Source organism: Hydractinia symbiolongicarpus, chromosome 3 (genome assembly GCF_029227915.1).
Source record: "Hydractinia symbiolongicarpus strain clone_291-10 chromosome 3, HSymV2.1, whole genome shotgun sequence".
NCBI lineage: Eukaryota > Metazoa > Cnidaria > Hydrozoa > Anthoathecata > Hydractiniidae > Hydractinia > Hydractinia symbiolongicarpus.
This window is the reverse complement of record NC_079877.1, coordinates 30,740,617-30,812,705: the sequence shown is the minus strand read 5'-3', so window position 1 is coordinate 30,812,705 and position 72,089 is coordinate 30,740,617. Positions and strand designations below refer to the sequence as shown.

At 33.7% G+C, this 72,089-nt stretch overlaps 4 protein-coding genes across 5 annotated transcripts; 1 reads left to right on the top strand and 3 right to left on the bottom strand.

The window, feature by feature from the left end:
• Positions 1 to 15,848: 15,848 nt before the first annotated feature.
• Positions 15,849 to 39,409, bottom strand: LOC130636762 (E3 ubiquitin-protein ligase NRDP1-like). 2 transcript variants are annotated; one of them, XR_008982286.1, is made up of 7 exons: positions 39,077 to 39,409; positions 38,673 to 38,894; positions 35,909 to 35,960; positions 34,906 to 35,010; positions 26,325 to 26,441; positions 18,008 to 20,871; positions 15,849 to 17,917 (listed from the first exon to the last, which is right to left on the bottom strand). XR_008982286.1 is itself a non-coding variant. In XM_057446604.1 (5 exons), the coding sequence occupies exons 1-5, from the start codon at positions 38,846 to 38,848 to the stop codon at positions 20,191 to 20,193; spliced, it is 1,131 nt and encodes a 376-aa protein (XP_057302587.1). In that variant the 5' UTR covers positions 38,849 to 39,005; the 3' UTR covers positions 19,945 to 20,190. The 2 variants fall into 2 exon arrangements, 1 of the variants encoding a protein (XP_057302587.1); XM_057446604.1 differs by lacking the exons at positions 15,849 to 17,917; positions 39,077 to 39,409 and having other exon boundaries at positions 19,945 to 20,871; positions 38,673 to 39,005.
• Positions 39,410 to 41,149: 1,740 nt separating this feature from the next.
• Positions 41,150 to 44,475, bottom strand: LOC130636761 (PIH1 domain-containing protein 2-like). Its single transcript, XM_057446603.1, has 3 exons — positions 44,246 to 44,475; positions 42,510 to 43,223; positions 41,150 to 41,727 (listed from the first exon to the last, which is right to left on the bottom strand). The coding sequence occupies exons 1-3, from the start codon at positions 44,426 to 44,428 to the stop codon at positions 41,590 to 41,592; spliced, it is 1,035 nt and encodes a 344-aa protein (XP_057302586.1). The 5' UTR covers positions 44,429 to 44,475; the 3' UTR covers positions 41,150 to 41,589.
• A 411-nt stretch (positions 44,476 to 44,886) lies between these two features.
• LOC130636760 (cilia- and flagella-associated protein 45-like) lies at positions 44,887 to 57,484 on the bottom strand. Its single transcript, XM_057446602.1, has 14 exons — positions 57,329 to 57,484; positions 53,460 to 53,567; positions 53,282 to 53,369; positions 49,865 to 49,934; positions 49,713 to 49,779; positions 49,018 to 49,179; positions 48,391 to 48,569; positions 47,425 to 47,596; positions 47,061 to 47,168; positions 46,755 to 46,838; positions 46,092 to 46,205; positions 45,837 to 45,916; positions 45,607 to 45,720; positions 44,887 to 45,461 (listed from the first exon to the last, which is right to left on the bottom strand). The coding sequence occupies exons 1-14, from the start codon at positions 57,329 to 57,331 to the stop codon at positions 45,152 to 45,154; spliced, it is 1,659 nt and encodes a 552-aa protein (XP_057302585.1). The 5' UTR covers positions 57,332 to 57,484; the 3' UTR covers positions 44,887 to 45,151.
• Positions 57,485 to 57,653: 169 nt separating this feature from the next.
• Positions 57,654 to 67,145, top strand: LOC130636759 (serine/threonine-protein phosphatase 2A 65 kDa regulatory subunit A alpha isoform-like). Its single transcript, XM_057446601.1, has 15 exons — positions 57,654 to 57,843; positions 61,046 to 61,379; positions 61,573 to 61,663; positions 61,950 to 62,016; positions 62,231 to 62,582; positions 64,108 to 64,178; positions 64,571 to 64,656; positions 64,731 to 64,779; positions 64,879 to 64,930; positions 65,240 to 65,361; positions 65,462 to 65,522; positions 65,863 to 65,936; positions 66,024 to 66,247; positions 66,530 to 66,621; positions 67,003 to 67,145. Exons 1-15 carry the CDS (start codon positions 57,763 to 57,765, stop codon positions 67,008 to 67,010), a joined length of 1,764 nt encoding a protein of 587 aa, XP_057302584.1. The 5' UTR covers positions 57,654 to 57,762; the 3' UTR covers positions 67,011 to 67,145.
• Positions 67,146 to 72,089: the final 4,944 nt, after the last annotated feature.

Here is a 72,089-nt window from a genome sequence, read left to right as displayed (position 1 = left end):
CCGTTATATGTTGCCGGGAGTTGTGTAGTAGAGCGCGGGTCCTAATTGGCTCTGCGTAGCTTGATGATAAAATGGATGTATATAGTGTTTGTGATGTTTTGTCAGGGACGTTTTTTCTACCACGGTTTTTTGATTAAGTATGCATGTATTCTTGCTGTTTACTGGAAGCCATGTGATATGATTTTAATATTCGCTTTTTTTGTGATCAAGAAGAGTTGAAATGACTGTTTTTCTTGTGAAGTGATTCGAGATTTTGGTTTTCCTGCAACTTGATTTTTGTGTCCGTATATATGTAGCTATGTTTTAGCGATTCTTCAGGCATGTTATTTGTTTACATTTAAAGCTAACTTTGTCGTTGCCATAAGGCTAAAAATTATACTCTGCTGTATAGAGCCCGTTGTTAAGGTTTTTAGCCAATCAGCAGATTTCGGTTGAAAATAGCTATCAGTTAATTAAAAACAATTTTGATGTCAAAGGAAAGTATATTAAGATCAGGAGAAGCCAATGCGTTGCACTTTTAAGGAAATTAAGGAAATGAAATGAAATTTAGCTTTTTATTCCGTGTAGGTATTCTTTCTGCCATTTTGCTAGATTTAGACATGTAACGTGCAAAAGAAAAAACAGATTGATTTGACTGAAATCATATGAAACAATAAAGCTAGGATACAACTTGAAAACAATATTTATATCTGTAAAAACTTTCGCGAGTTCAAAAACTTTCGTGAATCTATGAAGTGAAACATTTTCGCAAGATAGACTTTCGCGAAATCTGAAATTGGAAAGTTTTGGCGAGATAAACTTTCGCGATTCGTGATTTTGAACATATTTTTTATATTCTTATAAAAAAGTGACCCATAATTTTTATGATAGAAAAAGGAAGAAGTGTTCTTTAACGATGTAATTTTCTTTCTAATAGTATGTAAAAACTTCTATTTACAAACTGGGTTCGTCGTCAAAATCACAAAACAGATCAAACACCTTTCTAGGCTTGTCTTCTTCCGGCTCTCACGCATAGTCGTCATTGTCTTCTTCACCAGTAACATTCCGCTTCTCTTCATCAATACTGCAAACGGCGTCCGGATTCAAAGCTAATAAGGTAGGGTTTTGATCGGCCAAGGGATCAACATCATGGAAAGAATCTATCGTCGGTAGCTTACTTAATCCAAGTACGATGGCGTCGTATATTCCAGCAGCTTTCCATCCATTAAGGATGATATCTTTACCATCGGGTGATGTTATGTAGTTGTAAAAGACAATCACCGAACCAGCATGTAAACGCTTCAATGTTGAAAGGCGCAATTTATTATCAATTTCTTCTAACGACTTGCCTGAATCCAACTCGGTAGTAATTTGGTCGGCATACCAATCATTGAATTTATTTCCGATAAACCGTTTGGCACTTCCATTTACGGTTAAATCCAGGGATTGGCAAAATCGCGTCATATTGGCTGGTACATTGGTAACCAAAACCTTGTTCTCTCAAAGAACCTTCTTAACTTCTGCGGTCATCTGCCCGGTGAAGACATTCATTATGACCAGAGCCATCTGGTCAGCGCCGAGGTTTTGTGATTCGCGTACGTTTTCGACATGTGGTATAATGATTTGTTCCCAGTGCCGGTTGTCTTCTTTTTATATCGGGAGAGCGACCCAAGTGAGGGCGAGTCAAGAAATAACATTCAGTTTTTTAAATTTTAGTAGATAAACTTTCACGAATCGCCATTTTAGAACGTTTGTACTGAGTAAACTTCCAGAATGTCCATTTTTGAAAGTTTCGCGAGACAAAGTTTTGCAAAAAAGGCCAAGAAACGCGAAATTCGCAAAAGCATCTCCGAATAAAGTTTGTGCACAAATAACGTTAATTGATTACAAAATAATCCTATTAAGCGTCCTTTTATGTTTGCAGCTGCTGTAATTTGACGACAGCATTTCTTTAAATGTTCAATTATTGCGGTGAACAATTAACAATTCCATACATTTGTAAAAAAGTACCAGCAACACCTGGATACTTATATAACAATGTTTCAGAAGTTGCTGAGTTCTCATTGAGAAATATGATAAACTAGCCGCATTCCCGTAAAAGAATCCACTGAATCTCTCATTGAATCCATGTAAGCGATACCAAACAAAAGCATACAATGCAGTAATTTGAACTCACAATCCAACCTCGGCTCCTTTTCTTTTTTTATAACAGGACAGCAAAAAGGCCTAGGATTGAAGTTGCTGACAATCAGCATTATTCTATATTTATACCCTCTGAAACAAAACTTTAAAAAATATAAGCACGTGCAACAACAACAACAAAAATAATAAAAATGCAAAATTCCCAACAAAATCGAAGGTGTCTAACAACCGTTACGTAAAAGGCTAAATCTGCTAAAATTATATACTTGCTTTGCAATGCCAGAAGCACACCAGAATTTCCTTGGTGTACTTCTGTGAATGCTGTGAATACCAGACATTAAAAACAAATCCAACATACTTCGTTAAGTCACACAAAAAGGATATAACAAAATTTCCACAATGTACAGTTTGTAACACGTCATACCCAATCAGCTATATAATCCATTGCATACAGCAACCCTCCCAATGTTTTACACAAAATATAAAAAAACCCGATAGTTACAACATTAAATATTAAAAAAAAACAGTTTGCCTTACAGACCTAAACTGATAATTAACAAAATGAAATATTTTGATTTTATGTATTAAGAAAACAGCCCAGACGTACATGATAACAATGCAGCGTTTTTGAACTCAAGAATCGAATATATTTCAAACGATCGTACCGTAACACATGTAAACAGTGAGTTAAGTTTGTTTACATTTAGGTTTATTATAACGACATCAACTCTGCATCAACCACTCCATAGCGTTAAAAACAGTAACAACGGAAAAATTAGTTTTTACAGTTTATATAAATTGTTTTCTAGGATATACCACGCTGTATTTTATAAGAATAGGTTTTTCTTTTCAGCCTCTTAACTTTTTTGATAAATACTATCTTAATTATTCTGAATATATTCTTAGCATGGCTATGACCTGAAAATATAATGCTTTAATAAAATAAAGCTTGCTATAAGTCGCTATAGTTCTGTTTGTGACGTTACATCATTGTACGTTTTTCTTCTTTTTAAAACTATTACTGTAAATAACATTAACTTTTTATACTAGCTCGACAACAACAGTTTTGTTTTTTACATTTTAGATTCGAATTATTCATATTTGAATGTGATAGTCTTTTTTTATAGAATCTCGGTCCCAAAATGCAAAAATAGAAGAACAAATAAACCTTAAGCTAACCTCATGATGAGTAAACATTGGCATGCCTTGTTTGAAATAACTTTTTTCAGGATTAATCTGAAAAAGAGACAACCTTTCGCTTCGGTTTCTTTTTTTCAGTTGATAAAAAACTTTTTTCCGTGAGATACGCGCGCACGTGGTAAACCGGACGTAAAATAAAATTATTCTATCCATAACGACCCCGTACAGCTCTTAAAATAAACAAAAAATAAACCTTCATGTGGCTGTTTTTTAACTTACTGAATTTAAGCGTAACGCCACGCTTTGGGGGAATACAATGAATGAGCCATATAAGAAAGTGACCAGTGATTTTAGTACCGTGAACTCACTGACTCAACAACAAGTGCAATAATGGCCCAATTACCTGTAATGGTCACCTGCAACAATGTAATATTTGGTCGAACGTGCTTAGCATAAAATTGACAATACAGTAGCCATGTGTGTACAATTCTATCCCTTATTTATTATTTTGGAAACAATTCCAAGATAGTCGCGTACTAGTCATGTTTAGTAAAGATCACGGAGGTTGTTCATAATGCAGGTGATAAAATGTCAATATTATAATAACATTTAAATATCTAGCTGTTGGCGAGATTGAGCAAGTAGATATTAAACAACTTATACCACTCTATGGTGTCATCTCATGATTAAGGAGAAATTTTTAGAAGCAATAAGATTAAGAATCTTTCAAATGTTAGCAAGATGAGCAGTTTCTTACTTAACAATATTCGAAGCAACTGTAAAGTGTTTTTATTTGGAAATCACCATAATTAACTAAATATGGTGTTCGCAAACCACTTTGTCTGACAATACTTAAAATGTGTTGAGAGAGTACCTTGATTTTATTCTCCATGCAAAATTCCATGCGGTAAACAATCCAACCTATTGTTATAACCACCACTGAGGCCCTATTACTAATGTGCGAATTATTAAATTATTCTTTTGTTCCAACTGGACAACAATAAATTCTCCTACCAACTTTAAGTATCTTTCCAGTCACCTAAAATAATTGAAATAGTATACACAACGGGCTATTTTAACTTTTCATAGACGACTTAAAAAACGTTAAAAGTACACTATTGGCTGTGTGAAAAAATTCATGAGGAATATTTTTATGCAAAGTCATGCTTGATATTACGACAAAGGAAACTATGCTGGCATTAGTATTCAATGGTATCGTTTGCAGACTTTTCATTTTCCCAAATAACCGGAGACACTAAGTCCGCCGTAAACACCGACAAAGGGACATTTGCGCTTAATTATCTGAGAATAGACATTTAAAAACTAAGAGTTTTATTTGTTATAATTCTAAACTTTAAAAATGACAGTACTATTAATAAATAGATTTAGTGGAAAGGAATAACTTAAGTTTCGTTTAAAAACGCGTCAGTCAAATTGTTTTTCAAATTAAGAAAGCGGAAAAATGAAACTGCGTTACTAATTAGGTTCTGATGTCTGATTTGTACAAATAAATTGATGTAGCAAAAATATATCTAAGTCACTTGATAGGAATGAGGCACGACGTTCTAAGATCGAAGGAATTAAGGAAAAGAAATTACTACAAACGGAAACTGTTGTTTGACATAACGTACGAATATAAACAGCGTCTATTAAATACTTTTTCCAGTTTGAAGATAATCACAACCAGTCTCCAGTATATCTGCATTAACTTGGATAATAAGGTAAGATATTGTGGAGGTAGCGCGATTGCCTTAGGATTTATAATGGCGTTCGTTATTTGGTATCTATTTTGTATCAATTGTTCATTTACACACCAAATGTAGAGTTAAATATATAATGGCGTTCGTTATTTGGTATCTATTTTGTATCAATTGTTCATTTACACACCAAATGTAGAGTTAAAGTTGCAACACTGTCATTTTCCTGATTGTACAATTAGTTTAGTATGTAAAAAATAACAATTAGAGTGAAATAAGAATACAATAAAATTTAAAAACTACATTATATTTCTCGCTATAAACAGTCCAATTGCTAAGTTCTTATTTTTTCAGTTAATTTCACGTTATGCTCTGGTAACATGATCGCCTGCCTTGTTGCTTCAAACTGTTCCTACGGTAAAAAGACTTATAAACATGACTTTTATTTAGACAATATGAATTATACCAATATTAACAGCGACGGTATTCAAAATGCAACTTCAAACTTTTGGTGTGAAGGGTATAGCTCAGTTTTCTTATCAGATGATGCTGGCAGAGCAAATTTAATTGCTTTTTGTTCCGTCTCTTTAATATTTTGTACCGTCAGTACTCTGCTAAATGGATATTACATGTTTATCGTGATTTCTAGTAAAACGTTAAGAAGAAAAACAAACAAATTATATATACTTTTATCGTTTTCCGACCTAGCTTCTGCTTTCACTCTTATACCAATATATTACATACTTTTGCGTGGATTTGTTAAGAGAGAACCTGCTTGTTTCATTATTCCCTTGTGGACTTTGTTCGGGTACACATTCACGGTAATGTCCTTAACAACGATTGGATTTATAACAGTGGAGATCTATCTAGCAGTCTTCAAGCCTTTCCATTATAAATATGTAACTGAGAAAAAGATATTAATCATATGTGATTTGATTATTTGGATTCCGTCACTATTATGCCCACTTTTATCGATGTATATTTACCCGAATTTGAGAACAATAATTTTGCGTTTGGCTCCTGCATATGGCCTATGCGTTTTTGTTGCCATGGTGATATGTCATAGAAAGATTTACACGTATATTTCTAAAAATAAAACAACATGTAGCGAACAAAAGAAAAAAACAGCTAGAGTTGCTTTACAGATACTGATAGTTTATGCTGTATGTAGTATACCATCCATAGTGACGATATTTACAAATCTCTTCTACAGATCACTTATAACAGACACTTACATCAACCGCTGGTGTCATTTTGTTGTGTTATCAAGCTCATTATGGGATACGTTTATATATGGCTTTCGCTCTCCAGATGTGAAGAAAAGGGTTTCTTGTATGTTCTCCAAGAATCGCAAGAATTGTAATTAATGTGAGCGGCTTGTTTTTGGTGCAAGGAAATATGTCTGCTAATTCATAGAGATGTAAATAAAAAGAGACACAACGACTATTCAGACTATTCTTCTGAGGCGCGTCCTTAGAAAATGTGTAAAATTTGGTTTGTTTAGATTAAGTGTCTGTCGAAATATTGATTTGCAACGATTTGTAAACAAATACATTTTTTTTCTAAAATTTTAGCTTATTCTAAATTTAAACTTTATGGAATATCATTGAAGCAAGACTCAATGATGTTATTCATACAAACTTCGGCCTATATTATAAACTTTAAGAGAATAATCTAATGAAAATATGCTGCCTAGTATATTAATTATTTCTTTGAAGAACGATTTTCTATAATTTATCTGATTAAGCTTAGATATTTCTAACATAAAATAAAATTGTTGTGCAACGCCTTCACCTTTTTCTTCGGAAATAGATCATAAATAAACACAGTAGAGATCTGAAATCGAGCACAGCGCTGTGATTTTGTCTTTATCGACAAAACCGGAAACCGGGATGGAACAATTACTTTTGGAACTCAGTCGAGCTGTTTGAGTCTGGCCCAGTCAACATGTTGTTCTTTGCTTTTTCGTGCATTTCAAAAATTACTTACTGCATTGTTAATTGAACAACAGGGTAAAACAAGGAAATGTAAAAAGGCAAACACAATCATTATATATGGCAATGTCTTTTAAAACACTAATTACGGTTAGGTAACCAATTTATTCGACGTCTTATTACACGCAGTAACAATTTACTTTAACAAGCTTTACTTAATTGCATCTATTTAGCTACTTTTGCATTTCAATTCCATTTTAGGGAGGATAAACGCATTTTAATTGATTTATTAATGTTGTATGCTTTTTGTCATGCTAACTATAAGATATGTTTTCAAACTTTTTTATTACTAGAACCATGTGTGACACTGAAACTTTTCGTCACCTAGATGATAACTTGTTCCACCTTACTCGTGGAGAAGAATGTTAATGCACTTGTATTTGTAGTAGGGTAAAGTGTCAACTGAGTTATAATTTTATTATTCGTACAAGGAAAAAACACCAAGTCTGTCGTTCACTTTGTTTTGTTGTGATATGAAGACATGTAGTCTTCTTGTTGTTAAACAATTAAACTTTTCTGTCTGATGATTACTCAGAAGACAGGAAAGTTTTTCTATTAATTGTTTTGTAAAATTATTCAAAATTGTTCAAATTATAAATAAAATGAATCAAAAAATGTTGTTTTGTATCTTTCTCCAAAATGTTTAAAAATATATTTTCAGATAACTTTTTAAATAATATAAAAATGAGATGGTGAACTGTCGTGAACTTGTAATATCTCAACTTATCTGTATCTTTATTTATGTAGCATGTGTTGTTACTTATTTATTTCTAACCAATTAACAGAGGATGTGGAACAACTCTGAAAAATCATCATAACCCACATACGTTAATAACCTTAAGATTATTTTGGTTCACATATACCACGGTATATGTGAACCAAAATGATTTTTTTTTTCAGCTGGCAGTCTCAACCTATCGTAAATGGAAGAGCTGCAGGGAACTTATTACTTTCTGCAGCCATATTGTATTCCGGGAACACATATGCCCGCATTGCCGAAATGATGAGTATGCTGAGGCTTCAGTTTATCTCTAAGTCCACCTTCTATGATATTCAAAGGTCCGTTCTTTTTCCAAAATTAAACACTTATCGAAATATCGAAATAATATTTATTCTGAGTGCGCCGAGAAAAAAGGCAATTTGATTGGTGGAGGGCGAAGTGACTCTCCTGGTTACAGTGCAAAGTATGGTACATACACTCTAATAAGCGTAGACATTAATAAAATCATCAACTTTCAAGTTGTTCATGTTAGAACTACAGAGAATTCTAGTCGAATGGAGAAGTGGGGATTAGCAACGCTACTACATAAGTTGCGTGATCACAAAGTGACAGTTTCAACATTAACAACAGATCGCCATGCTCAAATCTGCGCATTCATAAAGAAAGTACATCCTGAGATAAACCACCAGTTTGACGTTTGGCACTTTGGAAAAAGCTTCGAAAAAAGCTTGCCTGCTGCTGCAAAGTGCAAAGAATGTCTTGAAATGATACCTTGGATCATATAAATCATTTATGGTGGTGCTGCGCTTCATGCGGCAAAAATGAAATGTAAAAGGTGGCTTAGCATTCTTTATCATATTTGTGGAATAAACTCTTGGCAAGGCAATGAATATTTCCATGAATGTGCGCACCTCACATTAGACCAGCAACGGAAATGGTTAAAGTTGAATTCACCTGCATATGAAGCAGGCGAGACTATTGTACAAAATAAAATAACTCTTGCCGACATGAACTGTTTGGCGCACTTTTGCCATACGGATAGCCTAGAGGTATTCCATTCTTTGCTTACCAAATATTGCCCGAAAGTTATGATCGCGCGCACGCAGCTGGCTGTCCTTGATTTTAACTCAGAGACTGATTGTGAACAGGCTGTTACCAAAAAACGGAGTACTCCGCTATAAACAAGTCTTCACGAGTAACACAATCCTGGGTCGTAAAAAATTCCTGAGAAGAAAGAAATACGCCTTGTATTTAAAAGAATTGATTACGGCTACTTTGGAACCAATCGACTGTATATCCACCAAGTGAACTGTTTATAACCAGCGTAACGATAATATCTATATAGAAAAATAAGGGAGGCATTATTATCAGTTTTTTACCTTTTTTTCTCGGACTAAAGGAGGGCTTGGGAACAAGGTTGAACTACTTACTCATTTTTTTATTCTAAAGTGTCTCCTCTCAAATCATACAATGCAGATAACGCAGTTTCTAAAACAACTTTTGTCAAAACAACCACTTGAAAATCAGCAGCTTCTGTAACGCATTTATGACCTATGATAAGAGTGATTTTCAATTATACAATATTTATACCCCCGTTTTACTAACTTATCATTTCGACACAAACCTTATTCGATCTTTCGATCACGCATTTCAAGTTCTCATCACAAAGAAAATGTAACATTACATAAGATTTGTTCACATTGGTGTGCAAAAGAAGCGCATGCGGAGGAATTAGATTGTTGAACCGTGAAATAAAAATAAATTGGCTTGTGAAGTAAAAAAAAGTGAATTAAGATTATTTTATTGAAGTAGAAAGATAAAGGTTTTGGACGAAAAGAATTTAAAAGAAAAGCGATGAAATATATTTTTTATTTTTTTTAAAAAGAAGATTTCGCTTAGAAAAAATTTATATTTGCAATATATCCTACCTACCTTGGAAAAACTCATCAGGAATTTCGTTTGACTCACGCAGCACACGCTTTCAGTATCAGTTTCCATTGCTCTAAAATTTCCACATTCACACCAATTCGCATTACCCGTACGTGGCTCTGCGTCCGTCAGACACAAGAGGTTTAAATTCGTATGGCTGTAGCTTTGTAAAGTCTTTTTCATGAAGAAAATTATCCAATTCTGAGCTTTCTAAGTTATAATCTTCGTCATTGTTACAAGACATCTTATCAACGAACAATGTAAACAGTAAGTTAACAAACTTTTAGAAGGTGTGCTGCTGGGTTCACGGACTTTCTGCACGATGTGACGTATGCTAATTTATTCGGACCTAGTCCTCTCGACTTTACGCGACCTTGCAAATTTATTTGAAATTGAAGATGTTTGCAGACCCGATTAAGGTATAAATAAAGATTTTTAACGATTGTAAAAGGTTTATTCTGACATATTTTATATGTCTTATAAAAATAAATTGTTTTTCAAATATTTTTTCTTTCACTGGAGTGCCCCTTTAATTCTTTTTCTGTAAAATTCAAATTTTAGGGGGTATGTTCACGCGAAAATTTTTCTCGTTAAGTTATTGATTTAACAAAAACATCTTTCCGCCGAAATTTATTTCGTTAACGTTTTATGCTATCTTTGACAAATTGTTACATTATATGACCAGTTATGGATAGGGTTAATGATACACCGCTATACCTCAACCGTTCATTTATTCAAATATTCTTCACACGGGTGAAGAATATTTAAACAACTTGTACAAATATTTTTGGTGAAAATATAAATCACTAAATATATATTTAATTTCCACTAAATACAAAAATAAAATTCACTAAAATACAAATATTTGTTTTTGGTTAAAATATAAATCACTAAATGAGTATATAATTTCCACTACATATATAAGTAATATTCACTAAATACAAATAAATTTCACTAAACATAAAAATATATTTTTACTGAATATTGCTACATATGGGCTGCCAAAAGCGCATATTAGAGGAAATTTGTTAAAGTAAATTTGTTGACTTTTTTTTCCCCAATTTATAACAGGGAATTAGTTTTCATGAATAGCGGGTTTCTAAATAAATTTCGCGGGAATAAATTTTCAAAATTGGCAAGTTTCTTAATAAATTTCGCAGTGGTTAATTCTCCGCAATTTACAATAACTCACGAAATCGGCTACATTAGGGGCTTTCATAAGCGCGGCCAAATGTTGTTATAGGGATTTTTTTTATAATAGTAGCGCTTCTGCTTTCAATAGTTAGGAAAACTACTAGCTAGTTATGTGAGACAGATCCAGGAACATATTTTGAGGGAAGAGCTACCCAGTGGTTGTCTAATCTCGGTTTAGATGTAAGTGGTACTAAGAAAACTTGTACCGGGATCAGGAAGTATCAACAGACAACAAGGCTAGTTAATAGACTTCGTGCTAGAACAGCCAGAAAACGAACCTTCAAAATCAGTTTGAATCCCTCAATGATACCTCCCTTGTATGTTAATTGAAGTCCAAACAGTTCAAATTTGCCTAAAGTGGACACAGACAGGTTTAAAGGTAATGCTCTTTTTAAAAAAGGCAATCACAGAACTGGTATCCCAATGGCCCCACTGAAATAGCTAAAGTATGACCAAAGGAAAAAACCCAACAACTTATCGGTGTATATGCAGGAGATGCTGACAACACCGTTGGCAAAAGGGACATCGTAAACTAAGTCAAAACCATAAGGGAAACTTAAATCATGAATCTAGTCTCAGAATATTTTCATTTAATTTTGTCCAAATCAGAAAGTGGCAATTCCTCTTCCTATGGGGAGCACATATGTTTCAGTCTCGGTGATCATCAAATACATATCTTGGAAACATTTTGAACAAAACATTTATTCCTGAGGGACACATGGATCAAATAACAGAAAAAATAAATGACAAATATGGTTTTGTGACTGGACAATTTTCCAGATAAATATTTGGACAAACTTCAGTAAAATAAACAATCTAAAATTAGCATGGATGACATACTTAATCAAAATGAAATATCAATAAATACAGTTCCTTTTTAAGGAAAATATGTGCATGATAAACAAACAAGGATATATGTAAATAAATTAAAACACAGTTACAGCAAACCAAAACCCCATAAATGTTGATTTAAATTATCTAGTTCCATCAGAACCTACTGGCAAAAATTATGAATCTCGTTTTTAGAAAACTGAACATTTTCTTTTTGTTTTAGTCGGTTTAATGTAACTCCTTTGATTGCACACAAGTTTTGAATAGCAAGTTGAAATGAATGTTTGAGATCTTTTTCAGTAAAAAAGAGTGGCTTTATATCGAATTTATTGAACTGGGTAACTAACAATACTTTCCAACTACAAAATATACGACCAATAGTGGCTTCACTTTTCCCAACTAAATAAGCTGGGAATCTGATGACCAACTCATGGCTACACGAATCATCAGTACAATGCGTTTCAAAAGAAAAGGACTTTTCGTAGGGAGATTTACAGTGTGCAAATTTTATGAAGTATAACGTAAGATTTTCCACCATTCCATAATAGAGAAAATTGTTTATTCGTCAAAGCAGTGACATATTCGAATGTTATGTTATCATCCTTTAACAGTTTAAAGATAAATGTTTTACCCCCTACTTGAATGTTTAGACTATCCATTATAGCATTTTTAGTATTGATGATTTCGTTCAATTTTTTAATTATTTCACTCAACTTCTCCGATAAAGATGGTAATATTGCTGATGAGAAAGAAATACATTAGATTTATGATTTGGTGATGTTGTAGTGCTAGTAGCTTTTATTTTAGATGAAGCAAATTGAAATCTCGGTATAGATTACAGAAAATAGCACAGCACGGTATCTTTGTTACGTGGTGTCATTCGCAAAGAGTGAGCCAATGACACAAATTTTAGGATTTACGTACAGGGCACTTTGGTTGCACTAATAAGCGCAAGAATGCATTCTCGTCCCCAGAGCTCTTTGAGATTAAAACCTCGAAAGTAGCTCTGGACCTGTCTGGTCACGTGATGTATTCTGATTGGTCTGTTATGAGAATTCTATATTTTTCCGCGAAAGATTGTATTTAGCATTTGAATGTAAACAAACATGGCGGTGGAGATGTTCTGCCCAAGCTTGGAACGTGCCCCGTGGCCAGGCCAATCGTCTGACAGTGACAAATGGGTAGCCAGTCTTAAGACTGGACTGCCCAAGCTATAGACATACATGTCCAATCTTAGAACAATTGTGGAAAACAAAGAGAACAGTGACGATTTTAGACTGTACCTCTTAAAAGGAACTTTAAATTGAAACTTTTCTTAGTAAATCAAAAGGCGAAAAAATTATACAATTTATATAAATATGTGTATAAAAAAATTGAAACTATTCAACCATATATGGCTGACTATCGCTAGCTAGCTAGCTAGCAAAACTTGTTATTCAAAATGAAGTTAACAGCTAACGATTTATCTGATTCTTTATATATAAACCTGTTAAAAAAAATTTGGTCAATACGAGCTGTATATAAATGCCAAATGTATAATACGTGCTAGCTATCTACGATCTTCACTATGCCCAAAAACTGGCCTGGTCAATTCAACAGTTTTTCGTTTTCCGTTTTTTGTTTATCATATACCCCAAATATGATGTTTTAATGTGCCTGAGAATGGTTGTTGGGTCTTGCAAACAACAGAGCTTGTGTGGCACATCCCTTCTTTAAAATTTAAAAGGCCTCTAAAGATGGGCCTAAAGGTAGGTTTACATACGACTGCATTTTCCGCTCGAGCGGAAAAAGATCGAGAGCTTTTCCCACAAGCATGCGCAATGAAGTAGAATGACCGCGGACTCGACATAAAAAGATGCTCCCGAGCTTTTCTCAAAAAGTTGAACTCATTCAACATTTTCAGCGCGTATTTTTACTCTCGAGCTTTTTAACCAATGAAATTCAAGAAAATGTAAACAATTGCGCAATCCATTTTATTCAAGAAAAATATTAGAAAAAACAACAATTTCTTCAGCACTTCTTTATTCACAAAATAAAAACACCTTTCAGAAAAGTGTTTGATGTTAAGTACAGCAGAGAGACCTGTTAGCATTGAATTTGTGAACAAAAGTTATGGATTCATAAATTCTTTTCAAATTTTCCTAACAACCACAAAAATCAACTGCTTGTTGGGGGGCTGTTGGAAGTTAAATTCATAAACTAACAATAAATAATAACTTTTCCGTTTTTCATGAAAAAGTTGTCTCATTTTTCTTAGTTGTTGTTTCCTGTTACGTCTTCTTTTAATTCGCTGCCATAAAAACAATGTTGTTATTATTTTTAAATTTCGTAGGCAAAGATTTTTTTCTGTTTAGAGCAGCCATTTTATTCTGAACATCTTTTCTCTTAGCGGGAAATTGATTTCCATTAAGTTCAAACTCAAGAGAAAAATTCTCCCGAGCTTTCTACGCTCGAGCGGAAAATGCAGTCGTATGGAAACCTACCTTAACATGGTCTCCCGTCCAATTTTGTGACGCCTTGCCCAGTCTTAAGACTCGGCATTTTTATGTCCACAGATTGGGCAAAGATTGGGCATTTCTCTATCCAAAGATTGGCCAGTGTCCTAACATTGGGCAGAAGAGAGACACGAAGGATGGAAATCCCTTCGATTATGTCGTGACTGAATTTAAAGCAGATATTAAAGGCTATATATATATCTATATATCTACTAAGAACATAATTCGGCTTTCTCTTTTAACAAAATTTACTTTTAGTATTTGACCATTCTCTGCATAGCTAGCTTTCAGTGCCACGCATATGACCCACTCTAGCCAACCAGGTTGATGAAGAAGAGAGCTGGTCTGCTTAGCTAGCTAACATAACTCTGCCACTTGAAGTTACTGTATGCTATGAAAATGTTTATTTATGTAGTAGGAACTAAAGGGATTTTTTTGGGTAGCATAAAATCCAAGGGGAACTGGAATTAAATTCTAAATTCTTCTAATTCTTTTTAAAAAAAAATCACTAATTTTAAGCAAATATTTTTTTTTAACTTTTGTAAACATTAGCAAGTCATCTATTTTGCGAACATTTTCTACTAAAAATCAAGCAAGTTTTTTTAATGCCACACTTTTTGGTTCTCACATAAAAAAAACTTAGTGTATATGTGCAAATGAATAATATATTTTTTTTCGCAGGAATACACCTTTGGGAATTTCCAAAATAATTATATAACTTTTGTGACCCAAATACTTGAAACCTGCAAAAGCTTATTCTTCATTAACAGCCATTTCACCTCTTGTGAGTCCTGCTTTTTTACCTACAAAAAGTGTGTACATGCCTATTGTTCTCAAAATAAAATCAAAACAACTACGGAATGCAGAAAGTGGTCTATAGTATATTTTTTTAAAGCCAAATTTAAAGAGGATTTTGTTGATGGATTCGTTAAAAATATATGAAAGTTTATGTCTTCAATATTTTCTTTATATATATATTCCCTTTTTTTTGGCAAAAGTATATATGCGTTGTATATTGGCATTATTTTTCATCATCCACAAAAGAAAATCTTTTTTCTTTCACAAAAAATTGAGCTTTACGTAATATGCATAACTAGCTGTTTCCCGTGGAAGAATCCACTGTATTCCATTTAATTTATGTAGCAGATATTTGTCCATCAAAAAACAAACAATACAGCAGTGCGCATCTTACATCTGCATTATTATATAAATGACCAAAAAAATTAAAGGTTTTCAACAACTGCAGTATCTATGTGACATTTAAAATCTAAATCTACTAAAATTACTTTCTCTGACCATCTGAAAAATGCGAAAATTATTCGGAAAGAAGTTTCCAAAAGCATTTCAACATACATCTCACCCATAAAATTTAAATCACTCAAAACGCCACATATATACAAAAAAGCTGATCAATGTCAAACACAAATCTCTCATTGTATATGTTAAAATCAGTTAGTTTATTGCAAACCCTGCCAAAGGTTGACACACAATGTGAAAAATAAACAATAAATTGTGCCTCTGACAGAATTTTTTATCTAACGTGTAAAAAAAGGGATTTGCAAGGACAAATTATAATGCAATAAAACATTATTTGATATATTGCATACAGTCCTTCCTCACCAAACTTTAGACAAAATGCCAACAAAATAACGGTGTTTAAATCTAAAATTAATAAAGTCCTTTTAGCAATTTGCATGCTGTTTTACCATCAATAAAGTAAACAAAATTTCAAATCTCACATAGTATTCTGTCACAAATTTTCATAAAATATATATATAAGTCATAATGAGTCATGTTAAACAACAGCAATCAATCTGTATATAAGTTCATTTTATGTCTAAATTTTGCACCAATTTTGCAACACAAAATACAAATTCTAAATAATACTAAAATCTCTTATTTTGGTCCTTCGCATACCGACGGTCTCCCACAAAAGTTTAATCAAAATGTAAAAAATGAGAGGTAACGACAAAATCAAAGTTTGCAAAATTTAACTATTTCAGTACATATATCTACTGCATATGCCCTCTAAAACAATATTTTAATCCAAAATGCCAAAGAAAAACAGTTTGCAACAAAAATCAGTTATTTCGATAATATTGCATACACTCTTTCCTCACAAAAGCTTCACAAACTGTAAAAAAAAGAATGGTTGTAGGGAGTGCTTCTGATTCAACAAAAAAAGTATTGACATATTGTATCTAGCCCTTACCCATTAAATCTTACACAAAATTTCCAAAACTATATACGATTTAGAACACATCAAATTTAAATCGAGAAGGATCAGTCATTTCGATATATTGCACGGAGTCCTCCCCAGTAAGAATTTATACAAAATATAGAAAAACAAAGCTTGCAAGGTGTAAAATTGAATTCTTCTTCTGTGTATATATATATGGTCCTTCCTCGCAAAATTAACATAAAATGTCAAAAAGGTTCAGATATAACATCTAACACAACAAAAATCAGTTCTATCAGTATATGTCATGCCATTGTCTTCCACCAAATGTTCCCCTTAAAGTTTCACAGACACAGCCTGTAAATTAAAAACAACTAAGATCGGGTATTTTGGTCTATTTCATACCATTCTGTTCCAAATAACTTATAAAATGTAAAAATTGAGTGGTAAAACAGAAATGTCAAAAAGAAGAAAAAAATAGCTTACAAAGAGTATAAAATTGAAATCAACAAAGTAGCTCTTTTGGTGTATTAAATATAAGCCATACGCACAAAAGTTTACACTAAATGTAAGAAAATAGTTGTGTTTAGTAATTCTAAATTAAGAAAAGTCAGTTCTTTTAGCATGCTGATTAAGGTTTTTGCCCACAATTTGAAACAAATTAAATTTACATTTTAAAAATAAGTAATTTCTGAACTTTATTTTCAGAATATTTGGAGGAAAAGAACTTCGCAAACCAAAAAAAACCCAGGAAAATGTTTAAAATTTTCAGGGTTAATAACGTTTGATGTGTTTTGTGGGAATATATATACGGGGAATCTTTAGTTTAAAGCTAGCATTAGCTAGCTACAGCAGCTAATAGCTAGTCACTTAAATATAAACTGGAGACTTAGCTAGGTATAAAGAACATGGCTACATATATATATATATTCCTAGCTAGCTAGCTAGTTGTTAGTGGTGGTTGGCTTTTTATGATGCTAGCTATAAAACATGTCTGGCAACAATAATATAATCAAAAGTGAAAATAAAACATGAAAAAACCTTACAGAACCTTGCTATGATTAATTTATAAAACCATGCTCTTCTTCAAATGTTTTTTTAAAGATTTATTTTGAATGAAAGAGTAGAGAATACTCAAAAAGAACAGCCATCTTTTTCGTAAACACAATTTCCGTTTTATGCTAGGAACTTCATTTAACAGTGTGTATGCTTTGTGAATATCTAATACCGTTTCATATGTAGCGATACCTATATATATATGCTAACATAGAGTTTTTTGGCATAAGGGTATATATATTTATATCGTTATTAGCAGCGGGTTATATATTTACACCTTATGTGCGATTTCTATGAAGTACATCCCTAATCTTTTTAGTTAAATTTTAGCGTACAGCCACGTCATAAGAAAGTGAACCGTGATTTCCGTGTCGTGGACTCACAGTTTTACTCACGCAAGGGAATTAATATATAAGATACTCAAGGTTAGTATGAATAAAAAGGAAGTTTTGTTGAAACCTAATTTGGGGTAACTGTTTTGTGATTTTGACGTAAGGCAACGATATAAACCAGCAACGACGTTATATAATCGCGATCGATGTATCAATATGATCTTCAGGCTAAATGCAAAATAGTAAAACAGTTATAAGCAGTTGGAAAGATAAAAAAAATTAGACTGGACACACACTATGTTATAACAAATTAATTACTAGCTCTCTGGAAATATTTTCTTCTTTGGTGTTGATGGATGGATTCAGTTCATTAATCCACACAGCCTCCAGAGTTATCAAATACGGTTTAGTTCTATAGTATGATATAGTACTAACTATGACGACGGGGGTTCAATCGAACACTCCACATACATACTGTCATCAGAACGAATGTATCTGTTAAGTTCAGGCATAGATAAATCATCTCCAAAAAATAAACCCACAGAATCATCTTCTGCAGCAAATACACCAAGACAACGTTTAAAAATGTACCCCATCGATGGTTCTAACTTAGTTTCAAATACATCACCGTTATCACCAATGCATTTCAAGTGAACACTTCGATTAAATATAGAACTCGGCATGTTATTACTTCGACAAATATGGAAACCAAATTCTATACGACCATTTCTGCGTCCACACCATATGATATATAATTGACAGCAATACCCATCACTGCTATAAAATTGTGGACTGTAAAAAGTAACGCCAATTTTTCTGAGTTGACTGTAATTTTGTATTGTCCATTCTAAGTAGTCTGTTTTAGGATTTAAAGCCTTTAATTTATTATTTTCCATTTCGAGATGTTTTATTTGTCGAGTTCAAGTTGTAAATTTCGGATAACGAGTCTGTACATTTTGATTACTTGCGCCTCAATAGTCTTACATTTTTTAAGGAACTTCTTTTCTAGGTTATTGATGTATCTGTCTTTTTGAACAGTCGATTTGTGAAGACTCCTTTCAATTGTAATAATCTTTTTATTAAGCAACGAAAATTTTCACTTAAAAAGTTACCTCATCTAAAAAATAAATTTAAACATAAATGCAGTTGTCTTAAAAAGTAGTATAAAAAGAAAAATTTAAAAAGTTGTTTAATTTATAGTACTTAGATCTTAGAACACAAACGGTACAGTATTTGTCTCAATATGGTTCGGTACTTTAAACCACAATATTTCCGTTCCTCAAATTTAACGTTTTGTTAGATTTACCTCGTTTCATTGAAGGTATACACAAACATAGCTATACATTTTGTCTGACAAGTTCTTAACTTGATTTAACTAAGTTTTGATAAAAATAGTAAAAATTAAAATTTGTTATCACTAGTTTTTTCGACACCTTCTTTGTCATTATAGTACAAAAGACAGTACAAACTTCTTAAATTATCTTGACTGCTTGTTATCACAATTGTATCACTTTGTAATCCCGACGCACTTTGTGATCCCATCGCACATTACAATCTAATTTTGTCGCAGTGAACTTTACTAGTGTAAAAACCTAAGAAGCAATATAATGTCATCTGTTAGAATTTATTTCAAAGTGTACACTGAAAAGACGTGTAGCTGTAACTGTCATCTGATTTTCCCTTAATTAATACAAAAAAGCGTTTCAGAAAAAATCGCAGGCGCATGCAAGAGGGATATTCTATCGCAAAAATATCGGGGATTACAAAGTGTAGCAGGATGGGATTACAAAGTGCCACAGGTCGAAGGATTACAGACTGTGATAGGTTTGGGATTACAATTTACTACCTAGCAGCTGGATAAAAAATATAACAAATGACTTATCTATAGCCAAAGTCGATCTAAATTCTTGAACTCACAAGAAACATTGGCAAGCAACTGGATAAAAAGTAAAACATGTCTAACTACAAACCATGTCTTATGGCAACAGTAAAAATTCCATTATCTAAAGTAAAAGGGTTTAAGAACAATTCCCCCTTCGATAACTGTCCCCGGATAAAACCTACCTAGGATAAGTTTCTCAGGATAATTGCCCCCTTCCTAAGTGGAAGTTATCAAGGATCAAATATTGTTAAAGGGCAGGTACCCTAAACAGAACTGATTGGAGCAATTATTCAGTGGGAATTAGAGGAGACAATTGTCGGAAAAAATAGAATTGCGTATACTTATTACTCGTGTGGTAGAAGACACAAAAAACTTGTTTAATATCTTTTCTCTTTTTCAGTTTTAAACACAGTTGCATATAGAACTTCTCTGTTGTATTGCATTAAGTAAAAATAAATGTGTTCAAGTCTAACAAAATGTGATACAAGCAATCCAATTTTTCTAAAAAATCAAATGTCTAACAAAACTAGCGCATAGAAATTTAAAGCTTGGTTATACTTGGCATTCATCAAAGAACTTCCCGCCGGAATGTAGGATTTAGTTTCTGTATTAAGACCAACTATGACGACGAGGGTTCAATCGAACACTCCACATACATGTCATCCCAACGAATGTATCTGTTTAGTTCAGGCATAGATAAATCATCTTCAAACCACAAACCTTCAGATACATCTTTTCCAAAATGTACAGTAAGACAATCTGCGTCCTCCATTGATGGTTCTAACATAGTTTCAAATATATCATCATCATCACCAACGCATTTCAAGTGAACAATTCGATTAAATATGGAACTCGGCATGTTATCACTTCGACAAATATGGAAACCAAATTCTATACGACCATTTCTGCGTCCACGCCATACGATATATAATTGACAGCAATGCCCATCACTGCTATAAAATTGTGGACTGTAAAAATCATCGCCAATATCTCTGAGTTGACTGTAATTTTGTATTGTCCATTCCAAGTAGTCTGTTTTAGGACTTAAAGCCTTTAACTTATTATTTTCCTCTTCGAGATGTTTTATTCGTTCCTCTTGTAACTTTGAAGTCGTCTCCAATCTGTGAATTTCGGATAACTGAGCCTGTATATTTTGCTCAACAATCCTAAATTTTTCGAAGAACTTCTTTTCTAAGTTATTGATATCTCTCTCTTTTTGAAGAGTTGACTCTTGAAGTTTTTTTTCAATCGTAATAATTTTTTTATCAAGCAATTGAAGTGCCCAAGGATTCTGCACATCCTACAACGAAAATTTATTATATTTATTATATATTATAATTATAATATAATGACCAAATGAGATATCACGAAATTTCTGTAAAACAGGGGGGGGGGGGGGGGGTAAAAATAAAAAGCGGCGGTGGGTTTTTGCTTTTTTGTCTTATTCAAAAGGTATTCAAGGAAAATACCTGGCAGTGCAGTTTAACGGTGAAGTTTGTGTTTTGATTAAGTAAAACTATACGATAAGGCCTGTGGAAAACTCCACTCTGGCAGAAGAATAGGTTGTTTAAGGTGTTTTGCTGACGTCACCAGAGCATAAGAAAAAAAATTGCGAAATTTAGTTTGTCCGTTGCCTCTTATTTGTAGAGATTAAAACGATCTAATGTTTTTGACGAACGCATCAGGAGATATAAGGGTATAAAAATTTTGCTGATGTCAACAAAGTCCCTAACAAAAGTACAAAAAAATATTTTTTATTTCTATATCTGTTGCCTTCATCGCATAGATCTTGAAACGCTGTTCAAGAAAATGTATAGGATCATGTACTTTTGACAAACGGTTACGGAAATATTGTGGTTTAAAGGTTTTTTGATATTCGGGGTGTTGGTAATATCCCACACAATAAAATATAGCCCAGGTAATAACACATTATCTCTTCGTTAAAATAAAATTACATCTGTCTGTTCTTCTCCGTCCCATCGCTTCCACGCTCTTGTAACTACTCCCCTTTGCGCATGCTCACCGATATCTATTACTCGGGTTCAAAGTTCAACACACTCCCCCAATTTAGTAACAGAGTTAGCAAAATTTTCTTCACGTTTCGATCGCAACAAGTCTGTTCTGTTCTTCAAATTGATCTTTCATCAGAACTTTATCAATTGCAGCTGCGTTTCTTTTCGGTCTAAATTCGAGTGCTGTTGCTGTTTGTCTGTTCATGGCTTCTCGTTTGTTCATTATCTTTTCTGCAATCACACATCAACTCTAATGTATAAAGGTGTTCCACTGATCGCTCCAAATTATCTCTTCCTGCTCGTAACCGTACTCCTCTAACAACACCGTCCCTCCCGGTAATCAATTTCTCCAAATACCTGTCTTCCAGTATGCTCTCTGTTCTTCTCAATGACGACTACATCGCCTAATTCCAACCTCATTTCCTTCTTATGATAAACCAAATTGTGTCTCTCCCTTAGATATCTCAGATATTCGTTCGTCGATCCTCCCCATATTCGCTGTATGCATGCTCTCAAGAACTTAAATCTGGTCTTCAAATCAGGACTTGCGTCTTCATCTGCATCTTCTTCATTTGGAATTTGAATTGGACAATCAAACATCATAACGTTCGGTGTTAAGATGACTAACTGTACATCGTCTTCGATATATCCAAGTGGACGATTATTGAGCATCGTTTTAACTTTCAGAAACAACGACTTTAATTCTGTCAAAGTTGGCTTCGCCTTTCCCATTGCTTTGAACAGAGTCTGCTTCATTAACACCACTATTCTTTCGAATTGACCGCCCCACCAGGGGCGCGACTTAAGTTGAACAGCCACTTTACATTCTCTTTGGCTAGAAAATCGTGAAATCCTTTCCTCGTTCATGATTCTTTTATTCCACTTCGCTGCTGCTACAAAACTCGAAAAATTATCGGAGTAGATTTTCTCGGGTCTACTTCTTCTGGCTTGATAGATCGATTGGTCCAATAACATGTCAATGTAAACCGCTCAGGTTAAACTGCAAGTGTAGAGGAAAACGTAAGCTTTACCTTCACCCTTGGCAGCCGTTCAGTACGCAAACGGTCTAGCAAAATCTACCCCAACAACCTGAAACGGACGATTTCCTTATGTTCGATCTTTCGGCAGGTTGGCTTCTCTTGGTCTTGTTAGTGCCATGACCCGAAAACGTTTACACCCATAGCATTTGTGAATTTCGCCTTTCACTGTTCGTCGTAGCTCAACTCCCCCGTGCAAAGTCTTCACGTGGGCCATCTCGACAATCTTTAGGCTCAACAATTCTTTAGGAAGCATATACATGGGGTAATCTCCTACAACTCTCCACATACATAGGTAGATCCCTTCGTCATTTTTTAGAAGGTTTAGTAACTCCTTGTCATCTTTGAGCCTTCCAGTGCTTTCACAATGGAGTTGCGTTCGCTTGATCCAAAACTTCATCGCTGCTTCTGTTTCTTCTGTTGTTAAAGGTCCTTTCTTTCTCTCTAGTTTTCGCCTTCGTCCGTTGTGGATAAACCTCCATATCCAAGAGGAAATCCTTAAAGTCTTCCACAGAGGAAACTTCTCGAGTAATTCCCCAATCCTGTCTTCAGTCTCAGTTGTAGTTGTCATAATCTGTTTTACAAGCTTCGCTTCTGCTTCTGACTCCTTTAAAGATGTGGTGGAGATGTCAGCTGGCCAATGTCTTTCGTCCATTAACCACCACGGCCCCTTGAACCAGAGTTCCTTTAGCTTGTCTACTCGACAACCTCGGCTACCAATATCTGCCGGATTTTCATTAGTCCCAACATGACGCCAAACTATGCCACCCTTTGCTTTCATCTTTTCTACAAGATTTTGCACAAACTGCTTGTACTGACCTCCTCCCTTGATCCAATGCAAAACCACAGAGCTATCTGACCATGCAACTGTTTCGGTGATTGGGAAGCTTAATAGAAGTTGCTTTGATGCCAACAACCTTGACTAACACCTGAATCTTGATAGCAAACTGCGTACAAAGCGACCGATGTGCCGTTTTTGCTCGCGAAGCATGGATGGATTTCCGTCTGGAAGGATGGTATGAAAGTAATTTTATTTCGGTCGGAAGATTTTGTTTCCAACTAAGCCATTTTCGCCACATTTGATCTGGTAAAGGCTTGTCCCAACTCAGCTTATGATCACAAATGTCTCAGTAAATGATTTCTCCTGTTAAGAGTACCTGTGATAATAACCCTAAAGGATCATAAACTGCGGCTAAAAACTGCAGCACGCCTCTTTTAGTTAAGTTGATTTCTTTTTTCTCAATTCTAACGCCGATAGTATCGCCTTTCTCATCCCAAGGTACTCCCAATATCGCAGACTCCGTATTCTCCTTGTCGAGTTGTTGTTTTGTATACGTTTGATTGCACGTAATGTCACTCACCATTTCATCTGATGCAAGTTCAGGGACATTTGAGTGCCATTTATGAAGTTGGAATTTGGCGTCCCCAAGAATCTTGATGATCAATTGTTTCAGCTTCTTGACCTCTGTTGCCGTTTCTCCCCCGCCGATAATGTCATCGACATAAAGGTCATCCTTAACCTGAGAGAAGTCTTGGTGTTACCTTTTTAATGAAAGAAGTCTTGGTGTTACCTTTTTAATTTGAAGAAGTATAGGCGTTACTTTTTAGTTACTACTTCAGTAAAATTAAATAAAAACGTTTGATCACGTTCTTCATCACATCATGGAGGTATAAAGAACAGGAGATACAATGCACGAATCGTCCATTTAAATTCTATTTAATTTCTATTGAAAGCGGTGTCCTTTAAAAACTATGCGTGATGCGAAGTTCACTGGATATTCACAGATTTGCTGCATACTTGCGTTTGTTTCCATTTTATAAAAGCCATTCAAATACATATTCCCTGGAGGCTGAGGTCTGCTTCTTCTGAATCTTATTAGCCAATCATTTTTAGAGAAAACTTCAGTATTCTTGAGAGAAAGTGGAAAAACATTAAGAATATGTGTTGCAATAAACTGGCTAAAACATAAAAAATACATGCGCCGTTGTAACGCCGTTATAACCGTGGCACAATTAATGTTTAAGAAAACGTCTCTGAAAATTTCAAATCGATCCATTAATGTTTGCACAGTTTATAGGCTTTTATATCTGACATATTTGTAATCAAAATTTCTGTAAAAAACGCGGGCAAAAGCCATAATTAATGTTTTGATTAGCTTAATGATTCTTTTGTTTCATTTCTGTACGCTGAAGTTTTGTTTATTTAAGATCTTTTATCGACAGAAAATAAGCATGATTTTTAGAAAGCATCTGAAATTAACGTGGGTAAGACACGTTAATTTCAGATGCTTTCTAAAAAATCATGCTTTTTTTTCTTTCGCTTTTTTATTACCCTAGAAAAATAAGATAATAAATGTGAAATGTTTATGTGAATATAGAGTAAAAAAAGAAACGCACCTAAGATCCTGAGGAAGATTTTGCTAACATTTTAAGACCGTGTGAATAAATATCTAACCATAGTCACAAGAAAAAGAATAGTCTGGGTAATCGGCCATTCTGGACCGTATCGTAAAGAGACTTCAAAAAACTGGGGTGGCCGGAATATAAGGGCACCAAAGTTTAAAAAATGGCTGCGGCTGCAGAGGATTTCTCTTATGGTGAATTTTATGCTATTTTAGGGGCAAAAGATGAAGATTTTTTACAAATAATACTTTTTTACAAATAATAGTAAAATTCGCAGAGATTTAAAAATTCGCTCCATATATGGCTATAGAACATACGCAAGAAAGTCAAAAAAAATAAAAAATAACAAGGCTAGCGAAGTTGTGAAGGTAAAGAAAGCATGATGTTGCTGTCAAACGTGGATCCGTATTAAGCTTTATAACTTGTATAGAGCTTCATGAAAATTCTCTATACTCGAACCATCCAATTTTTGTATCTGTATGTAAATCTTCAGATTTGTTTTCCTGTGTAGAAAGCACTTTCAAGTTTTCAGTTAGCTAGCTATTCATCCTCTTCTGTAACTCTGTGTAGACAGCAGATCTTGTAGCTATATATAATAAAGCTATTCTTATAAGCCTTTATAACAGTTTATTTAAGAGAAATATTTTAACTTTTTATCCTGATTGTGGTCAGCTATGATTCAAGACGGTTTTAAATCAGAAGATTTTTCCTCATCTGCCTTCAAATAAAAATTTACAACCAGTATCTATTTTATTTTTTGATAATGACAAACATTCTGGGCAATTTAAACCTAATCCCTTCAGTTTCTTTAAGTTCGAGTAAAGCTACGTTAAAGCGTTCTGCTCAATATTTTAAGCTAGGTTGTCATATGTTATGACAAAAAAGCAAAAGAAACTTTGCTGGAACAGTCAAATTTGTTGATGAACGTTTTACAGCTTTTTGAGATTTTTTAGCAGCACTGTCACATTGCATGCAATCGTCAACATATATTTCAAACTGTACATTGGAATGAATTTCATAGCACATCTAAACCTTTACTGAGTCTGTAGATATATCTACACCCCAACTGTCTGGAAGCTTTAGTGATTTTACTCGGCCAATGAAGTTGTCAAAGGATTGATAAATATGTGTTGGTTTTGATCAACAGTTATTGTACTGTTTTAATGTACGTGTCACCATCATGAATAAAATAAAATAACCTTACATAACAGATTTGCCAACTATAGTAATAACAACATAGCCAACTTAACAAGCAAAATATCCCACTGGAAGAATGCATTAAGAAGTTACAAAATCCTTACCTTGTGATCATGGCATACTAAAACATGTTGTGCAAGTAATCGTCTTTCCATACTGGCCTTGCAATCACTATGTTCACATTCTACCATCTGATACTCACAATCATTTCGCATGTGAGCCTACAATAATAATGGTAATGTCATATTTTCCACACAGGTGAAGAATATTTAAATAACTTCTAACAGAAATTTCCGAAATTTATTTTTGCAGGTGCAGAAGATTCAGCAATTTGTGTGCGTCCTACAGCAAATTAAAGTATGAAAAAATTTCAGTAGAAACTGTTGCGGAAACATAAAATAAAAAATCAAGAATTTAGCTATGGTAGTATTGGTAATGTACAGATTTTCATTAAAACGATCAATATCTATGATATAATGTCAAAACTGATCCTATATTTTTTTATATTATTTATGAACGGTTGAGGTATAGCGGTGTATCATTAACCCTATCCATAACTGGTCATATAATGTAACAATTTGTCAAAGATAGCATAAAACGTTAACGAAATAAATTTCGGCGGAAAGATGTTAAATCAATAACTTAACGAGAAAAATTTTCGCGTGAACATATTTTAGCGGATCGAAATTTTTTTAATTTCGCAGGGACATATTTTCGCTGATGACTCAAATTCAAAACTTTCGCGTGGACAAATTTTCGCGGATGTTTATATTGAGAAACATTTATTGCTTCTAAAATATGAAGAACTTGTTAAAAACACTGTATGAGCCTAAGGACGAGATCATTGTCGGTTGTTAAATTTCGCACACAAACCACGCAGCCATAAGGGATGATCCGGTTCTTCCAAAAAAGAAAAAAACGAACACAAAAGGCGTGATATGCTATATGTATATAAAAAAATGCTATATATATATGAAAACAAGACGTATGATATACGCAAACAACCTCGCGGATAAAGTTCACAAAAAGCTGTCTATCTAAACGTTATTTTTCTTACGAAGTTAGACACGACATATTTTGCTATTCAGATAGGCGATATTTATTACGCACTACGCAGTTATTTTTCTAAATTAATTTGTGAGATCTTTTTGAACGGAAAATTTCTCGAAAATTCGATTTTCGATGGGTCCGTCTTGGGTAAACTGACTAATAGGAAAAAGAAAGACTCCAAACCCCACCTAAAAGTTGCTAAATTCAGTAATCCAGCATCTTATCTTTTTATAAAAAAAAAAAAAATAGTTACCAAGATGAGATTGGAACACATGACGACTCCCGTGTCGGTGCTCAGAGAGGCAAAAATTTCCATTCTTGTAGGACAAATTTGCGTTTTAATACAAGCTCACGAGCTTGTAAAAATTCATATCGATAATTTTTTTAGTGAAGCATAGAAGGAAAAACGTCTTATTTTTACTTGCTTATATTGCGTACCAATTCTTAACCCCCAAAAAATTTGAATTTTATAGAAAAAGAAGTAAAGGGACACTCCAGTGAAAAAAAAATATTTGAAAAACAATTTATTTTTATAAGACATAAAATATGTCAAAATAAACCTTTTACAATCGTTACAAATCTTTATTTATACCGTAATCGCGTCTGTAAACATCTTCAAATTCAAATAAATTTGCAAGGTCGCGTAAGGTCGAGAGGACTAGGTCCGAATAAATTAACATACGTCACATCGTGCAGAAAGTCCAAAGTTTTGTTTACTTAATGTTTTCATTGTTCGTTGATAAGACGTCTTGTAACAATGACGAAGATTATAACTTAGAAAACATATAATCGGATAATTTTCTTCATGAAAAAGACTTTACAAAGCTATAGCCATACAAATTTGAACCTCTTGTGTCTTGTGTGTGGTAGGATAGATACTGCAAATATAAATTTTTTCTAAGCGAAATTTTCCTTTTTAAAAAAATAAAAAATATATTTCATCGCTTTTCTTTTACATTCTTTTCGTCCAAAAACTTCTTTCTCCTTCAATAAAATAATCTTTCATCACTTTTTTTTTACTTCACAAGCCAATTTATTTTTATTTCACGGTTCAACAATCTAATTCCTCCGCACGCGCTTCTTTTGCACACAAATGTGAACAAATCTTATGTAATGTTACATTCTCCTTGTGATGGAGAACATTGAAATGCGTGATCGAAAGATCGAATAAGGTTCGTGTCGAAATGATAAGTTAGTAAAACGGGGGTATTAATATTGTATAATTGAAAATCACTCTTATCATAGGTCATAAATGCGTTACAGAAGCTGCTGATTTTCAAGTGGTTGTTTTGACAAAAGCTGTTTTAGAAACTGCGTATCTGCATTGTATGCTTTGAGAGGAGACACTTTAGAATAAAAAAATGAGTAAGTAGTTCAACCTCGTTCCCCAGCCCTTCTTTTGTCCGAGAAAAAAAGGTAAAAAACTGATAATAATGCCTCCCTTATTTTTCTATATAGATCTTATCGTTACACTGGTTATAAACAGTTCACTTGGTGGATATACAGTCGATTGGGAAAAGGGGTTAGAAGAGTGATTTCTTCTCGTGTAGTATGGGCAATTCGAAAAAAATATCCTGCAAATGAAAAATATGTTTTATTTAAAAAAAGTTGAATAAAAATAAAAACATAAAAAATTCACGTTTTAAATCTTGTCCTGATGGCTTTAATGGCATCGCTTTTGTCGGGTTTTTCAACCTCTTTAATTCTTTCAGCGATTTCTCCTGTTTGTGGTAACTAATTTTTTTCGTTGTCGATTGGTTTCAAAGTAGCCGTAATTAATTCTTCTAAATACACCTTTTCTTTCTTCTCAATTTTTTACGACCCAGGATTGTGTTACTCGCGAAGACTTGTTTATAGCGGAGTACTCCTTTTTTTGGTAACAGCCTGTTCACAATTAGTCTCTGAGTTAAAATCAAGGACAGCCAGCTGTGTGCGCGCGATCATAACTTTTGGGCAATATTTGGTAAGCAAAGAATGGAATACCTCTAGGCTTTCCGTATGGCAAAAGTGCGCCAAACAGTTCATGTCGGCAAGAGTTTTTTTATTTTGTACAATAGTCTCGCCTGCTTCATATGCAGGTGAATTCAACTTTAACCATTTCCATTGCTGGTCTAATGTGAGGTGCGCACATTCATGGAAATATTCATTGCCTTGCCAAGAGTGGATTCCACAAATATGATAAAGAATGCTAAGCCACCTTTCACATTTCATTTTTGCCGCATGAAGCTCAGCACCACCATAAATGATTTATATGATCCAAGGTATCATTTCAAGACATTCTTTGCACTTCAAGCTTTCCAAAGTGCCAAACGTCAAACTGGTGGTTTATCTCAGGATGTACTTTCTTCATGAATGCGCGGATTTGAACATGGCGATCTGTTGTTAATGTTGAAACTGTCACTTTGTGATCACGCAACTTATTTAGTAGCGTTGCTAATCCCCACTTCTCCATTCGACTAGAATTCCCTGCAGTTCTAACATGAACAACTTGAAAGTCAATGATTTTATTGATGTCTACGCTTATTAGAGTGTATGTACCATACTTTGTACTGTAACCAGGAAAGTAACTTCGCCCTCCACCAATCAAATTGCCTTTTTTCTCGGCGCACTCAGAATAAATATTATTTCGATATTTCCATAAGTGTTTAATTTTTGAAAAAGAACAGACCTTTGAATATCATAGAAGGTGGACTTAGAGATAAACTGAAGCCTCAACATACTCATCATTTCGGCAATGCGGGCGTATGTGTTCCCGGAATACAATATGGCAGCAGAAAGTAATAAGTTCCCTGCAGCTCTTCCATTTACGATAGGTTGAGACTGCCAGCTGAAAACATGTTCATTCGGACAAACACTACCAACAATGATAAGAGTTCACGTTTCACCACACGTTTTTTGTAAACACGTGAAACAAACTTGAAATAATGTCAACAAACAAGACTAAAAAACAAAAAATTGTGTATAAAGAATCATCAGAAGGGCACTCATCACCAGAGACGATATCATGATCACTTTCCATATTTTCATTCAGCAAGAATGTCACATCAGCTTGCGGAGGAAAGGATAGGTCGGTGTTAGTAAATTTACATCGTCCTGCGAAAGAGTAAATTTTGCTTTTAAAACATCCTCCGTTGGTGGTATCTCAGGATGAATTGCCTAAGGGATCACATTGCCTCTAAGGACCATTGGGATCACACTGCCTCTAAGGGATCACATTGTGTTCTAACAGACCTGGTAAAAGTATTGGGACCAACCGATTTCTCTACCGTTACCCAAAGAAATTATTTTTTGTTCAGCGTATACTTCAAGGACAACATCATCCTCGACACTGAAAGCCTTTGCAATACACTAGAAAAAATGATCAAAATAACTTCCAAGAAAAAAGACAGACACAAGTTACATTTTGGCAATAGCACAAATTTTAAAAACACACTTGTTTTTTAGCGAATGTTTTTAATCTTTTTTCATGTCGATTCTCTTAAATTTTTAGGCTTACTAAAAAGAAAAAATTGTTGGAACAGCATCCTCGGTCAGCTGTCTCTTTCTTTTGATACCAGTAAGTTCAGCCTAAATAAACAAAGATTAGAAGTAGCGCCGATGAAATGATGCTAATAAAATGGGCACATTTACCCCCTGAAAATACTTGGCAGGTCCTTCCATCTAAAAGCTTCTTTTGTGAAAAACAAAGAATAGAAACTTATGAGCGCATGTCTTTTTTTATCGGTGTTTGTATTGGAAACTGGTATAATGTTCTTTTATAATATAAAAATGTAGAAAACTTTATTTGGTTGTGTTGTGGATAAATAAGTACAAATAATGAAATGAGAAGAAATGAGAAACTTTGCCTGCGTTGGCTAGCTATAATAGCATTTTTACGAAGTGGCAATATTTTAATATGGAAGTTTATTTCCTGGAGTTCTCTTTTAAAAGAACTATCTGTGAAGTGCGACGAACAAATATAAAAACTTTGATTGCTTGGTAGATGACCTGCACGACGTATTTTGTTTAGTCATTTTTTCTGAGTTCTTTCTTTTTCTGAGTTCTTTCTTTTTCACAGACGGGATTCTGGGAAAACTGACTTCTTCACACTTCTCTGATCGATCATTTTTTAAAGATTTAAACGTAAATTACATACAAAAAGCAATTTAATGTAAGCCAGAGGTCTTAACATAAACGTTCTCTGCGCTGCACGATGTGATGTTATTAATTATAATCGGGTCTAGTCCTAAATGAAAAGTACCTGGAAAGCGACTGTCTTTTTTTATAAGAAAAAAATTGATTATGCGAAGGCTAGTACAACAATTTTAAATAAGAAAAACAAGTGAAGTAAGTTTTTTTTGATTTCTTATGCTTTTCTGAGTACGCATAAAACAAAAAAGAAAAAAGTAATTTTTACTGGAGTTCCCCTTTACCATTCCGCGGAGACATATTTTCGCGGGTTTGACGAAATACAAACACATTTCGCAGGGACATATTTTCGCGGAAATAGCCAAAATCCGCGAAAACCGCAAAAATTTAACTCCGCAAAAATTTATCTCGTTTAGTGGAAATAAATTTCCACCAAAATTATTATTTTTTTTTTTTTCAAAAAGTACAAATCTTCAAAAATCAATGAATTTTCATACTTTTAATGCAGATTTCAATACATATGTTTTTAAATGTTAACATGTGACTTCCTTTTTCGTAACTTAGAGTTTCAAAATTTAGAGTTTTTTTTGAAAACGTTCGCTATCCTTTAAAATAACTAAAATGTGAAACTAAAAAGTATAGCTAATAAAAATTAATTTTATAATAACAACCCTTAAAATAGGGTCAAATTGGCCTGTAAAAATTCCAAATCATTCTTTCTTTTACAAAGTTATTACACTTTTTTAATTGAATAAACCTGATGAAGCACATCCATACTGAATTGGCAACGATGTCTTTTTCTTTCTTCTTTTGTGTTAAGCATTTAATTGAGATATAAAAGTCATAACTTTTTTACATTCAATATGGCAAATACAGCAACTCTTCAAGTTTAAATGCCCTATAACCACAATACAGTATGAACATATTTAAATGACGCATTATGGTAAAAGGAAGCATGTAAATAGCTCTTTTAATTCTTTCAACACATTTTTTGACAATAATTTAAATACTTTTCCTCCCCTTAAATTGATGACTAAAAAACAAATCAAAACTAAATCTAAGCCGTGGATTACTGCAGGAATAAGGGAGGCTATATCAAAACGAAATAAACTATTAAAAACTTTTATTAAAACAACAAACCTAATCCAGAAAACTAACATCCATAAACAATACAGGCAGTACAGAAACCGTATAGTCAAGTTAATTCGTAACAGTAAAAAAAACCATTTCACAAGATACTTTGAAATAAATTTAAACAATACCAAAATTATCTGGAAAGGGATAAATAATATTTTAAACAAAGTAAACAACAAAAATAATAACAACAACAACGTATCTCTTAAGATTAACGATCAACAAATTAATGATCCCTTCTCATTTCTAATAGTTTTAATAAACATTTTACAAATATAAAATAAGAAATAAAATACCACCTACAAATAAGCACTTTTCTAACTACCTCAAAAATAGCAACCCTAATTCTTTTTTCTTCTCGCCAGTAGACACTGAAGAAATTGTAAAAGTAATAAAAACCCTGAACATCAGTAAATCAAATGGCCCAAATAGTATCCCATCTAAACTATTGGTCAGTGTAGTCAACGAAATCTCACCTGCATTAACTAAAATAATCAACATTTCTTTTCAAACAGGCACATATCCTGACCTTCTTAGAATAGTTAAAGTCATTCCTGTTTATAAAAAAGGCTCGCCACTAATGTAAATAATTATAAACCAATATCTTTGCTCTCTAATGTTGATAAAATTTACGAAAAAATTGTTCACTCGCGTTTCATCTCATTTCTTGATAAACATAAAATAATAAATAATAAATAATTTGGCTTCAGAAATAAACACTCAACTAACCATGCCTTAATCAGTTTAATTGAAAACATTAGAAAACAACTTGACTCTGGAAATTTTTCTTGTGGAATTTTTATAGACCTTCGAAAAGCCTTTGATTCCGTTGACCACAACATACTATTGGTTAAAATGCAACACTATGGCATTCGTGGACAAGCCAACTTCTGGTTTAAATCTTATCTTACTAACCGAAGACAATTTGTTTTTATTACTGGGAATAACTCTTTCTAACTAGAAATTTTTCATGGGGTGCACCAGGGATCAGTCCTTGGACCACTACTCTTCTTGATTTACATTAATGACCTCCTAAACGGAATTTACTATAGTGATGTTTTTCACTTTGCAGATGACACCAGTCTATTATGCTCTGGTCCCAGTTTGAAAACCATTAAGAAAAGAGTAAATATTGATATAAAACTTCTATGCCACTGGTTAAATGCAAATAAAATTGCACTTAACGTTGCCAAAACCGAGGTTATTCTTTTCAGGCATCCCAATAAGTCAATCAACTATGATGTTAGACTAAAACTAAATGACAAAAAACTATCCTTTTCCACTTGTGTTAAGTATTTTGGGGTTATTATAGACTCTCACTTAAATTGGTCATTTCATATAAAAAACTTAGCTACTAAACTTTCCAGAAGTAATGGAGCAATTTCCAAACTCCGTCACTATGTTCCTTTAAAGATACTCCTCTCTGTATACTACTCTTTGTTTTTTTCTCACGCTTCTTATTCCTCCCAAGTTTGGTGTCTAACCCATAGCATCCATACTGATCGAATCTTTAAACTTCAAAAAATAGCGGTCAGACTCATCACCTTCACTGACTTCAATCAACCCTCTAAACCTCTACTAAAGCAACTTAACCTTCTTGATATTTTTGATACCACCAAAATCTGTAATGTAACTCTAGTTCACCAAATCCTAAACAAAACCTCTCCACCTGATATAAATAGTCTTTTCAGTCTAGCGTTTCGCCCAAATACTTACAATACCATGGATCTTCTATTAAACTTTTAGACAAACCCCTTGTTAGAACTTTTTCTTTTGGTACCAATTCTACTTTATATCAATGTATACTAGCTGGAACTTCTTTCAATCTCTTTTCCCTAGACAAGACCTTTCTTCACTATCAATATCTAGAATCAAATCACTCTGCAAAAATTCCCTCCTCAATAAATTCCTAACTAACTTAGTCCCTTTTTTACTTTTTGCAAACAGATATAACCCAGTTACAGTGTATAGTTAATTTTCTTAAAGAAAATAAATAAAGAATTTATATTTATTTATTTAAAATGAAAATTCCAAATATATAATGGTGGTCATCTCCTTAGATTAGTTTTTAACTAGTGTGATGGTCTCCAGCTTGTTGTTGGTGTTTTTTTAGCAATTTATCTAGCTAAATTAATTATTTTTCCAGCAAATAAACTCTTGCTTACTTACTTACATGGTTTTCTTGTATTTTGTTACAGAGCAAATACATTTAAGTGTTTACTAAACCTTTTTTTTTTCTTTAGAGCTTCAAATCACAAAACATACCAGTTTAAAACCATTATTAAGTGTGCTATTTGCAATTTAAATTGTTATTTTAAAATTTGCAAGTAAAAAAATTAAAAGTAGTATATAACTGTTAAAAATTCAATGTACCTCAATATTTCTTAGTTCATCGCTCCATGTGCAACCTTGTTGATGGTTAGAACATTTGACAATTAAGTCAAATATGTTTCTTTGTGCAGCTTTATCAGCAAAAACCTAAATATATATAGATTTATATAACAGCATCATTCTTCAATTATTGTTTGAAACAATAAAAGTTAATCCTTTTTTGATGTGTGATAGTTGACAGTATAAGTGATAAATAATTGATTTTAAATTTATTAGAAAACAGTAGTATATACCTCCCACTAGGTAGGGGAAGAGTTCTACCCATGGTGTAATGAGCCAAAAGACAAGTGGGGATATATTTGAACAAAAGATTCATCTTCTATCGTCTTCTTCTTTTTTTCTTAGATTTGTTTGTAACTTTGATAAATTACAAATAAAGCATAAAGATGAAAAGCACATAACTTACGTTTTAGTTATTATAGGATATATTACAGGTTACAATGTGCCTTGTTTTTATTTTAAGTGAAGCAGGGGAATTTTGTGGGACCTGAAACAGGGTCCAATTTTATTTTTAATTGTAATATCTTCAAGCCTTTTTTAATTTTTTGACTGTTCTTACTAGGCCGCAAACTGCAAGATAATGTAACACTTTAAAGAGAAATATTTTAAGACAAGTTTTCCAGGCATTTTTCCACAGAATGATAGATATCCAAGGTTTTCTAAGTTACTATTTGTTTGAATGTAAAGTTTGTGGGTTTTTTAGGTCTGACATGACCTGGGGAAAGTATAACATCAGATATTTTTTAAGAACTATTTAAAAAATCAAACATCATTGTGACCAATGAAATATATTTGACCCATTTTAGCCCTCTAAAAATATAGAAAGTTAAATATGTCTAAATGAGATATAGGCTGATAAGTAAATAAGGAGGTTTTAACAACACAACCTGCAGAGTGAAAAACAGCGTATTTAAATTTTAAACAAATAACTTACTTGATCAACATATCTGGCAAAAGTAGATTAAAAAATTGATAACTATTCTACCTTGGTTGGATCAATCACCTCTCGATCAAGTGGGCAACATAAATCAACACATCTAAAAGACATGTTCATAACATTTACCAGAGTTCAAATTTTTTTGGATATGGAAAAGTTTAAATTTATGGTAAAACGCGTTGAATAATGCACCCGAATAATAGATCTCGATTTTACATTACAAAATATGTTTTCTTCAGTAAGTTAGCGACTTAAAACAATAAGAATTATATAGTTAATCATTTATAACCAGACTATTGGTGGTCGATGCCTAAATCTGTAACTCAGTATGGAGCTAAACTGCAAGTTTTGCTCATGTTAATTGTGGTGACAGAATTACAGTTCTTTAGTATTGTGGTTAATATACATTAGGTTTACCTTAGTCATTGAACATGTCATGTAGTGGGGGTGGTTTCTACCTATAGACGTTTTCTTAAAGATTTACAGGGTTATTAGTGTCACTTGCCTGTAAAGGAAAAGGACCCTACCCAGGTCTTGATTATTAATGGTTGCATATAAGAACCCAACATCCCACACTGCACAAGTTCTTCAGATGTACCTTACAGCTTACAGTTACCCACCCTCCCACCCTTTTATAGATTGATTTTCTTCACCTATTTCTTTTTTTTATTTTATGTCATCAACACGCCTATTAATGGTGGATGAGATTCAATCATCGTGGTGCAATGGACTCGAGTCGAAATCGAAATATCATGAACGTCTCCAATGCAACTAAAGACAACCACATCACAACTGTTATGTGAGCACGCAGCACAACATAACCAGACAAATTGCTTCTGCCTCAAGGTTTCCCTGACATTTCTTTTGGCTCATGTTATGTCAAAGTTTTAGTCCAGAGGTAGAAGTCTGTAGGGAGCCTCTAATCTAATTGGTGGGTGTGTTGGGCCTCCTTCGTCAGCCGTTTAGGCAAGTAATGTGTTGATAAAAGTCATTGTAGAATAAGAACACAAGTAATTAGCATGTGCCTGACGCTCAGGACATGTCGATGCGCCTGACGCTCAGGGCATCTCTAGTGTAGTCATTATGTGAATAAGAAACATGCGCCTGACGCTCAGGGCATGATGAAGCCCCTGACGCTCAGGGCATCTCTCATACACCTGACGCTCAGGGTATGAATAAAAACACCAGTAATTAGCATGTGCCTGACGCTCACGACATGTCGATGCACCTGACGCTTAGGGCATCTCTAGTGTAGTCATTATGTGTATAGGAAACATGCGCCTTACGCTCAGGGCATCTCTCATAACCTGACGCTCAGGGTATGGAAGAGAACACCATAATTAGCATGTGCCTGACGCTCAGGACATGTCGATGCAATTGGAGCTCAGTGCATCTCATCTGTCTCATGCACCTGACGCTCAGGGCATGAAAACGCCTATAACGCATATCCTGACGCTCAGGTTATGCATTATATATTTGTGCATATGACGAAGCACGAAGGAGGCACCTTCATTCCTACCCATTCCCCAAAAATTTCCATAAATAGTCTACGCATACTGAATGTGTTGTATCAACTCATTCCAACAGAAATACATTGTTTCTATCAATTTGTGTTATTATTCTGGAACCCAAAGCAATTAAGTAGCTAATAAAATATTATTTTTTTATACTAATACCTTTTAGACTGCTCTAAAAACATCTCATAACCAGTTTCAAGTCAATAACCTTCTTTTTACTAGTTAATGTATTTTCTGTCTTCATAACATTTCATGTGTCTTGTGGGACACTTACCCATTACGAAATGCTTGCTATTGTAAAATCAATTGGCTTCTCATGTCAGCCTTTCATACTATAAACATGTATGCAGTCAATGCAGTAAATTATGCACTAAATAATCACGACCAAGTAAGTAGGATTAAAAATTGGAATATTTTTTATATAATATAGTGATCGTGTCCAAGTGTCTGTGAGTGTAACAGGCAAAGTGGTTGTGTTAATTTACTTGTGTCTTATTTGCTGTAACAGCACAACATCGATGCATTTAAACTGACATCAAAAGCATTATTATCATATTATTATTCTGTGTGGGTAGTCAGGGTTATCTCATTAACCATTGATCAAAACCGGACGATCCTACATATACATTATTTTGATCAGCGTTTAAATTCTTTGTGCATTGACAGGTCATTGCTTACATCATTACCTAGGTGGATTTTTCGACTAGCATATAAAGAATAGCATTCTAGTGAATCAAACTCATAATCTTTTTTTTTTGATATTGAAACACAAAACGTACAACGTAGTTTACCTGTTGTAATTCAGCAAAATATAGCAATTTTAAATATTTGTGGTTATAAAAATGGGGTTATAAAAATGACTATTTTGGGTGTCAATAATTAGCTATTTTAATCCCATAAAAATACAAAAAGAAATGGCATTAGGCAAGAATAATAATAAGCTTCATTGATTCAACAAAATTCTGTCTAACCATATAGCCAGTGCACCTAGCTTGGTTTACCCCTAATATTAAAATTTTCTAAATAACAAGTAAAATGCGCAAAATGTCAAATAAACTGGTGCAAACATTTGCACGTTGTTTACATTCTGTGCACCTCATTCTGAACTGAGTACTAGATAAAGCTGGAACATGGCATCAATGGGGGAAGTGCTGTACAATTTTAAAACAGCATTTACAGACTATATTCTCTTCTCTGTGACTATGCATTACAATAAAAGCTTTTTTGACATATAAAACCATTGCAAAGACGTTTAGAATATATTGCAAGTTCATCAGTTAATTCTATATATTTACCTTGTAAGAGAATGTTGCTTTATTTTTTCATAACACAAGTTACAAAATCTGTGACCACAGTTAACAATTTGAACCGGATCTCTCATTGCAGAATGACAAACAACACATGTTAAATCCACTGGCACAGTTGATGCAAAAACATAATCATAGCCACCTTCGTGCTCTTCTTTCTCCATTTTTTGTTTTTTCTAGCTGAGATATACTGTGTCGTACTTGACTTGCCTGCAAGACAAAACATTTTTAATTATTTTAATTAAATTAATATCAAGTTTTCAAAACAAGAAGGTTGATTTAAAGACTTGCGCAACATTTTATTCCTATTATTTTCAGTATGGCTATCATTCTTGCCAAGATATTGTCAAAGTATTTTACGTGAAGTTCTTTACAAAAAAAACAATACTAACCAAGAACACCTCACGTCTGCATTATTTTGTTTGCATAGAAATTCGAGAATCCTCGGGCAATCCCCTTGCCCCCAGACTATTCCCACCAGGGGCAATTTTCGCTTTTTTGGTATAGGGATTGAAAAAAAATACCGCCCCTTCGCCGATAGTCTCACATGGGGAATTGCTGTAATTTCTATAGAGTTCATGTTGTACTTACTCCAACGTATTTATATCCCTCGCTCTAGCTATGGCACATGGCCTTGTTGCTAGGGATGGCAGCCATTTTGAAAAGTAATATAATTTTCAGTAATATATCTGACTATGCACAAAATTTTAAATCTCCAACATAAACAAAATCTGAGTAATGACAATTTCATTATACACATATTTCCCCTAAAATAGCACTATTAAAACGGTGCCACTATTGCTATTTATCTAACTATAATTTATATACCCAATTGTCAAATTTTAGCCAATTTCCGAGATATTCAAACATACATAACTTTTGAACCGTTTATTGTAGAGACTTGAGTGACCCCTCATTTTTTTTTGTCTCATTGAGCTCTTTTCAATAAGTCTAGTTTTAACAGCATTGTTAAAACTTTATTTTAGGGTGTGGAATAGCTGCTCTAGCTACAACATTTCCGTCGCACATACCAACAAATTAAAACAAATTTTGAATGCATGTTTGCAGAATTTTAATTAAAGGCAGTAAAAGTTGCATTTTTCATTACTCGGAACAAATTTGTCCATAATTTTTTTTTCTGATGTTAAAATGCTAATCCCACAGCAGGAATTTTAGAGTAACTACACGGTTTATACATAATCGTCGGCGTGGTTGCGCAGGTTTAGCCATGGTTTATTGGTGTAAATACAGCAGTAAAAACTTGACCTAAAATAGTTAAGGTGTTTGTGTTATAAAGCAATCGTGCGCGTATAAAACTGGTTTTCGGAGTCATCATTTATTATTGAAATACAGTACATAACATTCGCTAACAACACACGTGACAATACAATTCACATCACAAAAATTGACTCATAATGTCATTAATTTTAGTTCGTTTTGGGGTGTTTTCTCAGTTTGCGAGTAAAATTTCGTCTCAAAAACAAAGCTCGGTCAAATAGCGAGGCAGGTTACGTCGATCTCCATACTGAAAAGCAATTTTTTGTCCCAATAACGTTGGGTGCAATTGATATAATAATACAACTCATCAACTATATCGGCACCAGTTGTGCTGGTGCAAGGTGCTCTTTCGCAGGATAAAAAGTCCTCTGGTGTAAGAAACTGGTAAAACGTCCGAACTGTAACTACGACAGAACGATTTGGGACTTTCACTTAAGTATGTAGTGCGTATACTTCAAAACAAAGTGACTTTGTTGGCTTCAGTAAGAAAAATTCATAAGTACCAGGTCAACTCTTATTCGTATAAGTAACAAAGTCATTGTTGTTTCATGTGGTTCGGTTTTCCTTCTCTCAATCGAACTCCTAACAGCGTTCATTTTTAATCGGTGTATATACATGTGTAAATGTATAAATGTGGTTTTAATTTTAATTTTTATGTTTTATTATTGCAATCATCAGTTTAACATGTCGAAATGGAAAACCTAATATTGGCATCCATCTTAAAAAGGGATTTAGAAAATTTTTTTTTCATTTCCTCATAGAATCTAATGATGGGGAAACCTTCTATGAAGAAATCAAGTATTTTGTATTTTGTATTTTATACTTTTTTTTAACTAACGTCGAATAAATCCAACACATCTATCTTAAGTACCAATGAATTTTTACAACAGCTCAAAGTGTCGTTTGTCTATCCGTCACGAAATTACGGTTTCGTAGTAAAGCCCCTGCAGTATAACTAATGAAGTTTGGCAATCAACCAACCAATCTGTCCATTATGTCGAAAAACCGAAGAGTTTCAGATTATTGGACGCTATTCTTAGGACCCATTTGCATTTACATGTTACACAATTTAAGCATGTTGATCAACCTGTTTTATTGCCACACCAAACTATCAGGGAACTGACCAAACTGTTCGAGATAAGAAACAAATTTTTACGTAAATGTTAAAGGGATTATAGAGACTAACATTTGACGATTTTTTGTCTGCATGTAATAGTTCGATTTATTGACATTGGTGCTTTAGCATCATTTCTAACTAAAAAATCTAATATGTTATTATATCCTAATATCCTATCGGCAATGTACATTTTCTAATACTTTCAGAATATTTATGGAACAAAAAATTAAAAAAGAAATTCATTCTACGAATTAAATTGTGATTATAATTTTCATTGACAAAATCGTCACGGCACCAAACATACGCCCTAAACTGTCCCAAACATCCAGTTGACAATGCACTCTTCAGTGTTTCCATAAAGTTTCAACAAACAACAAAGCAACCAAATTTGTAATCAATCTAACTAAGAACACAATCTCTTAACATCGTGTTCGCAGTCTTCTCATCGTGTGTATTTCCTTAGAGCCAATAGATGAAGTTCAATGCCGTTATATCAAGATCGTATACAATTTATAAAACTAACGGCGCAGAAACCACCAACGTGTTTTGATCTCGAATAAACTTTGCTTTAGAATCTTCCACGTTGATAATGACAGGTAGTGTTAAGTCGAGCTCATACTTCTTTTCAACTTTCAACAAAACGCTAGTCTAAACAAACCGACAGATTATAGCTAAAAACTAAACACGTGCACTACACAACATTAAATCAACTACAGACTTGTTTCTCGCACGAAGAGTTAAATCTCGCCCACCTGCAAAGCAGCTTGTTTTGTTTTGATTTTCTCGTACCGAACTTTTTTTAACTTTACAAAATGTAAAATCAAGCGCTCGACATACACTAGTGTAAAATTTGAAGTTCTTAGTGTGCCGTAAAAGGATTGCAGTATATTGTTTACACCGCCTGTTACCGAAGTTGGTAAATCAGAGTAAATGAAAACGAAGCTAGTTTACTGCTAGGCTATATCAGATGCAACAAATTCCCGCCTGTGGTGGAAACAACAACACACAAGAAGGAAAACATAATAGACTAAATCTTTGTACAGAGCAGAAAGCTGCGACACGAAATGACTCGCATAGATTTGGACGGGAAATGGGGAATTGCTCCATATAAACAACTATCTGTTACAGAGAATTAAAAAAGCCATAAATTAGTATACGCAAATTAGCGCAAATTTAAAATTTTACTTTTTCCTTTTAAAATCCGCCCCAATCCTGTGCTTCGGCGGAAATAAGGCTGTTGCAACTGAAATAGCAATTTTTTATTGTTTTTTATTATGCACGCTATGGAAATTGAAATATGTTGAGTAATATCCACGATATAGAAACCTTTCTACGTGTTTGATTGAAAAATATACAACGCAAGAACAAAGCGAAGAAATCTTCGTCGCTAACGCACGCAAAGATAAGAAATAATATTACCACCAACCTACCTCAGTAAGATCTAAATCACACTCATTCACTGATTGTACTTCAGGCAGGTATATATCAAGTTCCACAATTTTTTTGTCTTTGTTAACCAACATTTCAACTCTTGGTGTTTTCAATTTTAACGTCCGCACAGGTTGTTTTAGTGTTCTCGTTTTCTTTTCTTTTAAAGTCGTTTCAAAAACATTGGCTGTTATAATAGGCTCAAAGGCGTGTCCGGTTGAATTAATACTATTTTCAGGTTTTTCTTTCGCCATTGTATTGTTATTATTTTTTGATATATCATTCTCCTTCTCTGATTCTGACGTATTTGATATGTGTCTCAGTTGTTCAAACAAGGAATTATTACTTTCACTATTAGTCGCAGTATCCAACGAGTTCTTTAAAGCTGATGGACATAAGAAGTTTAATAAATTATCTTGATTACCCACGTATTTTTCTGATCTCCTCTCATACTTTCTAGAGAGTAACAGAGACTCTTTTGATTCGATATATTTTAATACTATTTCAATCAAGCTTTTATCTGTATCGGTAGGGTTTTTAAATAACATTGGGTTTAATACAACATCAACAAGAAATCCCCACTCTTTGTCAATCACTTCTTTTCTGATCTCCGACGACGCGATAGGAATTGGAGCAGCCTCGGATTCAGGTTTAGGCATTTGACGCCATTCGGCAATGTTAATATAATATTTTCGAACGGGTATTACTTCCGGTTTCTAGACAAATATAAATATAGAGAGCGAATGTAGAGCAGAGATCACAACACTGTACAGAAAATCTATTTTGATCGACAACACATCTATTACGAAATTGCGTTCATAATGATTTTAGCTTAACCCTTAGACTCGAATTGCCGTCGCAGCGCGGCCGATATGACATTAAGTGGCTAATGGCAATAACTTGTGATCACTCACTTTTAAGATATTTATATACAGACCCATATAAAAGAGATTTAAATTTTCTATGCGGCAGTGCTCAAGTTCACCACCGCTGAGGGTTTAAAGACATAAAATTTTCGACAAAAAGCAATGAAGATTTCATGGTTTTCTAAAAAGGCTGAGAACCGTAGGGGTTAACGTCTTTTGAGGGTAATTTCGCGGGTATTAACTATCATACAGGGCCGTGTATGAAGTATGAAGTTTCTTTCTTATCTTTGTTTTCTAAGAAGAGAAACAGAAATAAAAACAATCGAAAACTATGGATTTTGCGTAAATATAAATTTCACTGTTGATAAAGTAAAGAAATATTACGGAAAAAATTAAACCTGACTTTAGCAGAAAATAATGACTTAGTTACGGATTAAGACGGGATCTTACAGAACTATTTCAAGTAAATGTTTGTCAGCGTTTACCTGCTGATACAAGTTTCATTTTTTTTTTTGATAAAAAACGTCTAAATTTCAGCTGAAGCTGGATGTGATAATGTATCAACACTTTTTCAGGGCTTCAATTTTCTCTTAGTGTTCTTTAACAGATAGGGAAATATTTTGGTCAAATGTACGGATTAGACATAAAATAAATAAAACATAATGTATTTTAATAAAAAGAAGAAAAAAGAATTATTCTGGTGTTATAATAATGTAAGGAGATTGAGGCCGAACACGTTTTTTGTATGTTCATAATTTTAGGCAAAATCTTACCCTAAACGTTTCCATAAATTAGGTTCTAAATTAAAAAAAACAAGTGAGGAAGACATGCAAGCACAAAATATATACGGAAGAGATTTCAAACACAATTACCTTGGTAGTCTGTATAACCATTTGTGGGATTGGTGGACCCATGTTATTATCTGAACCATCTTTTAACACTTGATCAACAAATCGTTTATATTCATCTGGATTTGCTAAAGACATTGCATCTAAGAACTTCCATATGTTTCCAACTTGTTGGAGAGTATCCACATCTGTTTTCGTTTTATTCATTCTGCGAACTAACACAACTAATTAACATCAAAATACAATAATATTTGACTCGTTTTGTAAGATTTTTATGACATCATTCTACCATACTAGATATAACATCTAGTACTGAGAAAATTCTTTGTAAAGTAAAGCGAAATTATACTCCTTTGTCCATATTATTGTAAAGGAAAATTTGACATTACCTATATCTTATTTTCTCTCCAATTCGCGAAACTTTTCACATTGGGTATAAAACGTAGATTTATAGTACGAAGAGGAGGGAAGAAGCACACGTGGGTGAGTGGGTGGGTGGGTGATTCCTTATAACAAATTTTGACCTACATAATTTTCAGCCTGTATACCATCCAGTTGATTTGAATTGTGTTATAAGCCTTATACATTCCTGCATTTTGGTTATTTAGTGTCATTAATAATGGGTATGTGCTCTTAAAATAGAGTTTACAAGAAAAACAATCAAATAAAGATATAATGCACATATGATTAGAAATATATACAATCTATTATTCCAAGCCTATGGTACAATTTAAAAAAAATCAAGAATATACATTGAGAAAATATGAAAATGTTTCATACGACATACTCTTTAATTTTGCACAGAATATGCTTGTACATCTTTGCATATCATCAATTGAAGTCAGTTCTGCAGTAATTAAAATCAAATAATTTATAATCATTTTTCTTAAAAAAAAATATATATATTACTACAAAAAGAAAGATGAGAATTTACAACATATTTGACAAAGATGGCGGCGGAGCTTCGATGCGACGTGCGACTTCATTAACATATTTATCAGACACGCCTGCTTCTTTGAGCTCTTTTAATTTTCGCCGTTTAATTTCGTCCAATTTTTGACGTCGTTCTTTCGCCAAATTATCCATTTTGATACCTTCTTCGAAAAACGACTCTCTCGCGCGCACCCGTTCTCTCTCTTTCTCACGTATCTGGTTTCTCACATCGTCAGCGTATGCAGAGAGTTTCATTTGAGCAAGTTTTTCAGCTTCTTCATCTCTTCTCACTTGATCTTGCTGAGCTCTGCAAAATATATTTTTGAATTATAGTAGTTGAAATTATCATGAAAAAAAGTTATTTTCAACTATTAATAAAAACAACTTCTTGTAAACATAGCCTTTTTGTCCAGACTATACATTACTTCTGAGTGTTCAATACCATGACTTACTTTAACACTCGCTCGAACTCTGCTCTGTCTCTTCCAGCTTGTACAGAATGAAAGTGCTCCTTGTTCATTATTTGTTCCTTTCTAGCATTACTAAGCTGCTTCTCTGTTTGCGCTCTGCAAATTAAAAAAAGAAGGAAAAGTGTAAAATCTTTGAGACAATACTTTAGTAAACCAATGAAATTGTTTTATATACTTTAGTAAACCAATAAAAAAGTGCTAAGAGATCCTACTTTTTGTAAGCTTCTTCTTTCTCCTTTTTTCTCCAATCTCTTTCAGCTGCCTCCTGATTTCTCTTAGCACGCAATGCATCCTAGAGTACGGGTATAACATTAGCATTTTTACTGATTGTGAGATCCAGCGATACCCAGTACCAGTCTTAACAGGTGGCCAAAGAAAAGGAAAGGTTAAAAAAAATTGAACTTTTAAAAGGACATAAAAATTCAAATATAAAAGTAATAAAAAATAGGTAGCGCATATCTAGTAACCTTTTCTGCTTGCTTATCCTTCGCTCTTTCTTGCTGTGCGCGCAACCGAGCAATTTCTTTCTCTTTCTCAAATCTCAACTGTTCTTTCTCCTTTTCAAATGCTTCTTCTCGTGCCTGAAAAACGAAACATTATTTATACGATACTTATTATACAGTATGTTGTTGATCAAATTCCCATGTCCTGATAATTTACAAGATCATGAATTGAGAAATGGTTGTACATAGAAACACGGCGGAAAATCTAGCAAACGCACGAGTCTTCTTTCTCATACCACTTCCCGACCAGGTAATGATATTAATACATGATAAAATTTAATGTAACACCACAGAAAGCCATATCTGCTAAATGGTAAAAAAAGACATTCTGAAAATCTCTGAACACAAATCCACTAAATGTTGTGAAACGCTTCCTTCACATAATATTTACCAACTAAATTTTTACAGCATAAAAACATTAAAAAAAAAAACATTTAACATCATTTTATTTTTGCTATAGTTATCATGTTTAAAACCTATGCACTTGTGAAGAAACCATTTTCGAAACATTTTTTATATTTTATTGATTAAATCATATAGGGAAAATGTGTTAGAGGTTTAATTGTTTTCTACACGATGAGAAATAAAGGAGTAGGCGGCACATATTTTTAAAATTATCGAACTTACCGCCTTTGCGGTCAGATATTCCATCACTTTTTGTTCTTCTAATTTTTCTCTTTGTTTTAATTTTTCTTTTGTCACTAGAATCTCCTACAATATAACAAAAATCTTTGCACTTCACGCATGTTGTCAAGTTCACAAAACATTTTTTTCAAAATCAGACTAGGAATGATGTAAAACCACATAAATATTTCTGTCCAGTTCAAGTCCTCTATTCATTACAAACCACAAATATCAAAAAAAGTATTTAAAAAGTAACCTTAATAAGAACCTAAAAGTACGTTGCTTATTTAAACAATAAAAATGACTGACCTCATTTGCTCGAGCAACATCTTGCATTATGGCTTTTTGTATTTCTCTTTTTTTTACTAATGCAGTCATATCTTCTTGTTGCAGTTTATTCAGATATTGAAGCATCGCCTAAAAACATAAATATTCTGTATTTATTGTTTCGTCCGATTTCAACACAGAGAAAATATCTCACAGTTCCGCTTGCTGAAAAACAGTTAACTGGCAAAGCTGCAACCTTGAACAGTATCTTTCTCTTTTTATCTTTGCAACAATATTGGAAATAATCGTGGTCAGGATTCATTCTCTGATAATGAAAATCCCAAATTCAAAATCCAAGAGAGTCTTGTTTCTTCTTTTTTCTCTATTAAACTCATAGTGTACTTACTTTTGTTTCCTGGTCTTTCTTTTCTTGTTCCAAGAGATTGTATTGTTCATTTTCTTCAATTTGTTGATACAAAATTTCTGCTCCTTTTAATCTTTCCAATCTTTTCGCATTGTCTCGCTCTTCATATTCAACTAATGCACGCACACGATCATTTTCCATCATTTCATCCAATCTAAAAAATTGCATAAAATCAGTGCATCACGCAGACCTTACTGCAAGGGCACTCAAATGAACCTAATGGTAAGGTTATGATAGATATTAACTTTAAAAAAGAGTCATCACTTTAGAAGGAGAAACTTTTGTGTGGAAAAAAATTGAATAATTTGACAACATTTGGTAAAATACGCTATTTTAAGTCCAATCAAGTGTTTCTCAAACTAAGAGCTAATTTCTGTAAGAGTTGGGCAGATGCTGATAGTATTTTTTCCTTTTATTTTAAGATATATTGTAATACCACCTTAAACAAAAAAAAACCACCATAATTTAGGTTCTAAATTTCGAATGGTGGAGTTATGGCCAATTTAAAAATATTAAAAATTACATAACAGATAAAAATTTGTTTTTGCAATTTTATTTGCCTATAGTCAAAGCTTTAAAAATCAAATAAATAAAACACTAATATATTCTTTCTCATTTGCTAAAATAAATTCCCGCTACAATAAACCCGACGCCAAATTTTCTCTTATTAAAAAGGCAGCCTATTTTTTTAAAAAAAGAATTGACGTTAATAAAATTGTGTCAAGAAGGTAGAGAACTTTGTGGAACGAAGGTAGAGAAATTTGTGGAACATTACATACTCATCCTTATAGTCCCTTATCTATTCTTTAAATTTGTTGGCAAATTCTTTTTTCTAATTTCAAAGTTGGTTTTATTTATATTAGCAGTAAAAATTTAAACTATATAGGATCTGCGCGAATAGTTTAGGCCAAACAACCATCTTCATAAGTATTCAAATGTTCTGCTCACCGTTTATCTTCCTCCAGTACTTCTTTTTTTATTTCAACTTTCTCAATAAGTTGAGCATCTCGAATTGCATGACATTTAGCATTTAATATTGTTTCATTCAATTTTTTGATCTCATCCTCTTGCTCCTCCATTTGTTCTTGTGCTTTTTGAAGCAAATATTCACTCTTCTCCTTTGCTTCCTACACAAAACACATCAATTTCAAAAAAATTAAAGTAGACTTCCTTCGCATACAGAATAAATCTATTAGTTTTCTAGTGTTCTTTTATACTTCACCAGTTGGACAACTACAGAGACTGGAGCAGAGGCAAGTGATGGATTGCGCGCATTACCATTGCTATGCATAATTTATTTAATTGCTATAGGTTGCCATACTTTCATACTTTCAATAACATATTTTAAAGGTATGTACTACTAAGTCTGAAAAAAATTAATTTTGACACTTATTAAAAATAAATTGCTTGTTATGACACTCCTCATGGTGTTTGCTTACTTTTTTTTCTGTAAAAAAAAATAAGATTTTCATTTCTATGTTCTATGGGGCCAATCCTATTTTTTCTCATATTTTGTTACTTAAAAGACTTACGATGTGAGAGCAGCTAAATAGTTAACAAATAAAAGTATGTTACCAGTTCTAGGTCAGAAAGTTTCTCATTTTGTTTTCTGGTCAATTCCATTTGTTGCATGAAATTCTTTCTTTCTTCTGCACTTTCTTGCAACTTTTTTTTCTCGTATTTCATCTGTGCATGCAAAGCTTCTCTTTCCTTCTTGGTTAAGACCTTTGAAGAATTCTAAATGAAATAAAACTCATAAGTCTGAACACTCTCGCAGAATAACAAAGACTGCTGATAACATGCACTGTAAACAACTGAAGAAAATAATTGTTTTAACTTTAAAATTACACACAATAGCCGAAAATACAAATTTAAGTGTGATGTATATACTTAGTCCTTTTTTAGTTATTAGAACCTTAGATACATTTTTTAAAGACTAACATAAAGTTTGTTGTTTTTGTTTTGCATTTCAAAATGTAATGTGCCATAAACAGTAAAGCATCTTGTGGCTTGTTGTTTACATGAATCTATGATCAATTTTTCCAATCTATTAAAATTTTGGATAGTTTTAAAAATAAAATTAACCCTTTATTTTAGGAACTACCCAGGAGATATATAACTGATAGCAGATAATATCAGAGAATCCAACTTGATGCTGTCCTAAATTGCTTAGTACTTTTAATTTTATCCAGTAATGCTCTCATAAAGAAAATATAGGCTTACAAGATGCATTACTGTATGAAATGGTTATTTCGTACACAAGGACCTACTCTTATTCTAGAAAACTGCTCAGATGTAATTATAAGTGATTGACCAGATGGATCGTCTCTTGGAACTCTACAAAAAAGAAACAAACATTTATATTTGAAATTTTGTATAATAAATATGGTATATTTTTATTACAGAAAGCATCAATTTATACCTTAACTTTCTAATCATATCTTTAGTTATCACTTGGATGATTTCTGGTTGTTTTTGCTTTTTTGGAGCACCTAAAAGTTTTTAAAATTAATGCCTGGAGATATGTGAAATCACAACATACTTTTATATGCTTATAAAATTATAAATAAATGATGTGGATTATAATACCTTTCAAGGTTTTGCAGGACTTTATTTTCATTTTTATTTTTTTATTTTCATTTTTTGCTAACCTTCGTAAAAATTATTTGCGTTAAAGCTTATTGAGAAAGTTGCTATTTAGAAAAAAAATTCTGTTTAATAAGATGATGTAAGGTGATTTTTCCTCCTGAGTTACCTAGATCTACATCATTGGCACACTTAATTAGTGAAGCAAAAAGTCACAGTTAGTTGAAATTTGATAACGTCACCAATTGCTTAACCATATACTTGTTTTTCTTAATTAGTTAACCAGTGTGTAGTATGAAACACTAATTAAAATATATGTACATAAATATATGTATATAAAGGATATATTAAGGTTTAAATTATTTTTGACAGGACTCATAAACCTATTGATTGCAATGGTAGGTTATCTTGAGGAAATTGACCTAATGTTTGTCTCAGGTTGGCCCTAGTCACACAGTCACAAAAACATTTACTTTGTGGACACAAATTTTGGCCTGGTTCAGTATTTTTGGACACATTCAAAGTTAAGCTGTCTTTTCTGTTACATAAAACCTCTTGAAATTAGTATAAAAAATAAATGTTATGAAATTCCATTTTTACAAAATTCACAAAATTTATTTTTACAGGGTTTTTTTATAAAAAAAAACATTTTAGACCTGAGTCCTTTCCTTAAACATTTTTTCTCATTACTTTCTCTATTTTCTTTCTCTTCTTTATAAATATCTACAATATTTTATTAACAGCTGTAAATAACATTTTCTAGTTAATAATATTTGATTGATTTTTTTTCTTCTTTATTGTATTTAGCAAAAGGTATTTAAATAATTATAATTGTTTATTAGTAATTTTCTCCACCATAATTTTTATCACTTGCAACTAACAGGAAAACAGGAAAAACGTTCGAATTGAACTCCTTGTATGCTTTTATTTTTATTAAAGAAAAAAGACCTCTTTTGTCAGTTTTAGGATAACACATTGTTAGGATGTATATTTGATTTACTTGGTTGAGAATGTAAATATTAAGGATACGGTAGATCTTTTTGACACAAGTTGTCCTGTATATTCAAAATACCTCCTTAACATACCCCTTTTTTAAAAACATTTTTATATGTTATAATACATTGATAAATTCCCTATGAGTATATAGGAAAATAAATTTGTGAAAAAAAACTGGAATGGAGAAAAAAATATTCCAAACAAAACACACCTCCCTTCTTTAAAAACTGCCTCTTAACACACCAAGGCTGGGAATTTTCTCAAGATATCGAGGTTTTTAATGCTCACTTTATGATATTTTTTTGTAAAACTAGTCGATAAGGTGTGCAGGAAAAATTCACATAGGCATAATAAAAAAGATTTGTCATTTGGAAGAAGTCAACAGTGACCCATACTGTGTAGATTTTGAAACCCTGGTCATAATAATGTATTTATAAGCGGTTAAGGATACGTAAGAGCTTATACCTGTATATTTATATACATAAGAGTTTATGCCTGTCAACACACAAAATATTTTCTTATAGAAATTTATACATCATCTTTATTTTTTAAAGCTTGAAACGCTGATTAAGAAATTGTATAAAATCATGTACTTTTGACAAACAGTTACAGAAATATTGGAGTTTCATTCTGGAACCAATTGGGGGTCCCAGGTTTGGGAAACTTACCCAATTTAATCCCAGGTTGTCCCCAGTTACCTGCAATTAAAAATAACTTATTTTACCACCCTGTTTCCAAGTTATTTGACCTCAAAGTTATAAACGCATTGTAATGGCTTCACTAATTTAAATTTAGGCTACTGATGGTAAATAAACTTATTGACCCCTGACAGTTTTTTTTAACAACCCTTTATTTGCATGGCTTTGATAGTTGCTGAGTTCTTTATATTTATGAATTGAGCACCTGCGCACCAAAATTTTAGGTTCTAAATCTCTAAGAGCCCTAGATACTGGAAATTATTCGAAATTACCCCTAAAAATCTTCATGAAATGCTTATAATTAGAAAAATATAATAACTTCGTTCGGATTATTCTGAGAACTTGAAACTTACAATAAAACTTTGTTTCACCAAGGGAAATTTGGATGTTAGGACAATTTTTGGTGTCATTTTTATTAACTAGATTTCTCGTCCCAGGCCTCTTAAATTTTTTCCAATGACTCTATAACCTGGGAACTGCAACTTGGCCTCTATAACAATTGTTGTGCAACATCTCTTGTTTTGTTTTTGTTGTACATGCGCTTCCAAAAAAGTTGTTACTGTGACTGTTGCAAGATGTTGTGTAACAAAATTTAGGTTATTGGAAACTAAGCTTAAGCTCCAAGCCAAACTTTTAAAGCTAGTTTAACCCTATTCCCTCCCCCCCCCTTACGGTTTTTTTTAATAACTCCTGATTGCTTTCTTATATGGCTATGATACTTACTGAGTTTCAACATTTATCTATTAGACACCTGCATGCTAAATTTTTAGGTCCCATACCTTTCAGAGGCTTTGATATTGGCCATTACTTGAAACTAGCCCTAAAATCTCTATGAAATCCTTATAATGGGGAAAATATAAAAACTCCTGTTGGGATTATCCTTAGAACTTGAAACTTGCAACACAACTTTGTTTCATCAAGAAGAATCATTTTGAATAATTTTGACACGTGACTAATTCAATTTCCCGATTTTGTCGGATTTTACCCGAAAATCGGAAAAAAACGGATTTTCGGGCAATTTTTGGCAATTTTTTATTCGATCCATGTAAAAACCGGAAGATATGTTAAAAAAAATTTATTTAGCTTTCAGAAACTTCAAACAGAATGTAAAAATTCGCTCTAGAAAAAAAGTAATTATATTTTAAGCAGATAGTGGCATTTTTAACAATTTTCAAGCTTCTGATGACGTCACAGAAAATGTGCTGACGCAAGCAAAAATTTATTGCCGCCATTTTGTTCCTTTTATGATGTACTATAAGTGTGCCAAGTTTGATTCAATTTGAACAATCCTATGAAAAGTTATTGAGGGGGGGGGGGTGGAATCCGCCCCCCGGTCATAGTATGTTCGAAAAACCCCGGACCGAATAGGGTTAAAGGAAGTTGCATGACCATGACTCATGGGAGTCTTAGCCTAAGTCTGATGTGCAATGAATTTCAAGCACTGAAATAAATAAAACCAATCATGCAAGAAATTAATAAAAACTAAAATGTTTAAAAAATTATGGGAGGTTAGAAAAATTTGGTCAATGGTATGACAGTAAAAAAGACTTTTATCTTACTGTTACATCTGGACGTAAAAATATCAATTTTTGGGCTATTTCTTTCCTTTGGAGCAGAACTAGTTCGACCTCCAGACAGCATTTCATCCTGCAAAAAAAATTAAGAAAACTTTACTAACTAAAAGTTATAAATACATTGTAACTAAAATTTAAATCAGCAAGTTCAAAGGATGCATACCACTGTAGATGTTTTACTAACAGTTCGATATCTTCTTGAACGGACTTTTGATCCAGCACTGCTGCATGATCCAGATGACCCAAATGAAGCCACAGATGTGGTCACAGACTAAACATGTAATTATGATGATTATTGTTAAGATAAGAATACATATGTACCAGATGTGACTGGTTGCACCAAAAAAAAACTATGAGATTAAAAACCAGGATCCTGTAACAGGCATGTGTAAAGAGGTTTCATTTTAATAGAAATGATTGCCATGTTAAATCCCCTTGGTGGCTTTTCAATACGAGTGAAATTGTGATTGATTATACATCTATGTATAGATGTATAATCTATGAATAATTTTTCTTGCACAAATGAATTTTCGGCACTTTTAGGCCGCCATTATGTCTTGAATATTGCCGACCAACTTTCTTGTTTGATTTTCTCCATTGTACTCATGGATATGTTTGAGATTGTTAATTCCGATAATCTTAATGCAATTTGATGAAGAGTTACTAGTGCTCAAAGTCTGCTAAAAATTGGTTCTGCACCCCAGAATTGGGATTTTACAAGAAACTTGTAAACTTTGAAAAGGGTTTTTTTTCAAAATGAGAAAAGATACAGAGCTGAAATTTTCAGGATTAACTCATTTTACATGTAGAAACATCCCCACCAAAATTTATCAAAACCTGAGATGGTGCATGGGGCGGCTTTAAAAATTTTGGTCCACTTGACACGGAATGACATAGCCCCAGTGTATGAATGCTGTCGTAGTCCCAGGTTAACCCCAGGCATGCAATGGTACTGGGGAGATAGCATACTATTTGGGCCGATTGATGTTAGTGCAATAATAACCGATTACACCAGGCTGTACCACAAAATATCGCGACTGAGGGCGATACCTTCAGTACAGCCCAGGGTAATCAGTTATTATTGTATTTGTTAACAGTCTAAGCATCCAGACAGAATACAGCTGAATCTGGTTATTTTAACTGATAAATTTGACAGAGAAACATTGATAACAGTTGTGTGTGTATATTTTATGTGAAGCTGAAGTTTTATACCTGTACAAATATTCTTTTAATAAATAAATAAATAAAAAATAATGACACCGTTGTATTTCTATTCTATGAAAAAAAAATTATCAATAAATGCATTGTAGGAGTTAAATATATAATTACTTTCAATGCTTCTTAAACATTTCATACTGGTTTACTACTACTACTACTTTAGTGATCATTTTTTTTGACAACGGGCAATACTGCCCAATATCGGCCAATCTTCAAGAGCACCAAGGCAATCAGATTTCAAAATCAGGAAAAGTAACAATGCAGGGAGTTGTTTTGTGGAGCATGGACAGTCTGAAAAATCCTTCTTGTTGCACAATTCACTTTGTAAGGTGTAAACATTTATTGCATGGTTGATTTTGACGCCCCTGTACAATTGCATGGTTAAAATTTTCACTTCGATTAAAATAGTATAGTAAATTCAGATGGATGCAGATTTTCTTCAGTCGGGAAACGTAGTAGTCAAAGGGGGGAAACTGTTTTCAGAGTCGTTTATATGAATAATTTTTAAGTGAATTCATCCAAGGATCTTGACATTCTATCTGGGCAATCCAGTGCATTCATCCAAATAAAAACTCAGAAAATATTTACATGTGGTAAATGCACATGAGGAAGAAAAAACAAACAAAGGTTGTTCTTTTACTATTGTATCCAAAATTGTCTTATGACACAGATTTTGACACTGATGGCACCCTTGTTGAATCAGAGGTGGATGTAAGAGATCCAGTGGCAATAAGAAACACCTTTATTACTGGATGGATATAATACATACAAGATTCTTTAGCTGTGCAATTACCATGTGCCATGTTTGATAGCCATGCCAATACATGGCTAAAACTCACAAGTTAACCATGCAACAAGAAGTATTTACCTGTGGGTCTAAATAATTGGATCTCTGTGTAGCTTAAAAAAGAGCATTGAATACTCCAGGACTCCCCACCTAAGCCATCCATTTCCCCTTTTCCTAAGGAAATAATAGACAGGGTATATCTCTCTGTATTTGTGAGGCTAGCCATGTAAAAAATTACTTAAAAATGGTGGATAATACACAACTTTACAGTTTAAGTTGTTTGCTTTTCTTTATTAAAACAAGTAGTAGTAGTATTTACTTGCTGCTATATATATTGTACAGTGTATAATATATAAATGTATATAATATTATATGTTAAAAAATAAAAATAATACAATACAAGCTATAGCAGTCAAGAGACCGACCACAAGCAAAAGCTAATCTAAGGAGACCACCTTTAGGTATAGTTTCAAAACTATTTTTGTTTATGTGCAATATGCAAAAAAAAAATTCATGTTTCCATGGTTTTTAATCCTGTTTAAATACACACCTGAGCACTCTACCTGCCAATAGCTTGTGAGGAAATTAGAGAGAGCAATGGAGATGATGTCATTTAAATTTTAATGACGTCAGCATTGACTTGTCGATACAAAAAAAACCCACTGTTTTTTTAATTTGTTTAGCTGCTGCCTTTATTGTGTCTAGTTTAAGACTCTGGTCAAGAAAATGTATAGAATTATGTGCTTCTAACAAATTGCTGAAGAGATATTGACATCTATATCCTTTTGTTAACGCATGAACGCACTCCATAGTTGTTAGACCACGAAGTTGCAAGTACATCCCCACATTCTTTTTTATGGCGCCATAAATTAGTTGTTGTATGGCGCTGTAGCTCATCGGACCGGAATTCGATTCCCCTTGGCGGTGATTTAATATGGGCGAGTGAATTTTCCTTTGTTAACTAGCAGAGTCCTGTCAATTGAGGTAAAAGGTAGGTTGTATGAGGCCTGTGTAAGAAGTGTTATGTTGCACGGTAGTGAGACATGGGAAGTGAAGCAGGAAGATCTTGACCGTTTAGAAAGGAATGATATGAGAATGGTTAGGTGGATGTGTAACGCCACTCTGAGAGACAGAAAGAGTTCAGATGAGCTAAGAAGCAGGCTAAGTCTTCGTAGAATTAAAGATGTTATCCAGATAAGAAGATTGAATTGGCTGGGGCACTTGGAAAGAATGGAGGAGGATAATTGGGTAAGAAAGTGTAGAGACTTGATAGTTCCTGGGGCAAAGCCCAGGCGGATCGAGAAAGACTTGGCAGGAGGTTATAAGGGCAGACTTGATACAGAGGAAGTTGAGTTTAGATCTAACACAGTCTAGATCAGATTGGAAGAGGGTCATTAATATAACCCGTCCAACCCATGCTAGCATGGAAAACGGACGTTAAGCCGAGAATGATGATGATGAATATAACTGCAACGGTGGTAAATTAAATCTTACCGCCAAGTCGTAAAAAAAGCGAGATCTTATTTATTTTATTTCGTTATATCCTTGTGTGCTATTTGTTTTTTATTCATTAATTAAACATTTTTAAAAATGAATGTGTAGTTAAAAATCAAGCACATAAACAAAATCGCGAATAAAGAGCGATTCACCAATTTATTACCAGCACACCTAGTTTGTTTAAAAATGGTTCATAAACCTGGTTGTTATTCATGTGGCGCCGTAGATTAGTGGTTATAGCTCTCGTACTCTGTGCCGGAGACCGGGGTTCGATTCCTCTTGACGGTAGCTCAAATGAGCATTAAATACACTAGGACTCTCCATCTAAGCCATGGTCCCTTCTGGAAAAAATAAACAGGGTATATATTCCATCAATATTTGTGAGGTTAGCCATGTAAAATATGCACATCATTATCATCATCATCATCATAATATGGACCGTTACGCGAGCTCACTAAATATTTGAGACATTTACTATATCATAGTTAAGGGGCTCAAACATATATATGTGCATTTATTTCCAAACTTACCATACTTGAATATCTATGAATTTTCTTTACACAAAAAGGTAGTTCTTAAAGTACATGTATTGCTGTTGTAAATAGGCTAATTTAGTTTCTTGAGCTCAGTAGCAAATGCTCTCTTGACCATGTTTTTCTTGGAACAAAATAAATCCATGGTTAAACGTTCAAAACGGTATAAAAGCTTATTTCTTTAAGTTATCTATGGTACACCAAGCCACGGATTTATGACGGTTGCCTAGGTGGCGTTGTTTTTCATTGGACGAGTGAAAGCGAGTAACTGAGAAATTGACTGCGCATGCGTCATATTTTACTCCAAAACACTCGCCACTTCCATTTTAGTTTTACGCAAAGAGAAATATTACACACAGAGCAAAACTTGCAACTTGACTTGCATCTCAACCACGATTATATAGTTTTGAATATTATAACAAACATAAAAAATGTCGGCTAATGAATCGCAAGACGACTCATTATATCCTATAGCTGTTCTTATCGACGAACTTAGAAATGAGGATGTTCAGGTGCCATTCTTTTTCGTTATTATTTTGTTAATTTTAACAAAATTTGACTTTGTTTTGGCCATCGCAGCTTCGTAATCACCCAATGTGTAAGCGCCCACATGAAAAAGTGTAGTATTTTAAAAACTTTAATTATTTGTTTGAAAATGTATATTTAATTTACAATAAGGCATGTGTCATGCATTTTCTCACCCAACACAATCATTTTCCCATCCAAGCTGATGTTCTTTAGTGGTGTGCTCAAATAAAGGTGCACTTGACCTGCTTTGCTGTAGTCAAAGAAGTATATATACAATACAGTGATCTCATGACAACATGACTATGATCTCCATGATTGTTAAACGTTGATGTGTGCATAGCTATAAATATACAAGGGTGTCGATAAGCCGCATACACCGTAAAAAGTGCGGGCGTTTTCGGGCAAGTTCAGCGTTTTAAAAAAAATTCAGTTATTTGCCTGAAAAAATCCGCATAGTCCCGAACAATGCCCAAAAAAAAAATATTCACCATAAATGACTCTCGAAGAATTATTTAAAAAAGTATAAAAATTAAAATGAACCAACTAGCTGGTGGTAGCTAAATTCTTAAAAGAACTGTTTTTTTATGGTTTTTGATAAGATTTACTTGATAAATAACTTATATATAAACTTTATTACCTCCTTTCTCTTCAAGCGCGTTCTTTTAACTGTCGTCCCCCATGTTTATGTTACAAGGTGTTGCATTTCGGGAATGTTCTGGGCAAGTTCGGGCGCGTTTGGGAAAGTGCGGATGGCTTTGGTGGACAACCGCCAATTTAATTCGAAAAGTCGCCCAGACTCGCCCTTATATATGTGAGCGTTTGCTGCTAATCGGCACCCTCTTATAAATATCACATAACTCGAAAGTGTGCCATATAGTGGTCATTCTTTCCATCTTCTTTGTTGTCGATTAAATAAGAAGTGAGATTCCACATGTTGTTTATAATCCCTAGACCTCCTAAGCAAATCAACAGGCAAAAAAATGCTGGCAGTAATGTTCTGTCCGGATTGTGAAAACGGCCTGTTTACAAACAGGACAGCTGGATTATGTATGCATCGCCTGATTATGTTTTTTGCACTGATTATGTCGTGGTGACCAGATTATGAACAGGCAGGCTGTAATTGGTATTTTCTTCCAACTTTGAATAAAATATTGACGAGGCATGGCGAAAGAAAAAACTCTCAACATAATTTTTCTCTGCAGGATAAAACACCATTAACTTGCCTGAATATGTTCGTTCTATTAAGTCTCAATAATATTAGACTGTCATACACCTTCCCGGATTATGTTCCTTTTATAAGTGCCAAATAATATTTTTAGCCGCTGTACATAAAAGCCTGATTATGTTGCCCTGGTTATATATTTTCAGCCACTTTTTTAACCAAGGCAGCATTTATTATCCGGGCAGAACAGTAAGCCGTGGACCAGTCCATTCCAAACTTTTTTTTAGGTGGAGGCATCCTTTGATCTTGAAATTAGAATATATCTTGCATGTAGGTTAGATTTAGATCATATATTGGTGAAAAGATGCTAGTAGCCACAGTCAAAAGTTTTTAATCATAATTTAACTTTCTCCATGTAAGGTCTGCATTTTTTTGCCTGTTGATTTTTCGTGTACGCGCAAGAATCCCTTAAAACATTAGCATTAAAACTCATCTATTAACATCATGCATGGTGCAAAAACAGGTGCCGCGTTCAAGGAAAACAAAATCCTCTTAAATTTTGCCTGCGAAAAGTTGGTTTAAATGTTATAATTAAATTGTGATTGGCCAATTCAGATCAACTGTTAATCAATTTAATTTTAAAATTAAAATATTTTTAATGCCAGATAAGAGCAACTGAAGAAGTAAGGTGCAGTAGCTAACAAAAACTACAATCAGAGTCTTTATAAGAAAGTTAGAGAAATAAAGAAAAAATAGGCTAGCCTTAATATTTAATGGTGTTGTAAAAATGTTTAAAAAATACATATTTTGGATTTTCATTGCAACCTCATATTTGTTTCAAGAAATTTTCTAAAGGATTTTAAGTACACCATTCTATAAAAACATTCTAAAGATGCATTCTTAAAATAAGGCTTTTTCATGGTGACAATCTCCAGGACCATCAGGGATCCACGGAACCTCAACTACGGGTCTTTAGGTTAAGGGTTAATTAAAGGTTCAAAAATGCTGCATCATAGTGGTCACACATATATTTCTAGGTTACATTGCATGCGTCTCAAAGAATTGCTTGTATCAACAAAAATTTTATTTGGCTTTTTATTTTAAGGTGAGCAATTTTTCCCAGAATTTTCCTGAAATTCACATTTTAATTTTCTATGGTCACCATGTTTTTTATTGTAAAAAAGATCTTGAATTGACAAACTTTAGCATACAGAAATGAAACCAAAAAAGCATTAAGCAAATCATATATTACATAAAATATAAAAGTTAAAAACAAGTTTAAAAATCAGCAAAAGCTTTTCAATATAATATCATCATCAGTGCTATATACAAATGTAAAATTGTTTGTATAAGTAAAAGGAATATAAAGAGAGAAAAATTAGAGAAAATGCGGTAATCATCATGGAAGTAATGGACACATCAGGATTCACACATTATCTTTGCTACTTAAATTCTATTTAATTTATTCCGTTTCTAAAAAGGTGTAATAATTTTGTCTGAGCTTGTTGGTTTTTTTTAAGAGCAATTAGGGACTCAGACTCAGTGCAGACATTAAAACTCCTCTTCAAATTAGTGGACACTTTCCGTGGCCTGTAATGTTTTGACAGCTCAGAGTTTCCATTTAGGGAATTGTGTTCTTTCCATCTACCTTTTCTAATAGTTTAGTGTAGGTTATCTTCATAGGAAAGTTTCTTTTTTATTTACATTCAACTTCACCACAGGTATATAGTTAAAGTTTTTACAATGCATTTATTATACTCTTGTCGGTATTTATTAAAATTATTTAATTAAGCTACAAAAAAATTTGTTTTGGATTATCATTTTAAATGTTTATTTTCAATTTTTGAACAACCTAAAACCTTTCCTTGTCATGCTGGATGACACACCACTTCCAAGACATTTTGAACTTGATGTATTTAAACCCCACTTTTTTAAAAAAAATCTGATTTTTTTTTTTTTTTTTTTTTTTGCAGATTTCTATCATTATTCTTTAAAAAAAGTAAAACAGGCTGTCTTGTTTTTAGCTCCGTTTAAACTCATTGAAAAAGTTATCCACTATTGCACTTGCTCTTGGTGTGGAAAGAACCAGAAGTGAATTAATCCCTTTTCTTACTGATACTATCTATGATGAAGACGAGGTTCTACTAGCATTGGCTGAACAACTGGCAGGTTTCACACCTCTGGTTGGTGGTCCTGAGCATGTTCATTGTTTGTTACCTCCACTGGAAAGTCTAGCAACAGTTGAAGAAACAGTCGTTCGAGATAAAGCTGTTGATTCGTTGAGACAAATTGCAGCTGACCATTCTGTGGATGACCTGGAAAATCATTTTGTTCCATTAGTTAAAAGATTAGCACAAGGTAAAATAATTTTGTTGTGAAAATTACTCGGCAAAGGCGATCTAGAATTATTAATCAAATAATTTCGAGAAATTGACATTGTGAACTTAATTTATATATCAATGAAACATTTTTTATGACAGCAATGTATCAATATCCTGTATATTATGTTTTTATTCCTAAGCCACCCCACTAACATTTGTTGTTTTTAAAGGAGATTGGTTTACATCACGAACATCTGCATGTGGCTTGTTTGCTTGTTGTTATGAGCGTGTTGGAAATAATACAAAAACAGATCTCCGCACGTAAATTATTTTGTTTAATGTACATATAATTTAATTGATTAGTGTTTGCACAATCAATAGAAGTTTAACATTCTTAACATTCACATTTTGCTCTCACAAGATTTTATATATATTGGTAACAAGGAATTAATTTTGCTCAATTTTTATAGGCTAGGTCAGTAAAAGGATAGTAAAATGTAATACAAAAATATAAGGAAAGAAGGAAGGAATAAAATATTTTGTTATGTAAAAATTTTGTTGGATACCATGTAATGCCTACCTCAAACTGTGGCATGATTATATTTAGTGCGTTTAAAACTTTGTGTTGTGATGATACACCAATGGTACGAAGAGCTGCAGCTGGGAAACTTGGTGTAAGTTTATGTATTTTTAGGGAAGCATGTTTTCCATGCATCAATTGTATTGAATATTACTAATAAAAGTGTTATCTAATTTTACAAGATTTCAAGATTTTCTCATCAATTTTAATTGAACTTCGAAGGAAGCATTAAATTAAATGGAAAGTTGTAGCTGCCTTTATCATTCTTGTAAAAAATCTGATTAAATCTGTATACAATGCATTTTTAGGAATTCGCCAAGACTGTGGAAATTGAATATGTTAAATCAGACTTAATACCATCGTTTACGAATCTCGCTATTGATGATCAAGATTCAGTTCGTTTATTAGCTGTCGAAGCATGTGTTTGTATCGCAGATATCTTACCACCAGCTGATAAAGAAACTTTTATGATGCCTACCTTACGCAACGCAGCTCAAGATAAATCATGGCGAGTGCGTTATATGGTTGCAGATAAAATAGTGGACTTACAAAAGGCAGTAGGTCCAGATATAAGCAAACAGGACTTGGTACCATCATATGCTGCCTTGCTGAAGGACTGTGAGGCAGAAGTAAAAACAGCAGCTGCACATAAAGTAAAAGGTATGCCTCACATACAGGTTTGGACATTCAAATTGAATCCAATGATCTTCTGAAGTTTTGAAGCTTCCCTTTTATCAGTAAGTTAAGCACACCCTGCTAATATTTTCAGTCTTGATCATGAATGGCGTGCGATTGCACGCGCACGCCTCCACACATGCCATGTGAAATCCGGGCGTACTCTTTATCACACGTCTTTTTCTACTTTGTACACACACCAAGCAGAACTGAGCTATTTTAGAGTAATCTCTTAGCCAAACTTTACTCAATACATAATTGTTATCCGCGTAATAATGTATCTCTAAAATGTATTTCTATTAAATACCCACCTTCATTAAAATTGCTGAGGTGAAATACATTTCAAATGTTTTGCGTCAGTATTGCGTCGACAATATTTTTTTTTGTTTTTCAGCTGGCAAAAAAATTCGTCATTAACCTTGTATAGCTCTCCTTAAGACGATGACAAATGGAAATGAAGTGCAAGTCCTACTGACTTACCTTCCTGATGGTGTACTTCTTAAGTTAATAGTTCTGTCCCAACTAGCTCTCTATGTTTTAAGATAAACTGATTAGGAAGTAAGTTGTACAACTGCTATTTACGAACTGAAGGTCAGGGCATCGAATATCGCAGAAGTTGCCTGTGACATGCTTCGAAAATGCTTGTCACAGGCACAGTTCAATGCAAAGCAAAACTGTACAGCAGACTCAATTGTTAGAGTCTTCGTAGAACATCTCTTCTCACAAAACCGAGGGCAGGGCTGACTTATTGCCTGTTTTGTCGTGTTGGAGACAGAACTTCTGGACTTCTTTTTAATACGATATACAATTTTTTCTATTATTATTACTAAACATATTTGATTTCTCTTTCCCCTTTCAAAAAGATTTTTTAAACTTTATTGAACATCTTTTTTCTTTGGTATTATTACATTACGAGAACATTCGTCTGAAAGCTCTATTACGGTACAGGACACCTAACTTCTCCCATGTTCCCATGTATTTAACTTGCATGGGTGCACACTCTTCTCGCAGTATTCTCTGTGACTGACTTGTGACATGGTTCCAAATGGTCTTCTGTTTTTCGTTCGAGTCTCAGTGTAATGCAACAGCCTAGCATAAGAGTGTCAGCATGAAGGAAAGGGGTCGCGACTTATGTTCTCTATACCTTACGTTCTTCATAATAACACCATTCATTTAAATTTGACAACAAAATTACATTGGCAATTTTTTTGCCAACTACTACAAAAACTCCACGCTGCCGCTCGCCCGAATGTAATAATTGCACACCAAAATCATAAGCTAGGCGTGCGATACTGATCGCACGCCTGTATTAGTCTAGGTGTACGTACCACCACAGGCGGGTGCAAATATTCATGACCAAGACTGTATGTTAATAAATATTTACCTTATTACAACATATATTAAAAAGCAAAATAAGGACCAATGAAGTTTAAAAATTTGTTGTTTTTTTTTAAAAAAAAAGCAAACTGTTGTATATTGAAACTTTAATGCTTATTATTATTCTTTTTAGACTTTTGTGAAAATCTTCCAGCAGATGTAAAAGAACAAGCTATAATGCTGACATTGTTACCATGCGTAAAGGTTTGTTGAACTATGGAATGACTTGTTTTGTTTATCACTAAGACGTTTAAAAATAAAAAAATAAAAAATTTGCCACAAGGTTTTCACTAAAAATTGTACATGCAAATGATTGCAGCTTGTTAATGAAAACATTGAGTTGTTTGGAGTACTAAAATTTCACAGATTTGTGCGTTGTGTACCATATCATCTCTAAAAATAGCTTTAAAACAAGAAAACGTTTTTAAAAATTACATTCCTTGCTTTTGAACAAATGATTCTTTCTTATAACCACCTGTAATGTACAAAGCATTATTAGAAAAAATGCTGCAATGATTTGGGTAAAATTTAATAGTTTAATAATCCTTTTCGTCCATAATTTCTGCAGATGTAAATGTTTTGCTAATCTTCCGTAGGATTTAGTTATTGATCCTAATATGCATGTGAAATCAGCATTAGCAGGTGTTATCATGGGTTTGGCACCAATGTTAGGAAAAGACAAGTAGGTGTATTTTTTTCATATCATTTGTTTTTTTTACGTACATATATGTAATTGTGTTGGTTTTTTCTCTGTAGCACTATTGAACATCTGTTACCGTTATTTTTAACGATGCTTAAAGATGAGGTAATCTGATCACTGTTTTTTTTTGGTTTGTTTCTGTGATTTTTGGTTGTTGTTTTTATTTGTTACTATTGTCATTATTTTATTTTGTTTTATTTTTAGTTTCCAGATGTACGCTTAAATATAATCTCAAACTTGGATAGTGTCAATCAAGGTATTCGTTTATATAAAAAAAATTGTTGAAAATAATTTGGCAGGTTTTATGTTTATGATCAAAAACCATAAAGCCCTTGAAAACTCAACCATTTTTATAGCACTGTCGAACAAAACTGGTAATACCTGTGTACAACCAACACTGTCAGACATGCGTCTGCAAATGAAAACGCAGATCAGAACAAAATAACCAAATTGAGGCTGAACTTAGACTTCATCTTGTCATATTTGGGCAATTACATCCTAGGTTTATATCTAGTCAATTATGTTCTCCTACTAGCTGTCATATAGGAAGCTTTCTTATTTACAGTTATTGGTATTCACCAGTTGTCTCAATCCCTACTTCCTGCCATAATGGAACTAGCTGAAGATCCAAAATGGAGAGTACGGCTTGCTATAATTGAATATATGCCTCTACTAGCTGGACAGTTGGTAAGATAAGTTTCTTTATCTTTTAAGTTCTTGCTGCAGCTAAAATTTTACTTCAATCTCTACATTTGAAAATTTTGTTTATGAATCTGGTTTTTTACAGGGTGTTCAGTTCTTTGATGAGAAATTAAGTGCTTTGTGCATGAGCTGGCTAGTTGATCACGGTAGGTCACCGTAGAAGTTATTTTTCTGTTTTAAATTTCTATTTTCTCATTACACGTACCATAGAATCTAAAGAAGTAATCAAAACTGGATATATTTTTCTCTTACTGGTTATTCGTGAAAAAGCTCTACTTCCGCTTTCCCTTTGGAATTTAGACCCAACCGGTATAAGTGAATATTCATGTCACATATTCATGTGACCATTTACTGTTATAAAAAGGGTTTAAAGTCTAACTTGCCCATCATTTATTCTTACGCCTCGTGTATTATCATCGATTCTCTAATTTGTATTTTGTGCTTATTTACCGTGATTTTATTTTTAATTTGACATTTTCTGTATAGTGTATGCTATTCGTGAAGCTGCTGCTATTAATTTGAAACACTTGGTGGAGAAATTCGGATTGGAATGGGCGCAAGTAAGTTTATCATACGATTTCATCAGTTGTGAACCGCCATATTGCTATCTCGTGTTGCTATAATTGTATCCCTGCTTGATGTTTTAGAATAAAGTTATTCCAAAAATTCTTGCCATGGCAAAAGACACGAATTATTTACATCGAATGACAACTCTCTTCACCATCAATACGATCATTGACGTGTGTGGGACGGACGTCACGAGCAAATTGATTTTACCGACTGTCGTCAGCTTATCTAACGATAACGTTGCTAACGTTCGATTTAACGTCGCTAAAACCTTACAAAAGATAGCACCTCTTCTTGATGCACAGTATGTTGACTGTTTTTAATTCTGACATGAAAATAATTTTTTGCGTGTGTACAATCAAGTCTGTATATAGCGCGCACCTAAAGCCAATATTTGCACGTTCTTACTTGCTTTTTGTGACTGTGATTTCATTAATCGGCGAATTGATCACTCTCCGTCGTGTAGAAGTGCTAAGTATATGACGCTATACAAGAATTTTATCGTTAGCTTACTGAGAGTTGCTGTTGTCGTTACACTGATCTGAAAAGCCAATTTAATGTTTATCGTTTTGTTTTTATATGATAGATCTATCCAATCTACAATCAAACCGTGCTTGACGCAGTTGAATACCGATACAGACACAGATGTCAAATACTTCGCACAAGAAGCGTTAGCAGGTGTGAAAAAATAAAATGCTTTTTAAGTTCTACCTGACGTAGTTTGGTGTCAACACTGTCCGCTTTTACAGGGCCAATATTTTTACCAATTTTCAAATCAAAAGTGTTCTTCAATTTATTGAGGTTCCTGTCATTCCTTTCATTGAGGTTCCTGTCATCCCTGTCACTTTTTTACTTGTTATATATAAAATAATTCTCGCGAGTATTAAATGTTGTAAAATATTTTTAGTAGTTTTTTTATCTAGAAATTGGGTTGCGAAACATTTATGTAGCATTTTTATCTTGAACCAAATCTTTACTGTACCATACCAAAATTTGCGTTTGGAAACTTATGCACGTTATTTAGTCTGATTTACACATACCATTTGTTTGTTTTTTTAGTTTGCTGATTCGTGATGTAGCTAGCACACTAGCCTTGATTCCATCAGTTTATTTTCTTACGACGTTTAAGTATACCAGTGTAATATAGCCGAGAAGAAATCGATTTTATTGTTCTGTAACTATTACAATAACCTCCCCTTTTATTGGTTAGTCTTTATTACCCGAAATGCCTTGCGTAGCGAACTAAATATTCGACATGCCTGGCCTTATAATGCCTTGCTACAGGATGAACGTGTTTTCGGTCACTTTATAGAACCAAAGAATAATTTCGGTCACTTCACAACGTAAGACTATTGCTAGTTCTAATTATCTTTTATACAAACATAAGATTGATAAAGATTGTGAAACTAAACAAATATATAAAAAATGGTAGCCTTCTTAAAATGTGTCGTTTTTCCTGTGAATATCTTGGGAAGTGTTCATTGTGGTTTGGAGTTCTGGTTCGTTATTGTTTTTTGCTCTGCTTTATCTATCTCGGGTACGAGTTTCCTATAAAATATTTATAGAAACGTATTTGAAACTGAAACTATCAGTAAATTTCTATCCAAGTCGCTTGTGCGGATGTGTCACGATTCGGGGCAGCAGAAAACGCGCATTGCGATGCCACACTAAAAACATGATAGGAGCTTTTCTTGGCTATGTTAGGGTTGACTAGCAGGTTTCTATAAAATCTTAAGGAATTTGAACAGTACGGATTCTTCTGTTCTCACAATAACTTTTCAAGAAAAATTTTGTAATCAAATGAAACTTTGGAATCGGGATGGGTGAGGCTGAGAGTAATTAGAATACCCACAATAAAGCACATAAGAATTCACCAAGGGTGAGCAATATGCTTTTGCATGTGTTTGATTTTCTCTGTCTGAACCTTTGCAAATAAATGTCATGCTAAAAGAACGCAGTATCGAACAAAAATTTACACGCGTGGACAATTTATGTAGGAGAAATAAAAATAAAACTTGTTAAAACTGGTACGCACGCAAGTGTTTGTATCAATGACCCTTAGCATCATCGTATGCATTCTTATTCATGGAACTCGAAATAGTGAAATCATCGAACGATAATTGTCGATTTTTACAAGCGCGTAAGTGATCCCGTAAAAGCGGAACGATTAATGTGTTCACCGGCTTTTACCTTCAGGTGGCGTGGTGTTCCTCCATAATATGTAGCGTTACAGCTACTGCACAAAAATGTATATTTAAAAATAGAATTTCATCCTTAAATCTTAAAAGAAATGATAATCTACAAAAGGGTTTTGACATCTAGTTTACAGCAGTTAATCAACTCTGTGCAATATCTTTCCTAAGTTTAATCTAGTATTAATAGATAATTGACCAAGAAACGGAAAAACTATGATAATCCTATTTTTTTAACAGTGTCAGTAATAGGTTTAGAAAAATGTTTTTTGTGCAAAAATGTGTTAGAGACGAGCTCATACACAAATCAAATTTAATAGGAACCCCTCCAGAAAAAAAAGTTATCCACTGAATTTACACTCCTAGAATTTATACCTCCCAGACCCCCCCCCCCCATCCCCCTAACCAAGCAGATCACTCGGTTCTCTCTCTCTCTCTCTCCCTACACCCCATCTGCACATGCACCAACTAAATTCGGAAAATCCGATAAATCCGACGTCATCCAAAAATGACGTCAACATGCACAAATTGAATCAGGGAAAAAAACATTATTCAAACTGTCTCAATTTCTGTCCATTTAAAAAAAAAATATTGATAAAAAAATCTATATTATAATACCTGTATACGTCTGTCTGTCTGTCTGTCTGTCTGTCTGTCTGTCTGTCTGTCTGTCTGTCTGTCTGTCTGTCTGTCTGTCTGTCTGTCTGTCTGTCTGTCTGTCTGTCTGTCTGTCTGTCTGTCTGTCTGTCTGTCTGTCTGTCTGTCTGTTTGTCTGTCACGCAAAATGGTAGCTTAGCTGCGCAATAGCGAGAAGCACGCAATATGAAAAAGACGGGCGAACCCGTGGATTTTCCACGGGCTGACGACTAGTATATATAATAAAAGGACAAAATGAGTTTTTTTAGAAATGCAATCAGCGCAATATACAATGCTGTATCAGCACCAGTAGCATCCACTACCAATGCTCCTACCGCTCGGTTGCAGAGTGTGCGGGATACCGTTAGCGACTGCTGCGGCAAATAAAGGACGAAATAAGAAAACGACCTAACTACATGATGCAATCAAAGCTGAAGCACAGGAGGACTATCATGATATCGAAGACAACTAAGAAAACTACACTGGAGTTGAAGACATCAAGCATCTATTTTGGAAAGAAAAGACCACAAACACAGAAGAAGGTCTCGGAGACATCAAATGCATATTTGACGCACACGACATAAAGATGTTGGAAGATGGAACTCGGGTCAAAACTTGGACAATTAACAGCAATTTAAACGAACAGCTGACAGAGCCAATTATGGGAAAAATTACACAATACATTAACATGAGAACCAATGTAGTTTATAGTTTTGAATGCATCATCCACAAAGGAGGAGAAACGGCGACTCATTATAAGACCAAGGGCTCGAAGTCGCTGTCAACCATCAAGTAGTTTGAAGCTTTTATTGACGGATGCGAGACGCAGCGGCTAGACCTGGATGACTATGAGTTTTGGGGAAATGCCTGCCTTCTACCAGAGGAAACCATCTCCTACAGTTTAAAGGTTGTTTTTATTCACATTCAGATTAAGATAATTTCAACGAACGACCCCCTGTTAAGATGCGGTCCTTTACCAGATTGTTTAAGAAAAAATTGATGTATTTACGCAATCGATGGAGAAGATGAATGCACCGACATCCTATGCATGAAGAGATGTCTCGCACTACACTACCTAGGTTACAGAAGCGACTTATAAAAGATAGATTGAAACTTGCTAGGGAGCACTATGAAAATGACAAGCTTAAAGAAAAAGACGTGCAAGGAGGTTAGTAGATATTGAAGGCATTTCTAGAAAATTCAATATCAACATTAGGATTTATGAGCCCAAAACAAGCTCAGAAAAGGCACCATGGAGGTTGATATATGGTCAAAACCAACAACGACAAGGATTAGATGCAATCGACCTTGGAATGCATACTGTTGGCCACTGTTTTTGTATAAAAAATATGGATGTTTTGTGCAAGGGTTTGAAATGCATGGGCTCTAAGCAGGTATTTACACATGATACATGCACTGGAGGTAAAACAAAAATCATTTGCAACGGAAAAAAATTTACACATCAGCTCAACACATCAGACAAGGTTTTTTATGGTGGAAAGTTAGCATTTAGTTACATAGCTTGCCGATGGATTGAACATATGAGCGAGGAAAGTGGCTTACATAAACATCATGCTTTCTGTGGTCATGGTGGTGAACGTGTGATATCTGGTGAACAAGGGAAGGAGCTCTGGAAGGTCGATGGATATGAACCCTCAACTAAAACAATATATCAATATCATGGGTGTAAATGGCACGGTTGCACCTGCATAAAAACAGAGCAAATAACGATGAAGGTTGTTACATAGCTACAAAACGGAACGAACGCATCAACAAAGAGCTTGGGTACAAGGTGGTGCCTGTATGGGAACGGGAGAAACGACCACAAACAAAAATATCTCTCAACAAAAAATTTACATCATACCTGGCTACATCGTGTTTGATTTTGAGGCTGCTTTGGAAGTTGTGAACGAACAGTGCACAAAGCACCTAACTTATATATCAATGTAAAAGGCGGTCAGTGTTGTGGTTCATGATAATTTCAATGGTAAACCTACGTTTATCAAGGACCCAAATATCTTGATCGGTCAATTTGTCGACGATCTTGAACGCAGGGAACAATTGATTGTAGCAAAAGTGGAAAAAATGTATCCAAAGCCTGATGATTTTGACATGTTACCAAATGAAGTTCAAAAAACATGGGGAGAATGGTTAAATCAGGTGCCTGTATTTGGATTTAATTAAACCCTCTGGCTTCCAAACAACAACAACAAACAAGAATAAAAAAACCAGAGAGAATTTTGGTAATTCTTAAAAAAAATAAAACACAGATGTATATCTCTGTATTATCGATACTTTTACCTTATATGATTGTACTGCTATTTTTTACGTTTTCGATATATAATAAATACAATGACCGAGCTTGCAAATATATTCGATGTTGTTGATACTCCTGCAGAAGCCTTACAACAGCCGGAAAAACCTATCGATAAGCGCCAAGTCTTGAAAGATGCAATCAGGGAAGGTAAAGCACATTTTTTACAGAAGAAATGTATTGAAGGCTTTGTAGAGAAGGCGTCAGATGTACGATCGAAAAGGCACATACCGAATATATTCAACGAGAAATTCAGGATAAAGGGAAAGAATAGGCCAGGCATTATCGACGCATGTAGTAAATTTATATTCAACTGCTATAAGCAAACTGATTTCAATAGACTCTGTTCAAAAATTTCGGGAAGATATCGATAACGATCCTATAATAAGGGAATCCATGACAGACCTCGGTATTCTGTTTCATGTTACCTTTGGTAAATTTTTTTAGAATCATGTTGAAGTTCTGTCCAATCAAAAAAAAATGAAAACGAAGAAGAAGAGGAAAATGGGAATCTTAGATAAATGAGCGAAGAACCGAAACAAGTTATTACGAAAAATTAAGGCCGCGTCGCCGCGGGTAAGAAACTTGCCGAATGGAATAGGAAGAACAAGGAAAACCTACAAAAGAACAAGTGTGAAAGTAGACACGTACCTGAGGTTAGCACTTCAACAAGTACCTCATCAAGTTCTAGCGCTATGTTAGAAGCGACAGCAGTAACGGTAGGTATCATAATAGGCGATGGCGTTTGGTATAATTTTTTTAAAAATCATCATAGCAACAGCAACAGCAACAGCAACAGCAACATCAACCACCCGATAACAAATCATCAAATGTTGGAAAAAAGTTCAACCCCAAAAAATAGACATTTCTAACCTATAATGAATGACCCTATACCCTATAAACACCCTATAAACATTTCACCGTACGAGAAAGAAATAATTAATATGTTATACGAGACCGTAGTAGACATCGGTTTTACGCTATCTTTTGCAATAATGGCAGGA

Coding starts and splice junctions, on each gene's coding strand:
- LOC130636762 (XM_057446604.1), bottom strand. CDS start 38,848: ATGGAGAAAGAAGAGCACGAAGGTGGCTATGATTATGTTTTTGCATCA. Junction 35,011..35,908: donor AGGTGATTGATCCAACCAAG/GTAGAATAGTTA, acceptor ATATATATTTAG/GTTTTTGCTGATAAAGCTGC. Junction 26,442..34,905: donor ATGAACTAAGAAATATTGAG/GTACATTGAATT, acceptor TTATTATTGTAG/GCTCACATGCGAAATGATTG.
- LOC130636761 (XM_057446603.1), bottom strand. CDS start 44,428: ATGAATAAAACGAAAACAGATGTGGATACTCTCCAACAAGTTGGAAAC. Junction 43,224..44,245: donor TGGTTATACAGACTACCAAG/GTAATTGTGTTT, acceptor ATATTTGTCTAG/AAACCGGAAGTAATACCCGT. Junction 41,728..42,509: donor GTGATTTAGATCTTACTGAG/GTAGGTTGGTGG, acceptor CGGTTTGTTTAG/ACTAGCGTTTTGTTGAAAGT.
- LOC130636760 (XM_057446602.1), bottom strand. Junction 49,935..53,281: donor TTTTACGTCCAGATGTAACA/GTAAGATAAAAG, acceptor AAAAACTTTTAG/GTGCTCCAAAAAAGCAAAAA. Junction 45,721..45,836: donor AAAGAAGAAGCTTACAAAAA/GTAGGATCTCTT, acceptor TTTAATTTGCAG/AGCGCAAACAGAGAAGCAGC.
- LOC130636759 (XM_057446601.1), top strand. CDS start 57,763: ATGTCGGCTAATGAATCGCAAGACGACTCATTATATCCTATAGCTGTT. Junction 61,664..61,949: donor ACAAAAACAGATCTCCGCAC/GTAAATTATTTT, acceptor GATTATATTTAG/TGCGTTTAAAACTTTGTGTT. Junction 66,248..66,529: donor GCACCTCTTCTTGATGCACA/GTATGTTGACTG, acceptor TTTATATGATAG/ATCTATCCAATCTACAATCA.